This window comes from Lactuca sativa, chromosome 6, assembly GCF_002870075.4.
Source record: "Lactuca sativa cultivar Salinas chromosome 6, Lsat_Salinas_v11, whole genome shotgun sequence".
Lineage (NCBI taxonomy): Eukaryota > Viridiplantae > Streptophyta > Magnoliopsida > Asterales > Asteraceae > Lactuca > Lactuca sativa.
In genome coordinates this window covers 58,402,138-58,474,226 of record NC_056628.2, presented here as the reverse complement: position 1 = coordinate 58,474,226, position 72,089 = coordinate 58,402,138, and the positions used below count along the sequence as shown (strand labels likewise).

Below are 72,089 nucleotides of genomic sequence, written 5' to 3'. Positions count from 1 at the left end.
AAGATTATTAATTTCTTTTAATTAAACTTTTTTAATTTCTTAGTTATTGGACTTTTTAATTGGATTATTATATATGAATAGATATTAATATTAACGTATAATATTTATATATTAATAAATATTTTTTTTTTGGATTATTAATTTATTTTAGTTAATTTTTTTATTTGAGTATTCTTTTTTATTAGAAAATTATACATTAAAAAAATATTATTTTTAATATATATATATATATATATATATATATATATATATATATATATATATATATATATATATATATATATATATAATATTTATATCCTAATAAATATTACATTTATTGGATTATTAACTTCTTTTGTTAAGTTTTTTTAATTCCTTTTTGGAATAATTCTTTTTTATTCAATTATTACTTTTAATTTATTATTTTCTTTATATAATAAATACTATTTTGTTGGAGTGTTAGTTTATTTTTAATGTATACTAGTAATTCTTTTTAATTTTATTAGTTTCACCACAAAGTCGTCTGAATACGTAAAAGCTATGCAGTCAATAGCGGTGGGAGAGCGGTTATCGGTAGCTGGTAAAATAGCGGTCCAAAATAGTGGTGATAGTGACCGATATTTGACCGCTATTTGACTGATATTTGACAAATATCAGTGGGATAGCAGTGAAATAGCGTTTATAGCTATTTTTTTTTTAAGTTGCTTCATTTATTATTAAAATGTAGATATATGGTGGGGGTTTTATGAGATTGATAAACATTTTCTTCAAACATTTTCTAATTTACTATATGTTTTACTTAATGACCATGTATTCATCCAATAAAACACAAGGTTACAAAGGCCCTACATAACATTAAAAAACCGATATCCCACCGATATCCTACTGCGATAACCTATATATGGAATATCGGTCCTTGACCGATATTTGATTTTGAACCGCTATAACTGCATAGCATAAAAGTGTTGCCTCTCATCATCGAAAATCGTCAGGATCACCACAAAACATCTTCATCGGAGGTTTGACAAAAATCCACCAACCTTTTCCAACCAATGGTGACGGTAGTCACCTACGATAACATCACTACCATCACCTGATCACCATCACCACTTTTAATGTTTGTTGCGCATTGTGTAAGATATGGAGGATTTCAACGGATCGTGAAGAGGTTGTCGCAGGTGACTTGCGATGATGTTGGGTGGAAAAAGTTAGTAGGGTTTGGCGGTGATCCCGACAATTTTAGTTGATGAAAGGTGGTGCTTTTACGTATCCAACAATTTTGTGGTGGAACTAATAAAATTAAAAAGAATTAATATTATACAATAAAAGTAAATTAATAATATAATAAATAATTTTTATTATATAAAAAAATAAGAAATTAAAAACAATACTGCAATAAAAAAGAATTAACCCAAGAAAAGAAATAAAAAAAATTAACTAAAAGAAATTGATAATATGATAATTTAATATTGATTAGAATATAAATATTATAAATTAAAAATAATATTTATTAATATATAATAATCCAATAAAGAAGAATTACTCGAATAACAAAATTAGCTAAAATAAATTAATAATCCATTATAATAATATTTATTAATATATAAATACTATATATATTAAAAATAATGTTTATTAATATATAAATATTATATATTAAAAATTATGTTTATTAACATATAATAACCCAATTAAATAATCCGATAACAAAGAAATTAAAAAAAATAACTAAAAGAAATTAATAATTTAATAAAATAATATTTATTAATATATAAATAGTATCTATTAAAAATAAGATTTATTAATATATAATAATTCAATAAAAGCAAAAAGAAGATATATAGAAATGATCCTTGTAGTTTGGTAGTAGAAATAGTCTATGAGGGTAAAATAATCATTTTAAAAACAGTTAAAAGCCAATCTGTTAAAGTTAACCGAAGAGAGACCAAAACCACAACAAAATTTGTTGAAAAGAACCAAATCTACAACTTTTCAAAAGTTTGAACCTTAACCACTTAAAATGAAAAACCTCAGGGAACATTTTTTCAATTTTGTCAATATTTTTATAAAATTTATTTTTATAAATTAACGTTTTAGTTTTAATTTTACAGATTAGTTACCAAGCTCTTGATTTAATAAATTATTTTGAAAGTAATAAAACTATTTTATATTTGTAAATAAAAGTTCAATAGACTAGCTGAAAAGTTAGATGGTAACTAAAAAATTAGTTGTTATCTTATAAACTAGCTGCTAGCTTATAAGGTAGCTGATAAAAATGATGTTTGCTAAACCTAGTTGATAAGCTACGTGGAAGATATAAAATGACATATTGAAGAATATGTTTTTAGGCTTGCCAAATGTAACACTCCGTTTCCAAATCATATCCATTTTAGGGTTCAAGGAGTCAAAGGTCTAGTTTTTGGGTAAACTCAAGGCTTGCGACGTAACCATTGAAGGGTCACGACATGAGGTATAATCAATAAGGATTTTGATTTAAACAGAGATCACGATGTGAGCATTAAGAGCTCATGACGTGAGGTGCACTGTAGCCCAAGCCCGCAATCTTTTAGGGTTTCCATCATATTTAAACCCCATAAACCTCATTTTAGGGTTCCAAACCAGCCTCCTTCTTCCCTAAACTCAATAAAACCCTAACCCTAACCTATCTTTGTGTTTTTTGAGCTTTTGGTGGTGTTTTGATGGACTGAAGAGGAGGAGATCACCATGGAAGCACAGTTGCAGCTTGGAAGTTTCATTTGCAAACTTTAGCTACACTTATGAACCAATGTGAATAATCAACACCGAAGCTTTATGTTCTCTTCTTGCGAGATCTAAGGTTTTACACATATTTATCCAATATCTTAAGTGTTGGAGTGTTGGGAATCCATAAAGTTGGCAACTTTATGGGTCCTTAGGGTCCCTAGATATGTCATGGATTTGAAGTTTGAATGATGTTTGAGTTCATGCATGAGTATTGGTCCTCTTTTTCTTCATGAATGACCCATTTTGAGCTTATGTCTTGTATTAGACATACAAGATCTTAAAACACTGATTTTTATGATCCTTAGGGTGTTAGGAAGCCTCGTGGAACAGGTGGATCAATAGCTTAATGGATTAAGAGGTTTTTGAAACATTATGGCACTCAGACGAATATCACGACATGAGGAAGATGCATGTCATGTCGTGAGGAGTATAAGACACAACAATTTTATCCTGTGAGTGGCTCACGACATGAGCCATAAATGGTCACGTCGTGAGGGTCTTATGACTGTTGAATTTCGTTGATCGTTCACTTTTGACCAAGTTTGACTGAGGGGTATTTTGGATGGTGTTTGAGAAGTGGTCTTTTGGTTGGATAGGTCGCGGCTAGAGCTAAGATTCGAAGTTGGGACCTCATCTACTATTGTTCAGATCGAGAGGTGAGTTTTCCTGACTGTACGTATGGGTCGAAGGCACCAAGGCCGGCCCATTGGATTGGATATCGTATGATATGGTAGTATGTTGTTGTGATCTGTTAGATCGGTGTCCTGGTATATAGGATGATACTATGCTTAGTGATTTGTAGATCTACCTTATTTTCTGTTGACTGGTTATATGTTTATTTGTTTTATATGTTGACATATTGTGGTGGGTTAAGACTCTACCACGTTGTGCGCCAGTCAACAGACTGGGGCATTCCAACCTCAATAGGTTGTGGGCTGGGGGTAATCCAACCTCGATAGGTTGTGGACCTAGTATGTGTGGGCATTCCAACCTTGATAGGTTGTGGGTCGGGGGTAATCCAACCTCGATAGTTTTTGGACCCAATATGTGTGGGCATTCCAACCTCGATAGGTTGTGGGCCGAGGGTAATCCAACCTCGATAGGTTGTGGACCCAGTATGTACAGGCATTCCAACCTCGATAGGTTGTGGACCCATTATATATTGGCATTTTGCCTGGGGTATTCCATCCCAAGGATGATCGGACCCGACATGTTGTTATATACGTTATTTGTTTATGTGGTGGTATTTTGGGTGAACTTACTAAGCTTCGTGCTTATAATTTTAGTTTTTGGTTTCACGTACTTCAGAGGACCTTGGCAAGGCGAAGGCGTGACTGTACACTTCCTGATTTTTATGTTGTTGATCTTGGGAGACTTTGATTTTAAATAATCTTTAGGAAACAACTATTTTGTAAAGATTTTATTACTAAATGGGTTCTTTTGAAAGGTTTAAATTTTGTTGAAATTTTTGGATGTTACAAGTTGGTATCAGTGCTTTGGTTTGTGTGAATCGGAGGAACACTAGTGTGAATCCAGTCTCAAACTAAGCAAAAAGATTTTAAAAATGATTTATAAAATGTTTTTAAAATAATCAAGGAGGATGTGATGTGTATGATCAACGGGAGCCAATAAGTAGACCCAAATTACCACACGTTATTTGATATTATGATATGTTAGAACATCATGCTAGCGATAGGCTAGTGATCTTTAGGAATTGCATGATAGAATTGTCTGATTATATGATGCATGATAGCCTAGGGTCTTCTCTATATGAAATTGACATCATTACTATAGTTGTTACTTAGTGTATGCATCATAGTTGTACTTAACAAAGATTGTATAGCCTGAGAATGTTTGGTTTAGCCTTATTTCCCGTTCTTGTTCGATGAAGGGATTAGGGTAGAATCGAGTATTTGAATTTCTATAGGATCCAGTGTTATGTATGATTAGCATACACGAGTGTTGCAGGGTTGGTGGAAGTTTCATGAGTGGGTGCAGTATATGGCGGGTCAGCGTGAGGATTATTAACTACTCTTGAGTGAGTGAGGTCAGGGTGAACGTGTATCTGAGATGCTGGGAGATAGAGATCGAGAATTGCATATGATCTTCTATCTGATTCTATTGTGTTTTAGTGTCAGTCGACTCCACTGCTCGAATGTTGCTTGCTTTGTGCTTTGTGGTACTCACATTGATGGGAACTAACTATCAAAGAATATAGTAAGTTACATGTTATGGTGGTTAAATAATCTTAGAGTGGAGGATTTGGCCCTATTACGTAGCTTTTGTTTGAGTCTAACCGTTATAGGTTTGGGTCCTTTAATCGAAAGACTATTCAATTTTTGTTGCATGTAATTGTATTCATGAAGTGGTTGCTGGCATTGATTAGAGCCCCTCAGAATCTGGTGGCAAGGGATGTGGGGAATCCTAGGAGAACATGGGAAGTATTTTTCGTGCGGTTATTTCGCTGTTTAGCAAGTATCGGGAGAATTTTATGAGTATGTCTAAGAGGACCCGAGATGATCCTTGAGGAAAGTCTGAATAGGTGTGGAAGGTATTATTAGGCCCGTACTACTGGAAGCACAGGATCCATACTTGAATTAAGGAAAGTTAGGATGTAAAACCTGCATGGATTCTGTTGGTCGTGGTGTTTGGCGATAGTATGTTGGCGTGGGAGTGAGCAGGAGGATTCTTGAGAGAATTTGTCATCTAGTTGTTTGGATTGTTATTTTTAGTCTAGAATGGGCAGATGTAAATCGATAAATCAGTTCCATATACGGGTATGTTCAGCTCCATGTGGGTTCTAGTTCCCTGGATTAAGTTTCAATGTGTTCTCGACCATTGGTCGTTTCATGTATCATCAAAGCGGAGGTTTTTTGGAAGTTTGGGTTGAGTCAGTTGAAGTTCAATAGATGTGTCGACCTATCATGAAGTTCAACATGTTTTATTGGTCCCTGGGTATGTTTATCCACAATGGTAGTGTGGAATTTTGGTTCATAGCAGGCCCAGGTTTTGGTAGCATTTAGAATCACCTTAGACGTCTTCTCATGCTAGTTACATATGAAGGGTTTTGAGCATAACTACATCATATGTGATCATGCAAACCTAATTGCTTTGGATCTAAGTTTTTCACTAGGTGAACATGCAAATTGAATACCAAAACAATAAACCCTAGATCTAGCATACAATCTCAAAAATTATATAATAAAAGGGTTTGGATGTTTACCTTGCTTCTTATGTAGTAATAACAAGAACTCGGATATGATAATTTTCACAAAACGTGTGAATCCAAACTCAAACTAGGATCCAATAATTTTTACAAAACGTGTTTGGGAAAAGAATTTTTTAATAAGAGGGTTGGGTTAGGGACATGGGCTCGGTCTCTTGTCATGTTCTTGTTTGATTGTTGGCTTGGGATGTGGAATGTGGACTTTGACTTAACTGTAGTTTTATAGGAAGATTCGGTGTGTACAGTCAGCTAGAGCTCAGGTAGGAGAGTGGTTCCCAAAATACCCATACTTGTTATTTGTGATGAATTTAAATTTGCTGATATGTGAATTGTTAGAAAAGCATGCTAGTTGATAAGCTAAGCTCTTTTAGGAACTGGTGGGTAGAAGTACCTGATTTTTGTGATGCCTTATGGTATAGGGAATTGCTTGTAATATGTTATTTGATTGTGTGATTTCAACGTGTATGTTGTATAGTTGTATGCGGTTCTATTATATAGCCTTAGAGTGATTGACTTTGCCTTACTTCACGTTCCTCGTTTGGTTGTGGACTTAGTATGTAGTCGATTATTCGACAATCTATTTGACCTCATATTGTGTATAACAAGCATGCACAAAAGCAACCAGCAGTGCGGGAGTGGGGACAATAATAAAAGGATTCTGTAGGAAGTTAGTGTAGCTCGTAGGAGTATGTGGGTGTTAGTATACCTAGGAGTGGTCTAGTGCAGTGACTTAGGATCTTAGGATGATTTTTAAATCAACTACGGCTAGGTGTGGAAGGTAGTATGCCCCCTTCTACTGAAAGCATAGGATCCATGTGAGATTCAGGGGGAACCTCGAGGCTACTAAGGAACTAACAGGAGGGCGACATAGTGTGTTGAGCACTGCATTTTATGTTTGACCTTCCCATTGTATATTTTCAGTATGGTGACTATCGGAGGATCAAAATCAGTTGTTAGTGGCACTCTGAGGGCAGCTCCGAGTGATGAGGAGATCCACGAGATCATTACTTCCAGAGTGATGAGGAGATCCACGAGATCATTACTTCGCCCCTTGGACAATACTCTTGCATTAACATTTGCTTTAGATTCTCCCAGCCCATAGAATTTGCCACTACCAGTGTTAGTGACTTGACGTGGCCATTCCACCACGTCAGAGCTCTCTCGTAGAACGTACAAGCGGCAAATTTTACCTTGCTCACTTCCAGACATGCACAGATCTCGAAAACCGCTTATGTTTTCTCTATCCATTGTGATAGAGCCATTATCCCTCCGGATCCGTTAAAAGTCATGGGCTTGCTATTGGTGAAGTCCTTGAAGGTGCAATCCCCTGAACGACCTTGACGCTCGCCATTCGTAGAGCTATTTACTCCTCCTTCGGACCCATTGTTACTCATTTGTGCCATTGTTGTTGTCACTGCAGCTGTTACAGTAGCTATCAATGCAACATTTTCCGTCGATGGAGGGGGTAGTGGTGGAGGTGTTGCGTTGTTGACACGGCGTGTAGATCTACGTGGCGACATCGTGTTGCTAAAGAAATAAAATGAAGAACATAAGTTTTTTAATGATTGGAAGTTGTGTGTTAATAAATTTGTTATTTTTATCAATTTATAAATTCGATTGACCTACCCAAGGTTTAGAGCTTGACTCATAATAAAAGTGTGTATAGTGATTGATAATCTTATGAATCTGAATGGTATTCAAAGAATTAACGCAAAAAGGAATTTTTTTCATATATATTAAACATATGTTGAGTTACATTTGAAGTTAGGAAAATTTCGACCCTTCTAAGGATCTCCGATACAGAAGTTAAAGAAAAGTAAGACTTTTACCAAAGTTCCTATTCTATAACAAAATTTTGGGATTCGGCAAGTACTACTTGCGACATAGGTTGCGCTTGGAGCTTGACTCCGTGTCTGATTGCTTTGCTTCCATAAGACGCCTATCGAAGGCAGTTTGTTGTTCCCTTATATCAGAGAAGGCTGGAATCAGTTGTGCCTGGAATGTGTCGGTTCGGAGTTGGGCATTATCCTATGCCCTGTCCAGTCGACGGATGTCGGAAGTGTGAACTTGTACCTCCACGTTGACTTCACGAATCCGGTTAGCTTGAACCCCGGATTGATAGGACTGGTTGGCTAGTTTGCCCACCATGACTGCGAGTGCTCGATCGGCTGAACCTACATCCCTGACGTCATAGAAGTCCCGACACATACCATAGGGAGGACGTAACCCTTGTTGTTGGCTCCAATGGTGAAGGTGATTTCCCCAACCGAGAGTTGGTCCCTGAAAGTTTCTCCTAACAGCGGGAGGTTGAGCGACTGGTGGGTTGATTACTTCTGGTTCTGAGTCTGTCCCAGAGTCATCCCTTCCTCCAACTCGATAGGTTCCTCATCCTCTTTGGGGTCCTCCTCTATCCATCCCCCATTGCCCTGATTCGGGTAGTAGGGATCCCCTTGTAGAGAGAATCCAGCCATTGTATCTGTATGAGAATAGAGGTATGAGAATTGTCTAGAAGTTAATACATGTAAATCTAAACATGTAAGTTAAACTATTGTATTTACCAAATACTCCTATAGTATTTAAATTTGTATGTTTGATACTAATGTCATTTTTGCTAAGTTTTGACTTGTTGCTCACTACGACCATTCTTCGACATACATTAGTCCGATCTCAGATAAATATAGTTGATCAGGCTATATTCGTCCCAAATCCGATTACATATTCCGAGGCTTAGTCGTAGTGTCCAAGTTGTCCTAATACTTCTTGTATAGTTCTAACTATGAAAATAAATCATTGTATGCACGTATTTGTGCTTTTATGACCCAAATAATTTAAGTTAAAGGAAACGCGGTTTAGGTGTAAAAACGTTTGTCAGAGAGTTTTAGTCTCTTACGCATTTATAATTTGTATATCTTATGTGGTTCGATATACTTAGTTCACTATAAACAATGCTCTGATACCAATTTGTCACACCCCCAAACCAGAATGGCGGAAACGTTCGAGGGCGGATGACTTCATGTAGTATTGAAACAATTGAATACATAGTAAAGAAAGTAAACACAACCATCATATATATAATTTGAAAGTTACATTGTTGGATGATACTTGTTTCAAAAACAAATTACAATATGATGACAAAATGAGTTTAAAACTGACGCCTTAGCATCACTTCTCCAAAAGCTGAAGTTTACCTGTATTACTAAATCCCTAAGAAATACAAGCAGATTCGAAAGAGTAAATTAGCATTTAAGCTGGTGATTTCATAAGTATTTAATGTCAATGTTTGTATAGATTTGAATAAATTTGTTTGTAGATGTTTGAAAACTCCTAGAAAATCTCATATTTCCTACTAGTATTAAAGTAGTCTTCTACAAGACCCGACTGTTTTGAATGTTGTTTCTAAAATTTCAATATTTTTCCATAAGTGTATGGTAATTTAAAAGTTCCAAAAACTATAATGCAATAGTGTTTTTCATGCTTAGAATAGTAGATTTATGTATGTATAAAATCGCTAAGGCATTTGATAACCCCGTAAATCAACGTGTTTTTAATACTCCATGTGAGTTTTACAACCATGCTATTGACCCAGGCTGTCTGTAACAACGTTCTTCAGGCATTGGAGTGTTATGACGTTTGTCACCCCAGACCTGCCGGTCTAACTGTAGCTAACAGTTTAGGTGTGGGATTGTCAATCTCGTATAGATCTATACACAAGTATCACGCTCTCCCTACAAGATATTATGGTATATAATACAGGACTTTAACTGCATACTCAAAAGTACGTGAAGTTGAACGTCTCACACAACTTAGTATCAAATAGATTTACGTATGAAAAGCTCGTTTGTTCTTGTATATGAAAGTATTTCTTTGATATAGTACTTATAGTATGTAAAACCTCTTGAATATCTAGTAAACTATACCTATTATAGTTTTTCTCAAATGTATGATTCATTGTATGATAAACCCTAGTGCAGTATCAGCTTGGTATGTAAGTATAACATTTGTAATAACCCTATTGAACATTTATTCACCAAAATATAAATAAAGTGTTTAATATTCGTATGAAAACATGTTTTTATTCTTAAAGGACAAGATGTTATTGAATAGGTGTTGCATGCGAACGTTTTCATATGATAGTTAAGAATCACATATGATTTGTTATATAAAGATAAGTGTAGTAAAAGCTTATTGTTTTCCATACGAGAGTAACCGTGTGTTTACTTGTATCCCCCCCTCCTTTGAAAGCGTATAAAAGAATTTATAAAGTATTTGAAAACATAGTTGTAGGGGTATGAACTCACTTGATAGATAGAAGAAGGTGAAACAATAACTGAGCAGAACTTCGACTAGGGAAAGTTGAATTTCTCGGGATTCTCGGGAATCTCGGGAGTCTCGGAAGTGAAAAACCTTCCTTCGGAACTTGGGTATGAAGAACGGGGCTTCGGGATGGCTTCGGGGGGTTTAAACGCAGAGCTTCGGCACGAGAGAGAGAAGAAATGAGCAATGAAACCCAACACCTTTGGCTGCTATTTATAGCCCTATATTGGGTGCCACGTTGTGGTACACCTCACCACGTCTTGGTGAGTGATTCTATCCTCTTCCTTTGACGAGACGTTTGCTAAATAACCTGGCACCCATCAGTCACAATACCACGTCGTGCGCTTCTTCACCACGTCGTGGTAGGCCTGACAGCCTCAGATTTTGTGTTGCAAACTTGTAAAATTCGTAACTTCCGCGTCCGAGCTCCGTTTTTAACGTTCTTTATATCCACGCGTAGGTGAGATTATGCTCTACAACTCTCGTTTAAACTCCGTCGGCAAATTTTGAATTTAATTTTTATTATTTATTTTTAACAAGCCGGGACACGAAAAAGTCCGTTAAAAATCCATAACTTCTTCATGTGATGTCCGTTCTCATCAGACTTTATACCGTTGTGCTACTATTGTTGAGATCTTCGATTCTCATTTAGGTTGTATCGGCTAAAAATCTCTCGATCTTTTAGTTGTCTGCTACTATATCCGAAACTTGGAAAAATCATAACTTGCTCATACGAAGTCAGATTTGGACGTTCTTTTTATATACGCATACGATTTAACGATATCTACAACTTTCATTTAGATACCTAAGGCTAAATATAATTGTATTGAAACTTCACGTTTTACGTTTATCAGTATTGCCAGTTTTTACTGTGACTTTTAGAATGGTCATAACTTCTTCGTTATAATTCGGATTTTAGTGTTCTTTATATTTATGAAACCCTTGATACGATGTTTATCATTTTATGTAACCCAATAGAGACTTTTGAACATTCAAATTTTGATGCAAATTTCATTACATTAATAGAGATTACAATTCTTGACTTTTTAGGTCATTACACTGATTCAAAAGTATCGGGTTGTCACAGATCAGTTGAATGGAATTATCTTGATTAACTCTGGTTTTTATTGATTAGTCATTATGAATGGATTGAGTATTATCCTTGAGGTTTTTGCAGGCATGTTGGATGTCGGTGAATGTTGTTGTGGGTTTAGAATTCCATGTGTAACTGGATACCAGTGGTTGGGATCAAGTAGTAGAGTTTATATTTGTGAAGTTCTTAGAGTCTATCATATTCCAAGTGGATGAGAGTAGATACCTCGTAGCAGGAAGAACTTATACCAAGGTTCAGATTGCAACCATATTTCTCCTTTTCGTGACTTTTGCGTAACTGCTTAATCTTTTGTTTTCGCACCGGATTTATTATCAGCTGTTGAATTTTCCTTCGAGTTTTATTAGTTTTAGTTATGATAGTAACCTATAGGGCGTCCTTGTAATTTAGTCTATATGGTGTTAGGAGCCCAGGTTGAGGGTTGTAAGGAGGGCTTCCTTATATGTTCTTGTTTTATTAGGTCTTGGAAGTCTGAGTTATGGCCCAAAGGCCTGGCAGGGTTAGATAAGTCTTGTTAGCCTGAGTGCTGTTATTAGATTGTGGATTAGGGGTAAGGCTAGGTGGTGTTATTGGATAATGGATCGGGGGTAAGCTCGAGTGTTGTTATTGGTTAGTGGATTGGGGGAAGCCCGAATGTTGTTAGTAGATAGTTGAGTAGGGTTGTTAGAGCCAAGTACGAGCCTGGTCTAGTTTAGTATGTGGGCGTTGGGTTTCCTTGCATTGATGCATTTATATGCGGGATTAGCATAACGACAATTGACTGAGAGTTCCGTGACTCATTGTTCAGAAGGACGACATATGGCCGAGAAGATCGAGGACCGATGAAATCTGTGAATTTCGGTTAGCATAGTTGAAAGAAAGGGCGGATTAGCCTTGTCTGCTAAGTTTTGTAAGGACTTCTCAATGATACATCCGTGTGTGAGGTTGGAAACTATGGTGTAGGATGTAGTTCCTTATTCAGATTTTCGTGAACGACGTAAGGCTAGGAGACCTTAGACGAATTAGGTTGGGAGTTTCGGTTAGAGTGGCAGTCAATTTGGGCGGCTCTGTCTACCTGAAGGTCAGATATAATTTCAGAGCCAACAGATCATAGACTAAGGAGCATATTTATTTCTCTTGTGGATTAAGGATGTTGTGATGAGAAGTGTTTTCTTCAGGTCACTTGATTCTCGTTAAAGTATGCATAGGTATCATGAGGTGGTCAACTGATCAATAGATGTTATGATACTTGTGATTTAGACCGTTTGCGTCTTTGCTCGAATTGGCTCATGGGCTAGTTTTGGAACCTTGGTTGTTGATAATGGTAGGTGTTAGTATGTAAGTGACCTCAAACCGCTAGGAAGAAGTCAAGCTTGAAATACTCACAAGGGGTTTAGAGGGTGTTTGAAAGAGAACTTCAAGGACCGATTTCGATAACAAAATCTAATTTAAGTGGGGGAGAATTGTAAAACCCGTTTCCTAAAGAAGGTTGGACAAGACTTAAAGAATCGAAATAAGGCTTTTGAAGAAACTGCTCTGCCACGACATGGGGCATGGATGCCCACGACGTGGCGTGAGGTTTAATGAAACACGTGTTTTGGGGATGCCATGACGTGGAATAAGTGACCATCTCGTGGCAGCCGATGCAACTCTATTCTGGAACTTTAGGCTTTCCCCCATATATTAACACCTTAACTCTATTTCTAGGTTATCTTCTTCAGCCTCCACCTCTCCATCTCAAAACCCTAGCCTTCATGCATGTTTGAGAATCCATTTCATCAATTTGGAGCCTTGATCTTGGGTTTTTGGTAGAGTTTTTGAAGAGGGAAGTTCACAAGGAAGAAAGGGGACAAGAAGCAAGTGTGGATCCAACATTCTCTATAAATTTCTGAGTTGTTGATGGTATAAAGTTCATACCTTGGCACCTTTTCTTCTAGATTCAAGTTCTAGGTCATAATTGGGTTTTTTGTCCCTTTCTTGGATATTCTTCGATTTTGAAGAAACTCCAGATCATGTAGTGGCTTTCCTAGGTCCTTGGGCTGTTGTTGATTGAGAAAAAGGACCATGCTTGGTGTATGTTGTCTCCATGTTCAAGTTACAACCTCATTAAGGACCTAATGGATATTAAATGCTAGATCTAGCCTTGAAATGGAGTCTAAATGGATAAAGTTGGAAACTTTATCCATTAAGTTAGTTTGGGAGAGTATATCTGGAATTATGAGCTTAGATCTGGAAGGATTAAGCTCTTAATGAGAGAAATGAAAATTTTCCAGTAGCTATGGGTAGAGAAGTCAAAAATTATAACTGTCTTGTTCTAGCATTACCACGATATGGCCAAGGAGGGCCACGACATGGCGATGCCCTGCATATTGACTGTTTAACCTTGTGACCACACGGTGTGGTCATGGGAGGCCACAACGTGGTGTTAACTTTGACCAAGATTGACCACTGACTTTTGACCTAGTTGGACTTTCGGTCAAATTTGAGGGTTTTGGACTATTGATTAAGATTCTTCCATGTTCTTATGGTGATGGGCTCGCGAAAGAAAGAAGTGCAGAAAGGGAAGTGTGTCGCAGTGTTTTGGGGTTCTTCATTTCAGGTGAGTTTTTCCTCACTGTACTTGTGGTTCGAAGGCACCAATGTTGGCACACTAGGTTATGTATCCTGGTATACAGAACATTGTTATGCTGTAGTGATCTTTTTGCTCTGCATGATTATTTGTATGCTGGTTAGAGTACCAGTAGGCTGGTTATCGTCTAGTGGGGTGACCTAAGGGTTGTAAGAAGTCATATAGGATAACCTGAGAACTCTTGATCTAGGATTTCTTACATGTTCCTCATTTGGTTGTGGTTCTAGAGTTGGATCATTTGTCCAGGTGGCTATTTCACATCTAGTTACTAATGGCTATGTATTCCATGGAGATTATTTGGTAGCACAGTAGTGTGTTGTGAAAGGTCTAGTAGGCGGTAGTGAGTTGTATGATTGGTGTTTTCTTGTATTATGTGCCTACTTGATCCTCGATTGTTTATATATCGACATAGTGTCGTTGGGTTGAGGTGGTACTGCTTCGTGTGGTACTCCAACAAATCCGGGAGCAATCCAGAAATAAGTTGAGGGTTGGGAGGGCAATCCAAACTTATGTTGTGGGCTCGGGAGCAATCAATCATAAACTAAAGAGTAGGAGGGCAATCCAGACTTATGTTGTGGGCTCAGGGGTAATCTAGTCTCTTGACTGTGGACCCAGTGTGCAGGGCAATCCGGTTCGATGACTGTGGGCTAGGGGTACTCTAGTCCGATGACTGCGGACCCGATATGCATGCTTGTGTATTTGTTGGGTGGGGTATTTTATGGAAACTCACTAAGATTTGTGTTTACCTAGTTGTTTATGTTTCAGGTTCTATTGGTGATCGTGGGAAGGCGAAGGAGGGACTGTACACACTCATCAACAACATTGAGGACTCCACGTTTATTATAATACCCTGAGTTTTGATCAATGTAATTGGGAGTAAGTAGTTTTTTTTAGAATGGATTTATAATCGGAAGTTCTACCTTAATAAACATGAAAAATTTTGGTTGTGAAAATGGGATGTTACAAAACATTTTTTTTTCAAAAACTAAAGTTACGGAATAGTCCTTGCAAAACCAAGAAACTAAGTGGAATAGATTTTCATAACGTTAATACATTGCCCAAATACATTGATAATAAAACTATTACATTCATAACATTAGCATGTCAAGTAAATATGTTGATGTGGAGATGCATAAGCTCATTTCTTCATGGGTCGTAACTTTGATTCAGGTAGGATGCTCCACTAAATACATAAATGTTCCAAAGTACAATGCTAAAATAAGGAAAATTTGAAGTGGGATACTATGATAAAGAAAATCAATGACAGCCAAAGTAGGCCTTATTAGACCTCCATAGAGTCTTTTTTCTCTTGGAACTTGTTTCTCTAATTTTTTAGAAGATTGGTCTCTGTTTTTTTTCCCATGAACATTCTTTTCCTAATTGGTTCTTATGTTTAGCTGGGTAAGTGGTTGGTTTACATACTCGTTCATGAATTTCCACCCAACTCATGCCACACGCAAAGAACCAATAAAATTGACATATTATTGTTCCAATATTGGTCATTTTTTAGGGTTGTTTTTATTCATTTGGTCCATTCCAAGTAAAATGAGTACTTTTGGTCCATCAATATTGTTAATTTTTTCAATGTTGGTCTCATAGATATAGGTCTTGTTTGTTTTTTCTAAAAAATCACTTCTGACCACTTATTGTTGCGCCACGCAGTACACACGTAACACTTGGCCCTTCGCAACTGTTTGTTTTTCAGAAGAAGTCTTATCTAAAAATTGTTGCGTGTGTGCTGCGTGGCGCAACACTTGACTATCTTCTTTAAACCTCTTCACACCTTACTTTAACTTATTGCAGCAGTCTATAAAGGTTAAAAAACAAACATACTTTTTATTACATGATGCAGTCGTGTGGTCCCCCTCTTCTGCTATAGAGGGTTGTAGAGGTTGTTCACAGACTTCAAGCATTTTCGCTTCGAAAAAACAAACGTCACCTTAGACATCGGAGAGCCATACCAGGGTCCATCCCTCAATATAACTTTCTAATCTAGTGTTTGTCTCTTCCTAGTAGCATGCAATCCAGCCTGCCCATTAGAAGAGGCTCTTGTTGACCAACTATCGTGTACCTGAGTACCAAGTAGCAACACATTCCTTGTAGCTTGCCAACGACTTACTTGAAACTAGTTACCATGGCTATATGGAATGGTCTGCGAGATCATGTGACAACCAAATCACTAGTGGAACACCATTTCCTAGAGGGAGTAGTATATAGTGATGTGAATAACTTTATGATCGGTTATAAGAGAGAGAGAAGACTTCTCTCTCTCTCTCTCTCTCTCTCTCTCTCTCTCTTCCCATTGTCTCTCTTTTTTCCTTGTCTTTTTCCAAGTTACTAGTGAGCACCATTTATTGCTATCGATGGAGTGGTGATTGTAATGATGTTGCCATCTTTGATGCCTGAAGCATTTTGTATAGCCTAAGTTGTGATTTGAAGAAAAAGTTACTTGGATGGTATTATGTGTACACATTTTTACTTCCGTGATATTTTTTGTTTAGGCTAAACTTGAATAATGTTGTTTTGAATAAATTTGAAACTTAGTTACATTCCAAAGTCATTTTACAGATCAGTCCAAGGCACATAGTTTCCATTTTCCATTTAAATTTTGGAAAATTAAGTAATTTAACCACTTTTTAATATGTATTTGAAAAATATAACCCTTTTTTTTCAAAAATAAACACTTGCTTGGGATGAGGTATTCCAGATCAAGAAAAAAATATTTTTTTACTAACTCTAAAATGGCATTTCGGATTCCGAACTAAAATTCTGGAATATATACAGTACTTCAGAATGCTTAATTCTGGAGTATTGTTCATATTCCGGACTAAAATTTTGGATTTCGGAAAAAAAAAAAAAACTATGGAATTTCAAGACAAGTCCGAAATCCGAAGAACAATTCTAGAATTTCAAGAAAAAAATTATTATTATTATTTTTTCATAATTTAACAAAAAATTAAACAAACATAATAATATGAACTATATACAATATAAGTGCATAAAATTAGACATTTTGTTGAAAATGATAATATTAAACATTACAAAATGTAGCATTCGGAATCCTAAAAAAACAAATAATTTCTTTGAAAAAAACCAAAAAATAAAAATAAAAATAAAAGAAAACTGAAAAAAGATAAACAATATTCCGGAATATGAAGTGTACTCCGGAATTAAGGGTGCGTTACGTTGTGGAAAATTGTATTCATTTTTTAAGAAAACGTTTTCAGAAAGTAGAGTTGAGTTTTCATTTTGAATTTTCAATGAAAATTTTAGAAAACGCGTTTGGTTGAAACCGGTGGAGTTTTCATTTTCTATCTTAGAAATTTAAAAAACTTTGAAAAACTGTAAAAATCACTTTTCTAATTTACATATAAATTGGAAAACTGAAATTTTTCATTTTCTTGGAAAATTTTGGAAAACTGAACGAACCAAACGCGTTTTCAAAATTTTCATTTTTCTTGGAAAATTTTCCTAGAAAACTGCTGGAAAAATTTTTACAGCCAAACGCACCCTAAAGGTGTGTTTGGTTGTGGAAAATTGTTTCATTTTCTAAGAAAATGTTTTCAGAAAAGAGAGTTGAGTTTTCATTTTTAGTTTGCAATGAAAATTTTAGAAAACGTGTTTGGTTGGAAGTGGTGGAGTTTTCATTTTCCGCCTTAGAAATTTGGAAAATTTTGGAAAATTGTAGATCTCGCTTTTCTAACTTACATACAATTTGGAAAATTGAAAATTTTCATTTTCTTGAAAAACTTTGGAAAAATGAACGAACAAAACGCGTTTTCAAAATTTCCATTTTTCTTGAAAAAATTTCCTAGAAAACTGGAAAACTGTTTTCATATTCTATGAAAATGTTTTCAGAAAATAGGGTTATTTTCATTTTCAATTTTCAATGAAAATGCGTTTGGTTGGAACGGGTGGATTTTTATTTTTCATTTTAGAAATTTGAAAAACTTTGGAAAACTGTAAAAATTACTTTTCTAATTTACATACAATTTGGAAAACTGGAAATTTTCATTTTCTTAGAAAACCTTGAAAAGCTGAACGAACCAAACGCGTTTTCAAAATTTCCGTTTCTCTTGGAAAATTTTCCTAGAAAACTGAAAATTTTTCCACAACCAACCGCACCTTAAGTGTTCCGAAGAAATCGGTTATTTTTCAAAAAATTAAAAGAAAAATATAATTATTTTTCTTTAAAACCTCCTTTATAACGATTAGTTACTCAATTTCCTTTAAATTTTTTATTGGTAATATTAACTCAATCACCACCTGTTATCACAATATGTAATTTAAACAAAACATATATTTAGATGATATTGCGTGTAAAAAGGGCTTAGTTCACTAATATTAGTATATTTATATTATATTTATACAAGCTGAACTTGGATAATATTTTTTATTAAATTTTGAAACTTAATTACCTTCTTAATTAATTTTCCATTTTTAGTATTAACGTGAAAAATTTATACTTTAAGTGGATAATAAGATTTAAGGTATTATTTAAATTAGAAACTATATGATACAGTGGAAAAAGATTTGCATTCGATTTCTTTAAAGAAAATTTTGCATTTAGGGTGAGGATATCGTTGTCCAAGCTAATTGTTCGGTAATCTGTTCATGAAATTAGTAATCTTTCTAAACAACATCGCACATATTTGCTTCGAATTTCAGTCAGAATTCATCTTATAGAAGCAAGATAAACACTAAAAATGCGTTCCAGAACAACAATGGGAGTAGCAATGGCAGCTTTTTGGAATTAGCATTGAAATTAAAGCAGTGAAAACAACTAGGGTTTATTACTCTGTTTCTGTGCTTTTCTTCTGGTTCTTCTTTCTCTAGAGCTCAAAGACGTTTTAAATCCTCTGTTTTCAGATCCATCGTCATCCCAATCTCTGTTCAACGATTTCTGAAATTCGAAATTGCGAAAATGAATTGATTTGGATTTTGTAAACGGATAAAGTATCAATCGAGAGAGAGAGAGAGAGAGATTACCTCTCGAAGCTCGGAGAAGCTGACGACATAGAAAGTAACGGCAGCAGCTGCTACGATTCCGAGCACCGGGAGCCCTATTTGCTGTAATCCATCCATCTGATCTCCGAATTCCCTCTCACTTGAAATTTGGAACTTTTTATGTGGCTTCAATGTGTTTAAACACTATCCTTTATTCCTTTGAAATAACTATTTTTCTTTAAAATTATTTTTTTTTTTCAAAAAAAAGTTTGATGCATATAAAATAGAAAAAAAAAAACACACACATTCTAACCACTATATAAATATATAACTATACCTAGGCACGAGCAAACGGACTGAACCGGCCGGAACCGGCCCGATCCGGATATGACCCGGGAACCGGCTTCGGCCAAAATCAAGAACTGAACCCACCCAACGGTTTTATCGGTTCCGGTTTCGGGTCTGGTTTTTGCCGAGTTTTCGGTTTTGGAACCGATCTGATTTGACACGCTTTCTTGCGGGACCTGTAATTCATTCAGTTTTTAACTAAATCAAACGTTTTATAGTCTAAACTTAACTACAAAACCTAAGCTATGGAAAAAGATTCAGGACAAAAAAAACTTAAATTGGGTGAGTTATGTACATTTGAACAAGAAAGTCATATTACGTTTAATTTCTGTAACATAAAATTTTTTTGATTTGACACTCTTCCTTGCGGGGCTTGTAACTCATTCAATTTTTAACCAAATCAAGTGTTTTTATAGTTTAAACTTAACTACAAATCCTAATCTACATGTAGGATAACGATTCAAGTGAAAACAACTTAAATTGAGTGAGTTATGCATATTTGAACAACAAATTCGAATTACATTTAATTGCTGAAACATAAAAAAAAAAATTCTAATTTGACACCATTCCTTGTGGAGCTTGTAACTCATTCATTTTTTAACCAAATCAAGAGTTTTCATAGTCTAAATTTAACTACAAATCCTAATCTACATGTAGAAAAACGATTCACGTCAAAAAATGTTAAATTGAGTGAGTTATGCACATTTGAACAACAAAGTCGAATTACATTTAATTGCTGAAACATAAAAAAAATTCTGATTTGACACCTTGCGGGGCTTGTAACTAATTTAATTTTTAACCAAATCAAGCTTTTTATAGTCTAAACTTAACTACAAATCCTAATCTACATGCACGAAAAATATTTAGGTGAAAACAAGTTAAATTGAATGAGTTATGTACATTTGAACACCAAGTCAGATTATATTTAATTATTGAAACATAAAAAAAAAATCTGATTTGACACCCTTCCTTGCGGGGCTTGTAACTCTTTCAATTTTAACCAAATCAAGCGTTTTTATATGCAACTTTCAAAATTCGAGTGAGTTATCCAGCCCGGTTCCCAGTTTTGGACCAGTTCCCGGTTTAAAAAATTGACGAAATTATAGTATCGGTTCCAGCCCAACCGGTTCCATCGGGTTTCGGTTCCGGGACCGGTTCCAGCCAGTTCCCCCGTCCATATGCTCATCCGTAACTATACCGAAACACAATTTGATGAATATTACACACTCCATACACCTTCATTTTTACTTAAGGGTCGTTCATTCATTCATTTTACAATTTTGACCTAAAATTTTAATAATAATTATAAATTTGGTCCCTTAATTTTCCTTTATGGCCCTAACATTTTTCACTTTTGCAGTGTTAACCCATATTTTTAATTTTTGTTATGAATTTGGTCCCAAAATTTTATTATTTACATTTTGGGCCAATTTTAAGCTTTTACTAAGACTTTTTTATTCAATTTTTTTAAAAAAAATATCCTTAACTTTGTTATAGCTTTCTTTTTATAAGAAGTATTTTTTTTTATTTTACAAATTTGACCTAATTATTTTTTTATATATTTTTAAATCTTTTTTCCAAATATATAATTGTTTTCAAGTGTGTATAGTTATAAATTCAAATGTACATTTTGAGAGCATAGTTTTTATTTTCATAAAATTTGGCTAAAATTTATTACATTTTGAAAGCATATTTTGTATGTGGGTAACATTTGCTATATTTTAGAAGCATTTTCATAACAATTTAAAGCCAACAAGGGAATAATAGTAATAGGAATGCGTTTTAATTATCTTTTTTTTTTCTTTTACATACACAAAATCTCCGCTACAAAGCACGGGAATATAACTAATAGATCTATTTATATATTAAATCCTTATTAAAAACATTATTGATGTATGTTGTCAGGCCACACAAACATTATCTAAAAAAACTTAAATCAAAGAGCCCAAGAAACTGAAAATTTTACATTGTGAATGACTGATGGATTCGAACCCTAAATCATATATATATATATATATATATATATATATATATATATATATATATATATATATATATATATATATATATATATATATATATATATATATATATATATATATATATATATAAGCGCACAACCGACGTGATACATCCTACAAGCTTCGTTTTCAAAAATTAAAAATGATTCTCTTTGGAAGCGAGTGATTGGTAGTATTCATAGATGTGAAAAGAAGCCTATTCACTCTTGGGCTAAAAAATCTCTCTCGGGCACTTGGAGTAGTATTGTCAATGTCTTCTCGACACTTAGCAATATTGATATTGATGTTTCAAATATTTTTGAATTTCAGGTGCGGGATAGAAAGAAATTTTGTTTTGACTAGATGATTAGCTAAAGAACGGGACTTTGGCAGTGAAATTCCCATATTTATATGCGTTAGACAAGAGGAAAACTTGCCTTTTAGGTGACAGATGGGTGAATGGCGTTTTCTCGTGGGCTTGGAAGCGGAAACCCAACAATTCTGAGGAGTTGCTGGAATTAAAATCTATTTTGGATGTTACAAGGATGGTTATGAGATCCAATGGGTCTGACACTTGGAGATCAAGGTTAACTGTTGATGGCTCTTTCCGTGTATGCAATTTTAGGGCCCTCACTAAAAGTAAATTGACTATCCTGATAAATAACCCCACGGTTTGGCTTCACTTAGTTCCTATCAAGTGCATTAGTTTTGTTTGGAGAGATTGTATAGGGCGTATTCCTACTGTAGTGGCTCTTTCCAGGAGAGGTATCATCACGTCTTCTACTTCCTGTCAAATGTGCTTTAGTGGTGTGGACACTGCGGATCATATTCTTTTGGATTGTCCGATTGCTTTTGATTCCTTATGCTGGATTCTCAATTGGTGTGACATTTCTATTAAAATGTTCCTTTCGATTTCAGATTTTGTTAATTTTGCTGCCTCATGGGGGAACTGTCCAAAAAAGAGAAAAATATTTCTTGCTATCTGCTACGAGTTTCTATAGTGTATGTGGAAAGCAATGAACGACGTTTGGTTTAACAGAACCCAAGTGAACTCTTCAAAGTTGGTGGATAATGTGATTTCTATGGTTTTTAGTTGGTTGAAACATATGAGAAATTTTGGAAATTGTAGATGAAAGTTGGGTTTGTTCCCCTTTTGACATTTTGTAAGTTTTGTTTTCTTTTTTCTTTTGTGCCGGTCTTTTTCCTTTAGGCCATGGTTTTAATAATATCTGCCGGTTCAAAAAAAAAATACACATAAATATAGCATGTAAATACCATTAAAAGTAGCAAGAATGCCATATACAAACGTGCCTTTGAAACTTACAACCTATAGAAAATATTTGAAACCAACACATATACGATGAATTTATTACAAATATAAGTTCAATATTAAAACTACAACATTATCCACCCGTCTCTACTCTTTCTTAGCTTTATAATACTGATAGACAGTATAAAATGTTTGCAAACCCGCAAAACAAAGCAACAAAAAGGCCGCGAAAGCTGAAACTGCAGCCCATGGGCTCTCAAAATACGTATGCTTAAACCCAGCCAAATGCACATGCCACCCATTCTCGCAATACTCATTTACTTCCACAAACAAACCTGTCAAGTAATTATCTTTTATATTAAAAGCTACATCTTTTCCAACACTTTTGAAAAATTTCGCTAGCTCTTTATCCGTTCCAAAATAATTCTCAATAATTTTGTCTTCCGAAAGCACACCCACGTCAGTTGAAGTGTTCATTAGACATCCCATGAACACAACGTAAGTTGTAATATGTTTGGAGCAATGAAAATAACACAGCTCGAAAGCAATACAGTTCAAAAAGAACGAACTGTAAAAATCGTCCATGTTTATTTGAGGAATCGAAAGAACACCATTTCGGAACTCAATGTCCAAGAAGCTATCGGGTTCATGACTTGCCTTAAACGTAACTCCAACGATCTTGAGTTTGTTCGCTGGGGGGATAAGTTTAAGGTAAGAGTTTTTGGATATGTCAAAGGTGGGAACTGGGTTTTGTTCTTTAGGGTTTATGAAACTTTTTCGGAAAAAATCTAGTAAATGTTTCCCTTTGGTATTCTTGTGTTCATTTAGTATCTCTTTTTTCCTATCAACTGTGTAATTGAAAAACTCAAGGATTAAAGTTGAAAGTGTGCGATCATCGGGTTTAGACCCATCTTTAGATTCATCAAACAACATTTGGAGAACAAAAAATGGGATTTGGTTCTCAATTTTCAAAAGATCTCTCATCAAAAATGGAGACACCCAAACCATTCTGAAAATTGGATCATCTTTAGTCTCAACCAACTTTCCAACTTTTCTGAACAATTCAATCAAGAAAAACCCATCAAGCACCATCATTTTAGCAAGATCATTGGCGGAAAAGTGATCAATAGATTCTGAGTAGCTTTGTCGAATTTCATCCTGCATTGACACTATCATTTTCATGAAATATCCAATTGAGTTACCTGTTCTTTGGATCAAATCATCCAGGTACCTCCATTTATGTTCTTCGATCATCTCAAGATGCTTGTTTCCATGGTGGTATGGGCCGATTGAGACGATTTGAGGTTGATATGCTTCCCTGTTGATCTCGAAAAGACTCTGGGGGACTCGGAATATGCAACAATAGTCATATCCAGCTGATTTGTGTAGTAATTTTGGTGGTTTTTTCATTTGGGTGTTCATGAACTTCACCTCTTGGTCTATTGTGATAACATGATTTGGATTCATCTTTTTTTTTTTTGGTTGAACTGTGTTTACATGTGAACGATTGGAGGTGATTAAAAGGTGAATATATGAAGATATTAAGTCGATAAACGTCAATAGTTTAGGGTTTTCGTAGTTGATTCTATGAAGTTTCCTTTCGGGTTTCGATCATCGTATAAGAACAAGTGGAAGAAGAAACCAATGAAAGAAGAAGGCGTAATCGCGTGGGGTCTCAAATCGATAGAATACTTCAAACTGGCAATTTCGTAGACATTATTACATTAATTCCAAGATGGAATGGTGATTGATATATATTTTTCTGAGTTTATTTATAAATTAAAATTTTAAAATAATACTCAAACTGATGTTATTGTTGGTTAATAATGAAAAATCATTAATATTTTCATTTTTGTGTGTTCATTATAAAACACTTTTAAGTATAGTCATTAGAGCATAATAGTTTTTCTTCGTTTAATATTTTATTATAAATACTTACAAAAATAGGTAAAATACCAAAATAGCTATAAATTTTGCATGCCATCATCTTCAAAAATATTGTTGGCTTGCAAAAAATAAAAAAAATTAACAAAAATATGGTTTTTGTATCGTTGACTGTGAAATTTGCAGATGACTACAAAAAATTATGTGGAACTGTAATTTTTTTTTAAAGAAATATTTATTATCTTGTCATGTTGACTGCGAAAATCATAATCTGTACTGTGAAGACCAATACAATTTAGAGGATGTTATGTTATAAGAGTTTGTTTTGTAAAAACAATTTATCATAACCAATTGTGTGAAATTTTTAGCAAAGGTTTCACTACATTATTTTTTCTAATTTTAATATCACTTTTTTCATCTTACCACTTATGCTCTTGTTAAGATAAGATGAGTTTAAACATTTCATATGAGTATTTTATTGACGTTTGTGTTGGTATTTATAGGGGTTAGAAAATAAAGAATCGATATACATTAAGGGGTATTTGGCTAAGCTTTTGAAAGGGCAAAAATCCTTTTTAGAAAAGTTGTGAAAAAATTTCTATGACTTTTTCAAAAAGTTCATTTTGTTTATATAAAAAAGTAGTTTTTACAAGATTACCAAATATTTTTTGTTTTTTTATCTTTTCCTAAAAGCTAAAAGATATTTTAAAAGATTAAACAAACGATCCAAATTATCATATAAAAGTTTAATATATTTTAATATAAATAAAATGTTTTAAATCAAATCGATTGTTATATTATTAGTTTATATTAATATTATACAAATATTATGTTGTCCGAGTAAAACAATATAAGAATCAACTATCAAGTTTTGTGTTGGGATCAATGTATGAGTTTTCTTCATGTTTTTAGTAGTGGTAGGTACACATGTGTACGTATTCTTCATCTAATAAGTAATGCTACTTGGCTTAACATCAGCCTTTAATTAAGAAACATATTTCCATCAAACTTATCAAACTTGTGATACCGTTAGGTTATAAGTTATTTTGAAAAGAAAAAAAATAACTATTTATCTACCCTAATAAATAAGAATGATTTTACCACATGTCCTTCTCTCATTCAATTTGCCACATGTCATTTTATCATAATTTAGAGATATATTTATTTCCACTTGTCATTTATTTCATTTTGCATTTCTAATATATTATTAATTAGTTTCCATAAATTAAACCTACCATAATGATATTAATTTCAAATTTTAAATTTTAAATTTCAATTTCAATTTCAAATAAATTTACAATTTAAACCTTTGTATTTAACATTTTGTTATAATTAACCTGTTTAGTATACGGGTCTGATAACTAAACAATAATTTTAATTTATTTTATTTTTTGCATGTTTTTTTTCTCATAATTTTTATTCATTTCAAATTTCAAATTCAAATAAATTTCTCATTTAATCGTTTCTATTTAACATTTTGTTTTTATCAACCCGTATAATATACGGGTTTCACAACTAGTTTACATTATATAAATAAACAATTTGCTATGAAATTTGGAGTTTTGTGCAATAGGATAGTGTTTTAAAAAAATAATTACCATTCTATTGTATTTTTAAAAGTATTTACTAAAAGATAGCAAAACCGATTTTTCCTGTGGACCTTAATTAATTTACCAAATAAGATAATAACTTCCATCAAATCTTCGTCGTTTCCCGCCTTCTGGAACACCGCCCTCCCTCGTTTCCTCTTCTCCATGCATGGAATTTGTGGTATATATGCATGCAACCAAGACCATCATGACCTGCCAACCTACCTCTCCAACATCAACATCCCATTACTTTTTCAGGAAAGCTCTTGTCGGAAGCATCGAGGTAAATCTTAAACTATCATAAACTCTTGAATCACTCTAAGTTTTTCGAACAGATGAATTCCAACATCCAAATTCATCATCTTCTTCAACAGTGGTGATGAATTTTGCAAGGACAAACTAGAAATTAGCTAAAAGTTTATTGATTCGCCAAAGTTATGATCTCTAGTTGGAGTAGCAATCAGCACAACAATCCAACATTATTATCCATGATCGGTGGTGCAACCGGCCGACGGTTTTGTCATGAGTTGTAGGTAACAAGGAAAAACACAATCATTTTGGAGTTCCCACTAAGATTCTCGTAGGAGCGTCGGAGAAATTCATTGAGGTGTGCTTAATTTGATCATCTCCTCCTTCCTCTTTTCAACTTCTTATCCAAATTTACTTCGCTGGTTTCTGTCAACAAGGTCTGTTATTTGTTAATTTGTATTAAAGACGTCACACAGTAAGTCTGTAATATATTGCTTCATCATAATGAGTGACTGCGGATGGAGTACACAGCTATAGATCAGTAGATCGGTATATTTTTTGTGGCCGCTTGGTTTTTTGGTGGAGAAGAAGTGGTCCCACCAAACACCAATTACGTCTTTTCTTCCCCGGTCTCTCTTCTCTTCGATTCTTCTCCATCTGAGCAAAAAGAAAAAAGAAAAAAAAATAAAAAATAAAAAATAACCAGGTTGCCATTCGTTTTCATGTGACCTTATAGGCTCTCTTTTGTGTAATAGTTCGAGTCGGAAATGGAAATGGAAAAAGAAGTGAATGGAATCGACGTCTTCTTTTTCCCTGTATCATGGAAATCCAAAACGGCATATGTTTTCCTTACTTTATACCATGGAAACGGAAAGTGTTTTTGACAGGGCTTTGAACGATGAGGCCAAAATGAGACAGATGAAGAAAGTATCCAGTGACGATGAACAATGGGTATTGGATGAACAATGGGTATTGGATGGAGTTTGACAGTTTGTCATGGCATCTCCAGCGAAATGTCCTTTAATAATAAGTTGTTTTGAAAATTTTAAAAAACATAAAAGAATTAACCAAAAAAGATTTTTATATAAATAATTAACAACTATGTTGAGTTAAATAAATATAAAAGTAACTCAGTTTAGTAAATACTTTTTAACTACCATCTTTATGTAAGGATGAAAATCTTCGACCCAACCCGTAACACGACACACTAGTACAGAAGAGATTCGATGATGCGGTTAATATAGTTTGTTGATGCGGTTTTCTGACCGCACCAAAAAATATGGCACTAAAAAATAGTATATTTGATGATGCGGGTTAAAAACCTCATTAAAAAACACTAGAAACCGCCTTATAAGATATCAAAATTAAAATAACAAACTGCATTAAAAAATTAGCAACCGCTCTATTAAATATTAGCACTAAAAAATCAAAAACCGCCCTATTAAGTAATCGCACCAATAAATAAGGAACCGCTCTATTAAATATTAGCACCAAAAAATAAACAACCGCCTTATTAAATAATCGCACCAGAAATCGGAAACCGCACTATTAAATAATGGAGCCAAAAAATAAGAAACCGTCTTATTAAATAATATATATATATATATATATATATATATATATATATATATATATATATATATATATATATATATATATATATATATATATATATATATATATATATATATAGACACACACACACACACAAAATATTGATATTTTAAATCTATACAAAATACTTACTTTATTTTCAAAATCATGTTGAATGGTCTCAACAAACTCCTTCATATGTTTTATTACTATAAATCCACATTCTCATCCACTTTTTTGTTTGTAGCACTGTATTTAATTCACAATAACTATTTCAAACCACTTGAAATACATTGATAAAAATTAATAGAAAACATATCTTTACTGTTTCTCACTTATTAACTCGTCCCAAGAAAACATTATCAATGAAAGAAGGAAAGTGGTAAGCGTCTTTTTTCTTTTCTTGGTTCTTTTCACATAAAGAATCAAGAATATAACCACATTTGCTTTCAGAACATAGGATAAAAAGCAACCAATGCATACTGCAAAAATAAGAATTATTTAACAAGTAAGCATATATGTGTACTGTGTATTTATATAAGTGTAGTGTGTATATGTATGTGAACGTATTATGGAAGGAAAAAAAATCACCCCTGTAAATATGGAGCAAGAAAATATCGTTTGCCTTTATGATACGAAAATACTTCTTCGATATGTTTAGTGACGGGCGACAGGTCTGTTTTAGTATCTAAGCGTGCAATGCAAAGCGGATCAAAAAAAGCACATTCAGAATTGGGCGACCTAAAAAGAAGCCTATATATATTACACAATGTTAGTAAAAATTAATTATATCTAAAAAGTTATAATACCATATTAAAAAATATAATAATAACTTACATTGCAAACCAATGAATAACGCTTTGATCAAGCCAATCTCTTAAAAATAGTTGTAATACCTCGATATATTGGATGGTAATTTGAACCCTACGGCGATACATCCCTTTGGGTGAAAAAATATTAACAACATTTGCATTCCCAAAAAACTCTACTACTTGAAAACCAACAGATTGAATTTGAGGTCTTTGTTCTTGTAATTTGCTCAAGGATGTAAACAACTCAGGTTCATCATGTGTAACGAATTCAGGTTCGGGTTCGGTTTCGGATTCGGATTCGGATTCAGATTCGATTTCGGATTCAAATTCGGATTCGGGTTCGGGTCTGGCTCTGGGTTCGGGTGCATTTAAATGAACTTGTGGTGGATTCATAGATAACATCTACAGACAAACACAAAATATTAGTAATTAGATAGGATTATATACAAACATAAAACATCTAAAAAAACATAATATGTCTAAAAATGAGCATAAAACAAGTTTTTTAAGACTAACCATATCAACTAAACCACCTTGAAAATGTTCATTAATTTCATGTTGATAAGCAATGTGGTTTTCCTCAAACTAAAATAACAAAAAAATTAAAAATTGTTATAATATTATCAAAATAATATTAATTAACAAAAAATAAGAGTGAACTGGTTGAATACTTGTGGACGATAAACTGAAGTCGTCATGATGTCATCAACATGTATGTGTGGTGAGGCGCGATTCGACCCCATTCCCGTGCCACTATTTGATTTGCTAGGTGTCTTGTTCACAAGCTACAATATTTTGTAATATTTAAATAAACATATATTAAAATATATATTTATATTTAAATATAAATATACCTTATTGCATATCTCGGCCACTGAACGATGGTATGTAGAAGATGTTTAACATATTCAACTTCTTCCGTCTGTGTGACGGCATGCACAGGCAAGTTCTCATATATTTTGACGATTTCATCAACCTGTACTTTCACACAACCTGTACTTATTGGTTGTGAATGTATGACCGTTTCAGATGTTGGCCATGCAATACCATTAGCTACTATCAATTGAGTATCAGCCACATTCACTAGCAATTCACATTCTGTCATAACCTGCGAATCATACAACTTTTTTTGTACATATAATATAAAAAACATAACTTATATATATATATATATATATATATATATATATATATATATATATATATATATATATATATATATATATATATATATATATCTTTTATGTGAGAAACCCTAAGTGAGCTAAATCGTTTTTTAGGAAGGAGAGGCCAAAAGGGGGTGGTCATACCCAGTCATACTAGATAGAATATGGTTATGTGTTACATGCTATGTGGTACTAGTAGGGGGTGAAATAGCCCCCAACATCCGGTCTATGAGATGATGTGATTTCACAGTATTTTCTTAAGAATATTTTTATGAGTCAGTTAATTAAACAAAAATTTTGGACTTAAAAATTGGGTCGTTACAGATCCAGAGTTGGATTGAGTGTTCTAGCCTCATAACACCTTGCATGCACCTAAAGTTAGCAACTTTACATGCAAAGCTGGCATTAGAAGTCCAGATCTATGAATTGAAGGTGTTGGAATGGACTGTAATCGACATAATAGAGATGTCACAAGGTGTACTCGGCGAGTCAGTTCATGGACTCGGCGAGTCAGGTCGCAAACCCATGACTCATCGTGGACTTAGCAATAATATATATATTTTTTTCATTTTAACAATAGTTTGTATATTAATTGAATGTAAAAATTAAAAAAATATTACTCGCTGTTTTTTTAAATTAAATAATTTAGTTTTTCTAAAAAGAAAATAGCAATACATAATTATCTTTTCTAAAATACTACTCAATCAAAACTCAATATGTTTTTATGCGTTTATCGATTTTTTGATGCTATTTTTAGCTTCTTTTATGCGTATTTTTTGAGGCGGTTTTTTATGTTTTGATGTTGTCTTTGTCTTTTGAGGCGGTTACTTTTATTTTTTAGGGCGGTTTCCACGTAAAAACTAGAAGTATATCTTTTTTTTGAAGCGGTTTGTTTATTTTTTAGGGCGGTTTTCACCAAAAAAGTAGATTACCTATTAGTAACTGATACTTTTAAATGTTATTTGATATTTCTTATAACAATTATACAAACATTATAATTATCAAAAGATAAGGGCAATATTGTTATTATTTATCAATAGATAGTATTTCATACAAAATTCATGTAAAAACAACATTCAAAAAAGAAAAAAAAAACAATCCATGCACTTAATCAACATATGTACCTTCTATGTTAGATCGTACAAATGTTGTGCATTCAATATTATCGTAATTACCGGGTTCAATACCAACCGAAAATGGTGGTAGATCATCAAAGTGGTCGTATTCTTCTTCGTCAACGACATCACCAACACTAATAATACGTCGTTTGCCTTGTAAGACGATGTGCTCTTTTTTCTTGCTTGGGTCTTTGATATAGAAAACATGTGTGACATGTTTTGCGAGAACGAATGGCTCAGATACATAGCCATTACTTGAAAGGTCAACAAGTGTAAAACCATCTTTATCAACTTGAACACCTGTACGATTATTCAACCATTTACATTTGAACACAGGAATAACGAAGTCATAATAATTCAACTCCCAAATTTTGTGTATAACACCGTAATAAGAATTTTTTGGCTATTCTTATCAAAGTATCATGATCCCGTCTATCGAATTCGGTTGTTGATGCTATCATTGTAACTCCACTATTCTGCATTGTACTTTTTTCATCTTGATCTTTGGTGTAAAATGTATAACCGTTAATGGCGTACCCTTGATAAGATTTAACTCTACAATCTGGCCCACGTCCCAACCTTTTCACGGTTTCATCAACATCCGTTTCTGCTACCTTCTTTTCCAGCCAACTCGAAAACTCTTTGTTATGATTGTTTATGTACCACATTTTTTCCTTACCCGGGTATTTCAACTTTAACATGTCCATGTGTTCATCAACGTAAGGAGTAAGACATTTCATGTGTTTTAGGACCACTAAATGTGCAACTTGTAACTCTTCATAAGTTGGCATGTTTATTTTGCAACCGACTCCTCCCTTTCCTTCAAGTCGACCTGAATGACAAGTTTTTGGAACACCAACACTTTCGACATCTTTCATATAGCCTACAAAAAATATTAATATTATATATAAAATATTATAGATTGTTATAACTGTAATATATTATTAATAGGATTACCTTGGCAGAACTCAATAACCTCTTCACAAGTATACCCTTCAACAATACTGCCCTCTGGCTGATTACGGTTTCTTACGTAACCTTTTAGGATACCTATGTATCTTTCAAAAGGGTACATGTATCGTAAGAATACAGGACCACAAGCCTTAATTTCTTGTACGATATGAGATATGAGGTGAACCATTATATCAAAAAATGAGGATGGAAAGTGCATCTCTAGTTCACAAAGTGTAACATAAACGTCTTTCTACCATTGATCCAAATCTTCTACGTCAATAACCTTTGAGTGAATGTTGTTAAAAAACAAACAAAGCTTAGTGATAGAATGTCGGACATCATCTTGTAAAATTCCACGAATTGCGATAGGAATCATATGTGTCATCAAAACATGACAATCATGAGACTTCATTCCAAACAATTTACAGTCTTTCATCGACACAAATCTTTTAATGTTTGCAGAATAAGTTGATGGGACCTTAATATCATGTAAACATTGACAAAACTTTATTTTTTCTTCTTTTGATGTAGCATAACAAGCAGGTGGGAGATAAACACCGTTAGCACTCTGTTCGGGGGCAAGATCTTCACGTATCCCCATCTCGGCCATGTCCTTTCGGGCATTAACCTCTTTAATTTTATGCTTCATCTCTAATAATAAGCATATCAAGCTCTCACATACATTTTTTTTCTATATGCATAATATCTAGACAATGTCTAACATCCAAATATCTCCAGTAAGGCAATTAAAAAAAAATTGACTTTTTTTTCCAAAGGGCATTTTTATCCACACGAAATCTTTTTCCCAACACAACATTTAAACTTGCAACTCGTGAAAATGCATCAAATTGTTTCCTCATCGTTCTAATCTCAATACTTCCGTCAAACTCAATAGTTTTCTTCCTAAAACGGTGACCCTTAGGAAGAAATCTTCGATGTCCGTTGTATACAGTTTTTTTGGAATTTGTTAACCATATTGAGCTTGTTTGATCTTCACAAATTGGACAAGCTTTCTTACCCTTTGTTTTGTATCCTGACAAGTTACCGTATGCTGGAAAATCACTTATAGTACAAAAAATCATGGCCCGCAATTGAAAGTGTTGTTTCTTATAAGCATCATACACATCTACACCCGAACTCCAAAGAGTTTTTAAGTCATCAATCAAAGGAGACAAATACACATCAATATCGTTACCAGGTTGTCTCGGCCCCTGAATCAACAACGACATCATAATGTATTTTCGTTTCATGCATAACCATGGTGGAAGATTGTAAATGCATAAAAGAACCGGCCACGTACTATGACGACTGCTAATGTTCCCAAAAGGATTGATCCCGTCTAAACTCAGCCTAAACCGTATGTTTCTCATCTCTTTTCCAAATTCAGGATACTTCTTATCAATATTTCTCCACTGAGGTGAATCTGCAACATGTCTTAGTTTTCCGTCAGTTACACGTTCTTCCGAATGCCAACAAAGTAACTTTGCTTCTTTTTCGTTTGAAAATAACCTTTTTAGTCTTGGTATAATAGGGAGATACCATAATATTTTAGCCGGTGGTCCATTTTTCGTCACATCATCATCTACTTCATCCGAATCTTTTTTCCGTTTATACCTCGATGCACCGCAAAAAACACAATTATGTTTATTCTCGAACTCCTTTTTGTACAACATACAATTATTTGGACATGCATGTATTCTTTCAACTTCCAATCCCATCGGACACATTAGCTTTTTTGCTTGATATGTAGAAATGGGTAATACATTATCTTCCGAAGAATGTCATGCAAAACCTCTAATAGACTTGTGAAACTTTTATCAGTCCATCCGTTTTTCGACTTTAAGTTAATCAACCTACATACCACATCGAGTTTCATAAATTTGGAACCGCTATATAACGGTGTTTCCGCTTCTTCAAATACGCGTTGTAACTTTTCTTGTTCAACATCATCCATGTTAGTCTCCATGTCATCAAACATTTCATTGAAATTGTCATTTGGGTCATTTGAATGATGATCATCTTCATCAACATATGAATCATTGTTGTATGTACTATTGTGAATATTTATATTGCTCGACGATGTGCCACAATCAACAAGTGTTTCTCCATGTCCTGACCAACAAGTGTAATTAGGCACAAAACCATTTTGCAACAATGATACTCTATTTCTCCAATAAAATTAAACGTTTTAAAGTTTTTACAAAGGTTACAAGGACAAGAAATCGATTCATTTCCATTATTCACGCGATTTGCTTTGGCAACCCTAATAAAAGTTCGAACACCCTCTATATAAAGTTCAGAAAAACATGAAGCTTTGTACATCTAATAATCACGAGTCATCTGAAAATTAAAATAAACAAACAAACAATGTAATATATCGATTTTCAACAAACAGGTTATGTAAATTTTAACATTTTAATAAACTATAAAAATCAATTTAAAAATAACAATTAAACAATCATTTAATAAATAAACATGTAATATAAAATCAAAAGAACAGTAAAATTTAATTTACCTTTAATGAAGATAACTAGACAATTTAATGAGGCTATTTTGAGTTTTTGTCACTTGGAGAGGGATTTCGTCGAAGAAGAATGTTCACATTTACAAAGAAAAGAAACCCTCGCACTGAGAATAATTAGCTTTTAATTGATGCGGTTTTTCGAATATGACACTAAAAAATCGTAATTTAATGAAGCGGTTTTGGAATATGGCACCAAAAAATCGTTGTTTAATGAAGCGGTTAGAAAAAAACGCACCAAAAAATCATAATTGATGCGGTTTTTCGAATATGGCACTAAAAATCGTAATTTAATGAAGCGGTTTTGGAATATGGCACCAAAAAATCGTGGTTTAATGAAGCGGTTAGAAAAAAAATGCACCAAAAAAATCATAAATTAATAGTGCGTTTATAGCAAATAGCATCAAAAAATCGTTTTTAATGCTTATTTTTGGTGAACCGCATTAATAAATCTGTTGGAGGAATTTTTTGTTGCTCTTTTAATGCGGTTTTCGTGTTTTTTAGTGCTACATCGATTTGATGAGGCGGTTTCCTAAAATAACCGCCTCAAAAAATATATATATATTCGCACTACCAAAGCTATTCTATACTAGTGACACTGACCCAACACGAAAATAAACGGGCTTGGGTTGAGATTTTTGACCCGCCAACCCGTTTATTTCATGGGTTGGGTTGGGTTACCTGTTTTGGTTCGTGGGTCAACCCGCCAACCCGATTATATATATATATATATATATATATATATATATATATATATATATATATATATATATTGCTTAAAAATATATTTAATTATTTATCAGTTTTGAATATTTGATTATCGTTTAATCATTTTCCGAATTCCAAAACTACAAAACATCTTCGAGTCGACTTAGCGTGACTTAGCCACTAAGAAGCACCTAATCAAAAAGAAAATCAATCTTCAGTATCCAAACTCACGATCGACTCCGTGTCTCCGTCGATTAAGGCATCGAGACATTGACTGTCGCAGTGTTGTACGCACACCACTCGTCTTCTTGTCATCCGGTTGTCGCACACCACTCGTCGTCATCACTCCAGTTTATGACTTTATGACTTTATTTTGTTTGTATTTTTTAATTTCATTTTAAAATGTGTTGCTTATTAAATGAGTTATGCGGGTTGGGTTCGACTCACTAACCACGAACCCACGAACCCATATACTTATACAGGTTATATGGGTTGATGTTTTCAACCCGCCAACCTATATATTATATGGGTTAGGTTGGGTCAATGTATCCTGACGCGCCAACCCGTCAACCCGTGACTGGCCAAAACCCAACCCAATTGTCAGACCTATCTTTTTGTAAAAAAACTCTGAAATTTGGATGTAAAGTTATCAATTCTGATAATATTACCAAGAAAGTTATTTTATGAGTTCTTTTAGTTTCTATTTTTTTGTGAAATAACATCTTTACATTTCAGAAATTAATATTTATACATTTAATCTTCTAATAGAGTTAAATAAATGGTTCAAGATTGTTCCTAAATTAGTAGATATAATTCAATGAATGACGTTTAAAACAAAAAACAACAAAATAGAACATGAAAACAAGGCTTGGTTTAATTGATTAAAAATTAGACATACTTGTTATAGAAATCATTTTTTAGTATAAACATGAATATTTTGCACTTTAAGTTGATAATCAAATTTAGATATCATCTAAATTAGAAACAAGGTAAAATCATGTCGATGATCTTTATGCTTGGTCAGAAAAGACTAATTTAGTACAACTATCAGACACGCTAAACGTTGGTCCATATGACGATTTTATTTCTTGCATGATTGGTTGTTGTTGTTTCATTTTTTATATTACTGATCTCAAATTATTATTTTACCTCTTTTTGATTGTGTTTTAATTTTTATTTTTTGTTTTCAATTTTAAAATAATCTTTTAATTCTTATAAACAAATATTCATTTAAGAACCACCGACCACCACCACTCCCTCCAAAATCTTTGTGTTTGTGTCGCCTTCAACATCCACACTACTACCTTGATGCTGCATAATAGGTGTCGCCTTCAACCTCCACATCGTCACTTTAATGTTGCATCACTAGCATCACCTTCATACTCTACATTGTCGACTTCTTTCTAGAACTCCATCTCTGCCACATATCTCCTCCTCCTTCATCTTCTCCATCGCCTATATCTCTCTCTCTCTCTCTCTCGCTCTCTCTCTCTCCGCTTTCACCTCCTCTTTCTCTTTCAGAGCCAATGAGTCAGAAATGAAATCCATGAAGGGTTTGAGGATTTTCAAAAATGAAAACGAGATCATCTTCTGTCTTTGTCACCTCTGATTCGCCCATATCCCTCAAACCATGGCTCTGATACCAACTTGTAACGTCCAAAAAATAAAACCATAAAGTTTTTCGTTTTTGAATTAATAAACCATTAAACCATATCATCTTCATAAAACCAAGGTAATCAAAGTTTTATCAATATATCATCATTATCAAAGTAAATCACAGAATGCGAAATCGAGTGGTGTGTGTCATGCAATCATCCTGAACTCTTCCCTTTGAAAACCAAAGTACATGAAACATAAACTGAAAGTCGTAAGCACAAAGCTTAGTGAGTTCTCCAAAATACCACATACCATACATACAATTGTCATGGACTACCCCCGTGGTCTTTTTCCTGAAATGTCATTGTGGTCTTTTCCCTGAAATGTCATGGGCTACCCTTATGGTTTGATATCCAAGTGTCATAGGCTACCCCATAATCTCTCTTTGAAATGCCATGGGTTGCCCCTATGGTCTGACATCCAAGTGTCATGGGTTATCCCCATGGTCTTCCATACAAATGTCATGGGCTACCCCTGGGGTCTTCCAAGCGAGTTTCACAAAGACAACTCATATTTAAACCTAATAAATGAAAATGATTTTGCTACATGTCTTCTTCCTAATGACTTTTCCACATGACATTTTCTAGAAATTTTTAGAATAATTATCATTCCACTTGTCATTTTCACATATTTTCCATTTTAATTTAAATGCCAACTCATATGTATATTTAAGCCTAACTTTATTGCATAGATTCCTTCCAATTTAAACATTCTAAATTTAAACCTCATTACATGGTAACTTAAATAATGGTATTACAGTATTACTTAGGTTAGTTAAGTTTTAAATTTTGAATTTTAGGACGTATATGTCAAACAATCACAAAACTACCAAAATAAATAAAGACATTTAACAATTTGATTTTCTTTTTTTTTTTTTCTTTTGACTTAGCATAAATAATTATCAAACCCTTAATATTCATTAGGAATTGAAAATTGTTTTTCACATCACAAAATCGAAGTGAAATCCTAATTATCTAATATATGGAATTTTGCAATTTGTAATTGTCTTTTGCAATATATTGTTGCATAATGCACTCTATTTAAAAAAAAACATTTTTGTTATTGACACTTGCCTTTTGACATCATGTCTAGTTGTGGTTTTGTATAGGTGCCCATAGTGGTACTGACAACACCTACCATGCCTGTTTAAAGCACAAAAATTTTGAATTTTTTCTTTTTTCTACTATAAAGTAGGGTAAATGGCACAAAAAACACTCTTTTTACACAGAATTTCGATTTTGACATCGTGTTTTTTTTGTGTCAATTTTGATACTGTGTTTTCCAATTTGTTACAATTATGACCACTTGACCTGTAACACCCCGAGATTCAGGTACATTTCTTTCACCCTTATTCTTTGTCAATTAGTCATGATTAGACCTTGGGTGGAGGGAACATAGCAAGTGAGTACGCTGGGCGTACCAGAGGGGTACGCTGCGCGTACTTGTGTGCTTAGTTTGGACGCGGAGTCGCCAAGGTACGCTGGGCGTACCCAGCCCAGGTGCAAAACCCGAATCCGTCTTGTGCACTATTTAAAGGGTGCTAAGGCTCATTTCTCAGCCTCCATATCAGTGAGTGAAACCCTAAAAGAGAGCTTCCCATCGTCCTTAGTGTGTGTGAGTGTTATTGGAGCTAATTATGCTTTGGTGACTTAGTGAAGAAGAAGGAAAGGAGCTCTTGGAAGCTAAAGCTTGAGGTGCCATTTTGGATCTGAGATCTACAGAGCAAGGGGCTACACTTAGAGGTATAAAGTTCAAAACTTTCCTCTTCTTTTGATTTGTTGTTGCATGTGCCATTTATAGGGCTAAAAACCCCAAAAGTGGAGACTTTATGAGTGCAAAGTGCTTCATGGTCCGAGATCTGTCCCTATTCAGTTGTATTAGTGATTTAGAACCATAAAGTTTCCATCTTTAGTGTTAGTTTGAGGTCATGCTTGAGTAATAAGCCTTCTAGGGTTAGAGGATGGAATATTATGGGAGTTGGTGGCTTGTTCAGCCATGCAAAGGCATAGACTCATCAACTTTATGGATTAAGAGGCTTAGATGTGGTCAGATCTAGAAATTAGACGTGAGTCTTAACTGTTTAAGACCTCAAGAACTAAGGGTCTGAAGTTGGGGAGTACGTCGGGCGTAATCCCAATACGCGCCGCGTACTGGGTGGCGTTCCCCGATCCTGAGATGCAGCCGGGTACGCTCAGCGTACACATCTGGTACGCGCAGCGTAACCCGGAAAGTTGACTTTGGGTTGACTTTTAGGGTATGGTCTATTGTGGGGCCTTTTGAGTTATGAGAGGGGTAAAATGGTCTTTTACCTTTCTGAGAGTGTCATAAGGGGACATAGTCTAGCCTTGAGAGTTATAATAATTAGGGTATTTATTTTATATGATTAGGCGGAGGCTAGACTAGCGTTTACCGAGTCAGAGATTTATCGAGATACCCGAGGTGAGTCTTCTCACTATACTTTACCTAGTGTGGTAACAAAGTTATGTGATTGCATGTTATTTTAAAGTTATATGCCAGTGTAATTGCATGTTATTTATGTGTTGTGATTTATTGTGATATGTGATATGCATGATTCAGAGTTACAGAGTTAGGACCTTCGGGTCCACAGAGTTAGGGCCAGAGGGCCCATAGAGAGTTGGGGCTGGAGGGCCCCACTAAGACACATTGACCTGAGGGTCAACAGAGTTACAGCCTCGAGTGGCTATTATGTGTTAGAGTGGTATATTGGGGAACTCACTAAGCATTTATGCTTACAGTGTTATGTGTTTCAGGTACCAGTGATGATCGCGGGAAGGCGCCGACATAGCTCGTACACACGCACACCGGTGTTTATGTATTTTGATCTTGGGTTTTGTACTGCTACAATGTTGACACAATGTTTTTAATTATGATTACAAATGATATTTTATGGATTTCAAAAGTGAAAATTTGTTCAAATTTTTACGGTGTTACATGACTGTTAACCAGGTTACATGCTGACGTGGCATGATGACGTGTCAGTTTTGATGACGTGGCATGCTGAGAAAAAAAATTCAATTTTGACGTGTCAACATATCATCTCAGCATGCCACGTCAGCATGCAATCTGGTTAACCGGTCAAGTGGTCAAAATTGTAACAAATTGGAAAACACAGTGTCAAAACTGACACAAAAAAAACACGGTGTCAAAATCGAATTTTTGTGTAAAAAGAGTGTCTTTTGTGTCATTTACCCTATAAAATATGTCATTGGCAACACATACTACCACAAAATCTTGTGTCCACCCATGATCATGTCTCACCCGATCCTTAGCAATTTGCCAAGTCTATGAGTTATTGAAGAAAGTTTTGAGGTTACACCGCAACTGCAGTGATAGCTACGGCCAACGTCTACACTGCTCAGTTCAATGGTTTTAGCTAAATTCGATATGTATCGACCTCTATGTTTTGAAATAAATTTGTTTAGGTAAAAAAACTATACATAATCTTTGTCTCATGAGTGTAATTTCTAATAAAATTTCTTTTTCGTCAGATAATTTATAGATTGCTCTATTGTATGAATTGCATTTATTCTTGTATTCTTAATTCTTTTACTCTTATATTATTTATTATGTGTTCATTGATTCTTTATACTCTATTAGTAATGATTTCACAATATATCAATGTATTTTGTAATTATTGATTTTTAAAATTATTTGAGATTTTTTTAATGATTATTGCTATTTAATTAATAATTTAGTAAGTTTCAACGAAGTTCCATTTTTATAAAGATATTTTGTGTATACCATAATAAAATCATAGATATTTTTAATAAAATTGAAATCAGTTAATACAATTATGTATTCACTAAAACGATACATAATTATTAGTAACTAGATTCAACTGAGAACGCACAGATCTACTATCTTTATATATAACCTTTTATTTTTCTTTAATTAATGTTTAATATTTCCAAAAAAACTATAACAAAATGTGTTTGATCACTTGTACTTGAACTTATGGTGACAAAAATAGCCATAAGGATAGGAAGTATCGATGAATTTAAGTTAAAACAATTAAAGGAATATCATTACTTAGGCATAAGTTCTTTTTTAGCCTTTTCATATATAAGCATTAAAAGTTTTATCATTTACCCTTTAGACTAGGGATGTTATTCGGTTTGGAACCGAACCGAATCGATCCGACCCGAACCTAAATAATCCGAAATTCGAATAAGGGTAATTGTATGAACTGAAAACTGAACCGATTAACCAATATGGGTCGGTTTGGTTCGGTTATTACCCGAATAACATGTGCAAGATTATCAATGACCTAATATAACCAGAAAAAAAAACTATATTAGGATTCTATAACCCGAATAATAGAATAACAATGTACTTTTATACATCAATATAAAACAATGAAAGACTAACATAACTTGATAATACATTGAAAGAATAACATTTACACAATAGATTAACATAACGATAATTAATTTCTTACTTGAGTTTTTTGAATTGGAGCCTAATTTTTCATGATTTGACAAAGTAGGAATTTGTGAATCCTTATAGACAATAGGAATGATCGGTTTTTGAAAGTCTGAAACAAGAAGAAGGATCGACAGAAGAGATTTTGAGTTTGGAAATAGTTGAGAAGATTGGTCGATTTTGAAACGACAAGAACGAGGATAGGGGTTTTTTGTTGAGCGATGAGGATAGAAGTGTGAATCGTAATTTTAATTTATGTCGATCAGAGAAAGGGGACGAGAAATGCTTATTTGATTCGGGTATTTAGAACCGAATAAGATCTTATTTGGGTAACCCAAGAGAAATAACATACAGACCGAATAAACATAATATAGATACCCGAAATTCAAATCGAAATCCTTATTCGGGCCTAATCGATTCGGGTTTTTGTTCGGTTCGAGTTTTCGATCTAAATTCTCATCCTTACTTTAGACCATTCATAAATCTAAATATGTGACTTTGTTACATACTCCCATTGATTTATTCATAGTAGCATTTTATTTTCATCTCTTTCAATAGTTTTTTTATTAGTATAGATTGAATTACTTATTTATTTGTCATTTTGGTTGCATTTATTTCGAAATTTTATTTTGAAAATGCTTAATGTATAAACTTTGATATTTAACTATTATTTAATCAACATGTATAATACACGGGTCTCACACCTAGTAAAATAGAAAAAAAACACACACACATTCTAGCCATTATATAAGTATATAACTATACCAAAACACAATTTGATGAATATTACAAAATTCATACACCTTCAATTTTACTTAACGGTCATTCATTCATTCTTTTTACAATTTTGACCTAAAATTTTAATAAAAATTATAAATTTGGCCCCTTAATTTTTCCTTTATGGCCCTAACATTATTCACTTTTATAGTTTTAACCCATATTTTGTTTGTTATGAATTTGTTCCCAAAATTTTATTATTTACATTTTCGGCCAATTTTAACTTTTATTAAGACTTTTTTGTTCAATTTTTTTAAACAAATTTTCCTTAACTTTGTTATAGCTTTCTTTTTATAAGAAATATTTTTCTTATTGTTTTACAAATTTATCTTAATTTTTAAATCTTTTTTTTCAAACACATGTATTTGTTTTCATGTGTGTATAGTTGTAAACAGATGTAATTTTTTTTTTCAAATATACATTTCGAGACATAGTTTTTATTTTCATAAACTTTGGCTAAAATGTATTACATTTTGAAAGCATATTTTGTATTTGGATAACATTTGCTATATTTTAGAAACATTTTTATAACAATTTAAAGCCAAAAAAGGAATAATAGGAATGCGTTTTAATTATCTTTTTGTTTTCTTTTACATACACAAAATCTCCGCTACAAACATTATTGATGTATGTTGTCAACGCCACATGCCACACAAACATTGTCTAAAAAAACTTAAATCTCAGAGTCCAAGAAACAGAAAATTTTACATTGTGAATTGAACCCTAAATAATATATATATATATATATATATATATATATATATATATATATATATATATATATATATATAGAGAGAGAGAGAGAGAGAGAGAGAGAGAGAGATGTTTAAGTTCATTTGTGTAGCACCTGGTTCCCGGTACGTATTTCTTGTAATTTAAAATTCATAATTCTTGCATTTTTGCCTTGGACTCGGCGAGTTGAAAGACCGACTCGCCGAGTAGGAGCAGGATGAGACGCAGGGCCTTGGACTCAGCGAGTCGGTTCCCCGACTCGGCAAGTAGCCCCTGTTTGGGCAAAAACCCTAACCCGAGTATTGTCACCCTATTTAAGCACACTAACTCGGCCCTTTGTCCTTAACACTTCCATAGAGCTGTAGTGAGAGTCCCTAGTCCCCCATATTGTTCTTGTGAGTAAGTTCTTGCTTGGTGAAGGAAGTTGAAGCTTAGAAGAAGAAAATAGGAGATTGAAGAGTGCAAGAGAGGGAGTAGATCCGAAATCTACACTGGGAGAAGCTTCCATTCAGGTAGTAAAGTTTCTACCTTGATCTTTAGGACATTACATACCATTTTGTCCCAATTTGGTGGTTTTCAAGTCCTAAAACACCAAACTCCATGTGTTTGTGCTTAATGATCCGAAAGGACTTCAGATCTAGACCTTATGGACATGTTAGAAGCATAAAGTTGTTGTGGTTGAAGTGATTGAGGACCCCATTGAGTGCATGACCTCTTAAAGAGCTTGGAATTGTATTGTTGAGCTTATAGGGCCATGCATGCACGTAAAGTTTGCAACTTTACGTGTTAAGCATGCCCTATGACCATAGATCTGTGGTTTTGAAGCGTTGCATGTCTCGGATTTGGCTTATATGGGAAATGGGTCAAGGGACTCGGTGAAGGCGTTTACCAAATCAGATCGATGTGTAGGAGAAACATATCTGGTAATGAAGGTGCAACGACAGAGGAAGAAGAGAGATCTCGATCGTAGTGGAGTATCCGATGATGATAGAGAAACAAGGGAGAACAGATGTGCAATAATAACGGACAAATCGATTCAAAATCAAAGCGTCTTCAGTGGAGTTTTTCTATGAACAACGTGAGATCAATGAGTGTGGCGGTCGACAGAGGTAGAGGTGGCCGGTGAAGGGAGGAGGGAGGTGATCGACGCCTGATGATGGAGGAGGTTGGAGGCTATTTGACGAAGGTGAGTCGTCGGATGATGGATCGTACGTTTGAGCGAGAGAGGAAAACGGGGAGGTGATAGAGAGAGATGAAAATTTATTTTCTCAGATATTAAATTTAAGAAATCATTTAATTATACTTTTATTCCTATAATACCCCTGACTGAATTAATTAAGATACCCCTCTTTTTTTGTCTACTTATTTACAAAAACGCCACCTTGCATCTCGACTCTTCCTTTTTTTTTTATCCAACGTTCCACCTTCAGTTCTCGGGTTCTCAGGAAACTCTAAGTTTTCAAATGATCATTTTCTCTCTCTCTCTCTCTCTCTCTATATATATATATATATATATATATATATATACACACTAGCCATTTACCCGCGTTAAACGACGGGTGCGAATAATTTTTTCATAAATTAGTTTCTACAAACAATTTGTTTTTTATATCGATTGTGAACCGATTTCGATTTTTTGAAATCATTGTATTAAACTGATTTCAGTTATAATATGTTCGGTTTTTTTGAAGTGAAATTTAATTAGAAAACGATTTTAAGACCGGTAGATTGTTGATAGTGGTGACTTTAGAGAGTTGATTGTTGTAGATTGATTCCTTCGACGGAAGAGATGTCGACGATTTGCGATGCGGCTATAGTGAAAAGTTGTTTTTTGCTAGAAATATCTTTTCAGAAACATGTTATAGTCCAAATAACACAATGCATTATATCAACAAATATCGTTTACATTTTTGGTTTGGTATAAATAAATGTTGTTGATCAAGGTTAAAAATATGTGTGGGGTGGTTAATTTTTGTTCAGCAGTTAGGTTTTTTTTTAATAGTTGATTTGTGAAACATATTATATTATAGAAAACATAATTCATTCACAAATAATTTATTATATAAAATGATAAAATAGTTTATCTATTGCTTAATGTTGGACTATTCCCTTTCTTATGATAGGGGCTATTCTTTTTTTTTTCTTCTATGATTCCTGTCAAATGTATAACACAAGCATTAGGCCACAAACATTATTGCCAATTTGTTTTTTTTTTTTTGCCCCACCTTCCATTTACAATAAGTCCATAAATATGAATTTGACATCTTCTATTTTCTTTTTATGTATCCCACACAATGTTTTAAAAACCGGTTTGAACCGGCCGGTTGGACCGTGAACCGGGGGAGAGAACGGTTTAATTATTACCAGTTTTATGTCGATTTCTGAACCGGATTGAATCGGCTAGTTTTTAGGAAAACCCGGTTGAACCGGTCAAAATAAACTAGTTGAACCGGTTAAACCGAATAAAAACACATGGAAAAGAATTATTTGCATAATAAATTTTGGTCATTTTTTTTAAATCTATTTAGTTTTTTCTAACTAAAAACATATGGTAAATGTTATAATGTTTTTTGATGTGTTTGTATTCATCTAAAACTATATTTTGTTTAGGTATTATATTGTATTTTCTTTTTTACGTATATGGATTGACGTAAAACACAAAAACTTATAGTTATATGTTATTTTATTGTATTTAGATAGATGTACAACTTATTTTTATGTATATTTTTAATGTTTGAACTAGTAAAAGTCAAATTCATGATTTATATATGTATGTATGTGTAGAAAAATAGAAAAAAAGATGAAAATTATAGAAACCGGTTGACCCGGTGGTCCAACCGGTTAAACCGGAAACCGGTCACCATACCAACTCAACTAAAAAAATTGGTCTTTAAAACATTGATCCCACGTGAAGCGCAATGAAGACTAATAAATATATTTCTTGAATTTTTTATTTTTAATACTTACCCGAATAATTAGATTAGAATTTGATGATGTTGTCATCTTTTCCTTTTTGCTTTTTCGACGGCATGTGTCATATTTTTTTATTGTAGATCATGTTAGACTTTTATAAAAAGAATGGTCCACATGAGATCAAACCCTATACACTTGGTATCCTAGATTAAGACCGGCCCATCATTATGAAATTTATATTTTGATAAAACACAACCATATATAAATTATATTGTAATTAAAAAATACGATATATAATTTAATTGTTGCTAGTTTATTAATTATAGCATAAATATAATATTCATTTATATTTTTCTTTGATAAAAATAATATTTATTTATTTGTTTATAAATTATACAGAGTAAAATATAAAATAATAAAATATTTCAAATTAGTTGATTATTTATTTACTGTTTATGCTTGCTAAACTTTCTGGACTATAGTTAATTCATATAAAATATAAAAATATTATATGATATTATTACTAAGAAAAATCCAGGGGAAATCTAGTTTCAACTTAAGGGTATACTCATAGCATAAAACTCCCTAAAATACATATTACATACACACAAATTGCGAAGTAAATATATGAGCAGATTCATAAATCATGTTTTGTTCAATAAACGGCAGCATACTTTGAATTGTTTCTTATAACATCCTACTTTCAAAAATCATGTGTAGTGCACAAAACACACTTCTACTTTTTAATAAAAATAAATTAAAATAACATGCTATAGTAAACAAATAAAATAAAGTAGGTTGCTATGATTATCGAAAGAATAATACAAATAAAAAATATGAATATATACAGTAAAGTCCTAATATTTTCATCGATTTGACAAGTAAGTCCTAAACTTTATTTTTTTGACAGTAAAATCCAAATAACCGACAGTTTTTGACACTTTTACCATTTTTTTCCGGTTAGCCGGTAATTAGGATTTTTTTGTCAAAAAAATAAAGTTTAGGACTTTCTTGTACAAACACAAACAGCACATGCCTAGTCAAAAGGGTGTGAATGTGGAGAAGCGAAAGAAGGGCAATTTCGTTTTTTTCGGTTTAGCCAACACAACCCTGGTTCTTTCTTTCTTTCTTGATTATCTCAATTTTTTTTAATGTCGATTTGTTGAGATTAAAAAAACAATTTAACAAGAAGTAAACGTAAAGGATTTCAATAGGATTTAACTGATTAGAGAATGTTTCAATAACTCTTATGCTTAAAGAGTATCATACCATTAAATTTCTAACAAAAAAAATTATATATACACTAAAGTCCCAAAATTTTCAAAGATTTGACAAAAAAGTCCTAAACTTTATTTTTTTGACAGTAAAGTCTTAATTGACGATTTGAAAAGAAAGTCTTAAACTTTATTTTGTTGACAAAAAAGTCCTAATTACCGGCTAACTGGGGAAAAGGGGTAAAAGTGTCAAAAACTGCCGGTAATTTGGACTTTACTGTAAAAAAAATAAAGTTTAGGACTTCCTTGTCAAATCGATGAAAATATTGGGACTTTACTATATATATCCCTAAAAAATAAATTATAGTAGGTTACATACGACCACTTTAAAACACCATGTTGTCATCTCCTTTAAATGAATTTTGGTTTTTGACTTCACCATGTGATTCTGTTGAAGGCATATGAAGTTTAGGCTGCAACCAACATTTGTGACCTGCAAAAAATGCCTTAAGAAGGCTTCTAAATTTGCTGATATCAGTTGTCAGAAACAAATGAAGCGAGCTGCCATTTTTTCTTATAATTTTCATTTATTTAACAACTTCATTATTACATTTTCAACAAGCCATGGACGAAGTCAAAATAAAAGAGATGCATATGATAGATAGTAAAAATTCTATATTTTAGCATCATAATAAGCTTAGAAACAAACAAATTAAGTTTCCACATTTACCCTTGAGATCCAAACTTGAAATTCCAGATTTAAACTTTTTCCAATGCTTTGCTTTTAAACTTTAAACTTCCTACTTTCCACATTTTTCCTTGATGAATTTGATCAAATTATGAGTATTTCGGATTTATCTCTTTCAAAGCTAGTATATATTTCTTTTCTCCTATTTTCCCTTTTTAGGGAAACCCCTATAACATGTCTAAAAATATTTGTTCTTCATTCTGCGACAAATTTCTCACTCAAACCTATTAAAAAAGGTTTTCTATGATGAAGGCAAGCACTTCTAGTGATCTCGGACATTGCCAAAACCATCTTTAGAATTGTTGCTAAAACTTGAATAACCGTAATAGCAATGTACTTGCAATTGTACGCTTCCGTTTTTTGCATAATTTTAACATACTCAATTCAGGCTATTTCAATTTTCTTTGGATTATAATTTATACATGATCTAGGACATTGCCAAAGTGATCAATGTAGTGTCGATTCCAAGTTCTTGCACCATACTTTGCCACCGAAGACTATAGTTGAGGTAAAAAAGTCTAAAATATGTCATAAATAATAAAACAAACATACCATACTACAGTTGGTTATTTTAACTAAATGCATATTTGTATATTTCGAAAACTTTAAAAGAAGAAAAAATGAAAGAAAAATAGTTACCTGAGTTCATCTAAAGTTAATCAATACATGTATATCTTCACCTCAGGACCATCTAAGACACGAAGGGCACCAAATGTGAGTAATTATTTTGAGTTCAACTTAAGAGCTGTACAATCATGAGAACCAAAAGTTTAGCAAATAAGATAACTTTGATTTTATAGTTTTACGGATTAAAAATAATTACAGACTTCCTAACCCGACCACCCTTTCATTTACAGTAATCCTAATTCTAATTCATTGTAGCACCTGGTTCCTGGTACGTAAATATTATTTGAGTATTTCTCTTCTTTTAGCCTTGGACTCGGCAAGTCACAGGTCTGACTCGCCGAGTAGATGCGGGACCCGGGACACGTTTAAGTAGTCGACTCGGCGAGTCCATATCCTGGACTCGGCGAGTCACAGCTGTTGGATGAAACCCTAAGTTTCAGGGGTTTGCACCCTATTTAAACAACTTATCCGCCCCAACCTCGTCCCCATTCACCCTCAGAGCCCTGTATCTTTCTCTAACCGTGCTTCCTTGTGAGTTTGAAGTGTTTTTGGTGGTATTCTTGAAGTTTTGAGGGAAAAGAAGAGGGAATCAAGAAGAGGAGAAGGAGGCCAAGCATCTCTGTGTCATTCCAACATTTCCCCTAAGGTATAGCTCGTTTCCCCTCTGTTTTTAAGCTTATTGTCCCTTATAGCTCCATTGAAGTCCTTTTTGAGCCATTTCCAAGATTGTGTATGCTTGAGGGTGCATAATAAGTGGATTGGCCTCTAGATCTAGGCAAGATTGAGCTCCAGGAGCTCAGATCTGTTAGCTTTATGGACCCATGTTGCTTGTTCACCCTAGATCTACCCTTTTGAGGCATTTTGAACCCTAAAATCCATATTGGTGAATATCTACACGTAAAGTTGGAAACTTTATGTGACATCCCCATTTTCACGGCCAGAAAAGACCGATGTTGTTTATGCTTTATAAAAATCAGAGTACTTCATTTTATAAAAATGTTGCGGAATTTGTTCCTAGAAAAACATGGTAAATACGTTATTAAAACATTTTCGAAGAAACGTATTTATTTCATTTTAAAACGTTTGGGATGTCATCGTTAATACAGAAACATAAGCATAAACAGAACTTACAATTATTTACACTAGTGATCTACATCTCTTTAAATCTCTCAGTGTAATGTCACTTCATATCAACACCTGTGATATAAATAAACTGAGTGGGTCAGGTTGGGAAACCTGGTGAGTACATAGGGTTTTCAACCCACAATAATATAATTATTATGTTTAAACAATCAAACAATCAACCCAATTACCCATCCCCATTATCTTCTTTATTCTTAAGGATCTACCCTAAGAATCAGCTATTTCTCATTCATTCATTCCTAAGGATCATCCCAAGGAAACAACATGAAGTCCATTGTTGCCAATGACACATTGGTCAAGCGCAGCTGCTAATATTGTCACTTAGGCTCAGCTGCCAGAATTAGGACATTTTCTATGAGGCGCTTCTGCCGGTATTGACCTTTAAACACTACTTTCATGGTCATAAGGCTCCCTATTAGGCGCAGCTGCCGATACTATCCTTAGAGCGCAGCTGCTAGGACGTTTACCGTAGATCTAAATCATCTACGGGTTGTGGCGCAGCTGCCAGTGCTCATCTATAGGGTACTAGGTCCACTGCTGCCAATGTATACCTATAGGGCACTAGGTCCGTACTACTAATGTTCCTCTATTTCAGCTTTTATCCATCATCATTCATCTACCCATGTTTTACCCAACATATTTTGTAGATATAAAATACTTTATACAGTTTACATCATTTAAAACATGTATAAAAATCTTTCACCAGCATAGACAACAAGTATTCAGACAATATGCACACATAACACGTAATTTATATTAAAATACTTCATATCTATGTGTAAGATGAAAGAGACCATGCACTCACTTGAAAGGTGGTGAGTCGGCACTCGGACAGCACTTCGTTACTCTTAAAACAATTATCCCTTGACGAAACCTAGTATCATTACCACTAGAGTTTAGTCTAACGCTTGACGAGACTAATTTAATAGTCTAGCTATTATTACTATTATATAAGCGTTAAATAACACTCAATATAACTCATAATAATAGCCTAAATAATTATTTTAAGGTCCTAACAATGTTACTATAATTAAATAAAATCTATATTAAATATACTATAGGCGTAGCTCACTTACAGCGGGTTTTTATTAAAAACCGGGCTTCGCTGGAGCAGCGTTTCCGAGCCGAAAGCTTTTCTTCTCGGAGCCGTCGGGCGCTCCGGGGCTTTCTTCTCGTGATAGGGAGGTTCCCTAGACTTGGGAGGGGTTTAGGGAGGTTAGAGAGAAGTTAGAGAGAGAAAGAAAGGCTTATGGTGTGAAGAAAATATGAGGAGTTCACCCTTGTATTTATAGGAGTTTTATAGTAAAGTAGTCTCTAAGCTTCGTCCGTAACTTTTGCATACGAGCTCCGTTTTTGTCTGTCTTTTTACCGTTGAGTTCCTATTAATGAGATCTTCAACTTTCATTTAGAACTCGTTGGCTAATTCTCATTCTATCTCGGATTTACAAAACTGTACCGAATTCGCCGCGCTCGAAAAGTAGGGACTAAGCTTCGTCCATAACTTTCGCATATGAGCTCCATTTTTGTCTGTCTTTTTACCGTTGAGTTCCTAGTAGTGAGATCTTCAACTCTCATTTAGACCTCGTTGGCTAATTCCCATTCTATCTCGGATTTACAAAACTGTATCGAATTCGCCGCGCTCGAAAAGTAGGGACTAAGCTTCGTCCATAACTTTCGCATACGAGCTCCATTTTTGTCTGTCTTTTTACCGTTGAGTTCCTATTAATGAGATCTTCAACTCTCATTTAGACCTCGTTGGCTAATTCTCATTCTATCTCGTATTTACAAAACTGTATCGATTTCGCCGCGCTCGAAAAGTAGGGACTAAGCTCCGTCCATAACTTTTGCATACGAGCTCTATTATCGATGTTCTTTATATCCACGCGTTGGTATTTACGAGTACTACAACTTTCATTTAGATCCCGTCGGCTAAAAATCGACCGATCTAAAATTCAGATTTCGGGCTGTGCACTGCTATGCTAAATCTTAGAAAAATCATAACTTCCTCATACGAAGTCAGATTTGGGCATTCTATTTATCGATGTTCTTAGTTTAACATATTCTACGACTTTCGTTTAGATCGCTAAGGCTAAATCTCGCTCTATCGTAAATTCACTATTTACGCTTCCCGGTATCGTGCCGATTCCATCGCGAAACTTCAACGGGTCATAACTTTTTCGTTATAACTCGGTTTTCGGTGTTCTTTATATGTACGAAAACCTTGTAACATACTCTACAACTTGGTTAAGATTATTTATTCTAAATAATCTTTTGTCGAAAAGTCGTTTTCGACCCCTATTGCCTCTAATTTGACTAGCCCAGATTTGCGGGCGTTACACTTTACGTGTGATTCGTGTCCTAGAAGCCCAGATATGTGAATGGCATGGACTGGAATCGAGCAAATCTGTGTATTTAGTGGGTGCATGGAAACGACTCGGCGAGTCGTTCATATGACTCGGCGAGTCTGTTCGCGAGTCTCCGAGTTTGTCCTCGTTTCGTAGTGTCGAGTGAGCAGTGAGTCACGGGGTGTGACTCAGTGAGTCGGAAGCTGAACTCATCTATGGAGGAACTCGGCGAGTCAATGCCCTGACTCGGTGAGTTCAAGGCAGTCTCCTTAGATCAAGAACAGACTCGGCGAGTTGTTCTTACAACTCGGCGAGTCTTAGCATAAGTGTTCATCGGATGAAGATGAACTCGACGAGTTGTTCATACAACTCGGCGAGTAGGATGAAGGACTTGAGTATCTGTTAAGAAGGAGAACTCGTCGAGTCGTCGCCTAACTCGACAAGTAGGAACGGGATTCAGGGCAAACGTTTGGGTAGGGACTCGGTGAGTTGGAAAGCCAACTTGGCGAGTCGGGTCAACTGGAAGTTGACTCTGATTTTGACTTAGGTCATGATTAGGGGTAAAATGGTCATTTTACCCAAAGGACAGTTAGCAGTGTTTAATTGAGTATGTTGTGGGAATTGCAGCCGGAGGATTTCCAGAGCAGCAGTAGACAGTCAGTTCCCGCTCAGATCAGCAGCTACTTCGAGCTGAGTTACCTTCCAGTAGCGGTGGGTCTACGGCCACAATGCCGGCCCACCAGTAGGAGTCGTATGTTAGATGATTGTCTTTGTGATATCATCTAGGTTGCTACTATCTGATATGTTATATGTGATAATAGTAGAGTTCGGTTGTTAGGACCGGAGGGTAGTCAGACACCCCAGAAATGTCTAACAGTACGTGATGATATGTTTGCATGCCGACCTGTTATGTTATTTGCGATAGTGGTAGTAGGAGGGGACTAGTCCCCGAGGGTCGGTTGTTAGGACCGATGGGTAGTCAGCACCCCAGAATGGCTTGACATGGGTAGTCAGCACCCCAGAATGGCTTGACACGGGTAGTCGGCACCCCAGAATGGCCGTACCGGGTAGTCAGGCACCCCAGAATAGCCTGGCAGTATGCGTGTTATTTGTTTGTATGGTATGTGGTATAATGGGGGAACTCACTAAGCTTTGTGCTTACAGTTTGCAGTTTTGGTTTCAGATACCTCTTCGTCGAAAGGGAAGGAGCCGGCGCGGTAGCGGCACATCATGCACACATACTGTTTTCCGCACTTACGAGATTCCCTGGGATTTATACTCTGTTATTTTGATGGTTGTATGATTTGACTTTTAGACATGGTTTACGTTTTGGTATGGTTTGATCAAACAATGTTTTTAACTATTAATATTTTCTAAAGTAATGTTTTTAAAACGATATTTTTTGACGTGAAATTTGGGTCGTTACATTCATATTCACATTGTCTATTAAACTCAAATCACACCCAAGAATAGCTCACTATTCCAACCTTTTAGATTTTCATAGAAAAGCTAAAACCTACACTTAGAAGATGGGTTACCTAAACTGAAAGTAAAAAAGAAAGACCAAATTACCCTTTTACTGTAATTTCTTCCCATTTCTGTTCTTGAACATTCATTTTCAATCAACCGTCATGTAAGGGTGCTATGATGCTTGTTAATTAATGACTTCTTTGGAACTCTGCAATAACCAATTTTTTTTATCAATAATGAAGGATTTCATACAGTAATTTAGTCGTTCACACAAATGATTTGAAAAAAAAAAAAAAATCAGACCTCGTTTGTGGATGAAGAAAAACAAAGTACACTAACCACTTTCCAGAATCTAAACAACGTAGATTCCGGAGATATTACACATTCAAAACACATTGATTCATTTTTTCTAATTTACCAGATAACCATCACCACCGACACATCTAGAAGTTGACATAAAGGGAAACAGATAAAAATCATTGAAAAGAGAAAATAACAAATCAAAAGGAAAACTAACTATCTGGATTGTATAACTTCAACCGATTGGAGAGGGGCGTCTGGAGAATGAACGACGGATTAATGATGTCATCGGTAACAAAAATTTTGAGTTGGGAAATAAGAGTAGAAAAGGGTTAAGGTTTGATATTTTTGTTCTTACCTAGAACCAATGACCGGAAGACATCAATGGTGACAGTGGCAGAGACTGGTGGTGGTTGTTATGCTTCCTTAGAAATGGAGCGGTGATGGTCGACGATAGTCTTCAAAAAACCCCCAAAACACAAAATAGGGCGGTCTTTGTGGAAGTTCTGTAGGTGGAAATAACATCAGCAACCATGGTTTATAAGTAGTAACAACCCAAAACTCAAACGAAACAAAAGAAACTCACACAAATTTAAGAACAGAAGCGGGGAAGGTACATCAGTTTACCGAAGGATGCTCTAGGATGTAAGATTTGTCATTGCACTTTCCTGTTGCCCAGGGCTTTGAGAGAAAACGTGGATGACAGGAGAGAGAAAGAAGAGGAGGCAATGAAAGCTGAAATGGGTGCTAGGGTTTTTAAATAGATTGTTGAAGAGAGTTCAATTCAAAATTTCAATTAAATCAGAGATGAACGAAGATTGAGGGATGCTGAACAGCTGCCATTGACCGAGAACGTACGTGATCTTGTGTTATTTAATTTGACTTTTTCAATGGCCGGTTGTCACACCCCAAAACCAAGAACGGCGGAAACGTTCTGGGGCGGAGGACGTCATGTATAGTATCACAACACAATAAATGTAAATAAGCAAACAACATCATCCATTGCATTAAATATATAATTTTAATACAAGTGTGTTCTGTACAGCTATAGACACCAAAAATAATGAAACACAAAATAATATGAGATGAGTCTTGAAAGCACTCCATCTTCTCAAAAGCTGGCCTCGGTACCTGTCTACTGATGACCTGAGAATACAAGTTATTTTGAAAGAGTTTATCAGCATAAAGCTGGTGAGTTCATAAGTATTTTAGTGTCAATGTTTCTTGTAAAAACGTTTTAACCTGTCTCAATGTATAAGTTTGTAAAAATGTAAGTAAATGTTTGAAAGTGTTTGTAAAAGTTTGAATCCCTCAGAAAATCCTATATTTTCTATAAAAGTAACCCTCTACCAAGGCTAGACTGTTTTGTAAACTTTTCTGTTGTAAAAGTGTGTGATTACCCAAATATAACTATCATTTGTTAAAAATATAGTTTGTACATTAATGTTTAAGTGAGGTTATCACTAAAATATGTAATGGGTAAATCATTGTAGTACTGTAGCTTTGTATATTAAGACTACTGCTGTACTAAATACTACTACCTTAAACCGGATTTATATTAAGGTATATTGTGATAAATTGCACCATGCTATCGACTGATAAACAACGACATAATGAACGGTCGTAAAAAGAAATGACGTTTGGCACCCGCAGACCTGCAGGTCCGGCTGTAGCTAGCAGCAAGGTGTAGGATAGTCAATCCAGTATAGATCTATACGCAAACTCACGCTCTCCCTCCAAGAGAATTCTGGCTACAACTCGGGTCATGACATTTAAGGCATGCCCGATATAGTGGATCACAATTAGTACGTATTTATGTATATGTATTGTTTCTCGTATAACTGTATATGTATTGTTTCTAGTATATCTGTATATGTATTGTTTCTAGTATATCTGTATATGTATTGTTTCTCGTATATCTGTATATGTATTGTTTCTCGTATATCTGTATATGTATTGTTTCTCGTATATCTGTATATGTATTGTTTCTAGTATATCTGTATATGTATTGTTTCTAGTATATCTGTATATGTATTGTTTCTAGTATATCTGTATATGTATGATCCTGCGTTACCCCGATGGTAACCAACTAATGATGTACTGATGAGTATGACTATGGAAGTACTTTTATGTCTATACATGTATATATGATATATAAGTAATATGGAAATGACCTTCGGAGGGTCACCCGAATTCCCACCAGACCACATCCAAATCGAGGAAAAGGAAATAGCGCGGATGGCATTCCTAAGCCTTTTGAACATTATTTATATACCTATACATATATGGGCATGCAATTGGATATATAAAAGCATAAATAAGTTTTTATAAAACATTTGAAGCATAAATATGATTTCAAGAGGAGATCGACTTGATGTCGATCTATAAAACAATTTGAAGGCATAAATTAATAGAACAGTTTAAGTATAAGAAGCATTTGATTGAATCACAGTCTATAAGTAAGTTTGGATAGTAAAACAGTTTATAAAACATTTCAATAGTAAAGCAGTTGAAAAACAGTTTGAACAGTGTGAAAATCGTTGTTTTCCTAGTTATTAATCACATGTGATTAAACACAATCACATGTGATTGAAGTAATAACTTATAAGTATTTGACTTGTATTCCCCCCCATAAAGTGTTATAAAACATTTAAAATCATTTCAAAGGTTGATTCAAGGGGTATGAACTCACTTGTGATGAGTCGTTTGAATTGCAGTGTCGGCTACCGTGCTAGGTGACAAACGGAGACTGGTTTACACGCACGAGCCTAGTTATCATATAATAAACATATATATAACTAATTAGACAAATAATAACTTAAATAAATAAGTTAAGACACTTAGAAAACATTTAAACACTTTTATGAGTGTTTAGGGTCCAAATGGTTGCATCTAAGTTGCTACGGGACAAGGCAAAAGGGTTTGAAACATCAAATAGCCTTGTATAGGAGTTCACCATCCAACAAACCCCACACCTTGGAGTTTACGGCCGTAAACTCATGGGTTTATGGCCGTGAACTCCTCAAATGGTGTTTTTGGGTGTTTTGTGGTGCTATCTTGATCCTAGAACACTCCTATCTTTATTGGAATAATGCATGAAGTAGTTTTAAGGCTCTAGAACACTCCATAAGGGAGTTTACGGCCTAAGGTCCTTCACCTTAGAGTTTACGGCCGTAAACTCTAGGAAATAAATTAATTTGAGGCACTCAAACATCAAGAATGGCATCCATGATTTTATCTAAGGCTAATGGGGACAAGAGGCACACTTTGGTGCCTTCACTTGGAGTTTACGGCCCAAGTCATGTTCCTTGGCCGTAAACTCCTTTCAAGGAGTGGCTTCAATGTGTTCTACTCTCCATTCTAGTCCCAAAGGTGCAAGGTAAATTGTCTAAAGGCTTAAGGGTAGCTTGGAATGATTTTTGTCCCACAAAATGGGGTTTACGGCCCAAGAAGGGTTCTTGGCCGTAAACTCCTAAAAACTTATGGTTTTTATGGGCTTTTGGTGTTCTAAACAAGCACAAGCACTAGTAGGTAAAGTCCTTAAGCATTTAGGGGGAGTTTTAGGGCATTTAAGCCCTTGAAAAGGGGTTTACGGCCCAAGGGAGTTCCTTGGCCGTAAACTCCTAGAACTTATGTTTCTTGGTTGCTTTTTGGCCTATAAATGTCATACCCTATCTCCTATACCAGTCTTCTAGCAAGGGATTGGGACAAGGAAGCCATAATGTTCCATTTTGGAGTTTACTCCCCAAGAACGATCTTGGGCGGTAAACTCCCGGATCTTGTAATCTAAACATGTTATTGTTGCTAATATGCCTTAAACAAGTATTGAAACACATATAGAAAAGTAGACTCACAATCTGGGATGAAAACCCGAAGATCCGTCAGAGAGAATATGGCTTTTCTCTATTTGGAATTGTGAATAACGAATTAATTTAATTCAGAAAACTATTTATAGTCCTGGAATATTTTGGCAGAAAATATTTTCATTCCTGATGTTGGACTGTAACAGTATGAAACTTGAAATGCCCAAGTTTCACAAAACCAGGAGTATCCACTCTCCTGATATCATCTAAAACATAAACCCTAATGTACACAAAGTTTGTTCGGACAAGCTTGAAAATCACAGAAACTGAACTAGCTTCTATTAAATAGATGAGGTTCGTACAATGGAAATTTCGGGTTGTCACACCGGTGGATAATATATATATATATATATATATATATATATATATATATATATATATATATATATATATATATATATATATATGGGAAAAGTGAATATACCTTTAAGAGTATATAAGCTTAGGTACCCGAACCCACCATAATACATCATTTTGTTTGATATATTAATTATAATATTCTTAAACTTCAATCCCTAAATTGATTTACTTTCAAGATTTTCGAATTTTCACTATTATCTTCCTCTTACATCACATTTTTTTGCCGAACACCTACTAGGCTATATATATATTATAGTTGAAAATGAAAATTATGTAAGAATAAGATAAATGTGAAATTTATAAAATCTTAGAAGTAAATCAAGTAAGAATTTGAATTATAAGAAATACTGGACAATTACAATGTATATATAATACAAAATGACGTAGTATGGTGAGTTTGAGTACCTAAGCTTATATACCCTTAAGGGTATATTCACTTTCCATATATATATATATATATATATATATATATATATATATATATATATATATATATATATATATATATATATATATATATATATATATATATATATATATATAAAGCGCACAACCAACGTGATACATCCCACAAGCTTCGTTTTCAAAAAATTAAAATACACATAAATATAGCATGTAAATACCATTAAACGTAGCAAGAATGCCATATACAAACATGCCTTTGAAACTTACAACCTATAGAAAATATGTTGAAACCAACACATATACGATGAATTTATTACAAATATAAGTTCAATATTAAAACTACAACATTATCCACCAATCAATCGCCATCTTCACACCACCCTCGAACCACCCGTCTCTACCCTTTCTTAGCTTTATAATACTGATAGACAGTATAAAATGTTTGCAAACCCGCAAAACAAAGCAACAAAAAGGCCGCGAAAGCTGAAACTGCAGCCCATGGGCTCTCAAAATACGTATGCTTAAACCCAGCCAAATGCACATGCCACCCATTCTCGCAATACTCATTTACTTCCACAAACAAACCTGTCAAGTAATTATCTTTTATATTAAAAGCTACATCTTTTCCAACACTTTTGAAAAATTTCGCTAGCTCTTTATCCGTTCCAAAATAATTCTCAATAATTTTGTCTTCCGAAAGCACACCCACGTCAGTTGAAGTGTTCATTAGACATCCCATGAACACAACGTAAGTTGTAATATGTTTGGAGCAATGAAAATAACACAGCTCGAAAGCAATACAGTTCAAAAAGAACGAACTGTAAAAATCGTCCATGTTTATTTGAGGAATCGAAAGAACACCATTTCGGAACTCAATGTCCAAGAAGCTATCGGGTTCATGACTTGCCTTAAACGTAACTCCAACGATCTTGAGTTTGTTCGCTGGGGGGATAAGTTTAAGGTAAGAGTTATTGATCTTGAGTTTGGTCGGGGTTTGGATAAGTTTTTGGGAAGAGTTTTTGGATATGTCAAAGGTGGGAACTGGGTTTTGTTCTTTAGGGTTTATGAAACTTTTTCGGAAAAAATCTAGTAAATGTTTCCCTTCGGTATTCTTGTGTTCATTTAATATCTCTTTTTTTCTATCAACTGTGTAATTGAAAAACTCAAGGATTAAAGTTGAAAGTGTGCGATCATCGGGTTTAGACCCATCTTTAGATACATCAAACAACTTTTGGAGAACAACAAATGGGATTTGGTTCTCGATTTTCAAAAGATCTCTCATCAAAAATGGAGACACCCAAACCATTCTGAAAATTGGATCATCTGTATCAGTCTCAACCAACTTTCCAACTTTTCTGAACAATTCAATCAAGAAAAACCCATCAAGCACCATCATTTTAGCAAGATCATTGGCGGAAAAGTGATCAAGAGATTCTGAGTAGCTTTGTCGGATTCGATCCTGCATTGACACTATGATTGTCATGAAATATCCAATTGACTTACCTGTTCTTTGGATCAAATCATCCAGGTACCTCCATTTATGTTCTTCGATCATCTCAAGGTGCTTGTTTCCATGGTGGTATGGGCCGATTGAGACGATTCGAGGTTGATATGCTTCCCTGTTGATCTCGAAAAGACTCTGGGGGACTCTGAATATGCAACATGAGTCATTTCCAGCTGACTTGTGTAGTAATTTTGGTGGTTTTTTCATTTGGGTGTTCATGAATTTCACCTCTTGTTCTATTGTAATAACATGATTTGGATTCATCTTTTTTTTTTTGGTTGAGCTGTGTTTACACGTGAACGATTGGAGGTGATTAAAAGGTGAATATATGAAGATGTCAATAGTTTAGGGTTTCGTAGTTGATTCTATGAAGTTTCCTTTCGGGTTCCGATTATTGTATAAGAACAAGTGGAAGAAGAAACAAATGTGGAAGAACAAACCAATGAAAGAAGAAGGCTTTATCGTGTGGGGTCTCAAATCGATAGAAATATTTCGAACTGGCAATTTCGTAGACATTAATGCCAAGACGAAATGGTCGTTGATATTTTTCTGAGTTTATTTATAAATTAAAAATTTAAAATAATACTCAAATTGATGTAATTGTCTGTTAATCATGAAAAATCATTAATATTATCATTTTTGTGTGTTCATTATAAAACACTTAATTTTAAGTAGTCATTAGAGCATAATAGTTTTCCTTTGTTTAATATTTGACAAAATTACACAGATGGTCCCTGTGGTTGGCACGAGAGACCAAAGATAGTCCTTATGAGGAATTTTGGACGAGTATGGTCCCTGTGGTTCCAAATTGTTACACGAATAGTCCTTATGACATACTTCGTTTAATTGTTGCCGTTTATCTAAATCACGTGACCCTCACACGAGGGTATTTTCGTCATTTGCTTTGTTACACGAAATGATCATATACATAAATGATCCTTACATCCAGCTGCCATTTACGTTGCCCCAAGAAATCGTCCCTTTCTTTTCTCCTCTGGTTTATCATCTTCGTCACTGCAAAACATCAAACGGAAACTAGGGTTTTCATCTTCATCATTTGCAATGGTTCTAACTTTGTGGCATGTCCGTTCAAAATTCTCAGAAAATCCTGACCTGATCAAAGCTTATGGTGAGTGATCAGTTAACAACTTCCAATTTTGTTTAGTAATTTATGCACATTCAATTTTGAGACTTCATTCTTTCCTCATATCATTATTTATTTGTTTTTCAGTTGAGTTAAGTAGTTTTTGCACATTCAAGATTCACCATGGGGGTATGTTCACAAAATACCCAGGAAGACGTTACGTTGGTGGGAGTATTGACTATGTTGACTACGTAGACATGGACGTGTTCTCCGTACATGAGTTAGACGATATGATGAAGGAGATAGGTTATATCAACGGTGAGCCTATCTACTACCACTTCTTGATTCCAGAGATTGAAATCGATTATGGGTACTTCCTTTAGGTAATGACTCAGACGTACTTTTGTTAAGTAAGCATGTCGCTAATCATAAAGAGATTATGGTGTATACTGAACATGGAACTACTAGACTCCATACATACTTTATGTCTCCAAATAAGGTCGTATTGGAAGAAATCAATGAGCCTATTTCTCCGGAACTCAATCGAAAAAAGTTTACAAGTACAGAGGTAGGATCATGTAGTAGAAAATTGGACTTGAATGAGAACTATGACTTTTCTAGGTCTGTTGTACCTTTTGGACATTTTGATAGAGATGTATTGAAAGATGTTGGAGTTCAGCCTGCAAGTGAGGAGCTTAACAAAGCCCAAGATGTTGGACCTTCAGAAGACTTTGATCCTTTCTTTTATATGGATCATAATGATTACCAACAGATGGGGGACGATGATTACCAACAGATGGGGGGCAATGAAGAAATTGGAGATGCTATTAGTGATGAGACTAGTACCAATGGAAGTATAAGCGAGGATAGTGACTTTTTAGTGGATGAACTTAATATGGTGGAGGATGTCGAAGTGAATATGAAAGACTTCCACAGTGGTGTTTATTCTTTTCCAAATCTAGATAACCACCAATCATTCAATGCACCTGATGTCACAGTTGATGACGATTTGGAGGTGATAGATACACAGTTGTTTGAATCAGCTGGTGTAGAAGAAGATGAGAGGAAGAAGTTAATGAGAAGGTTAAACAAACCAACAACGTGTTCATCAGGAGTAGTACATGAAACTGCATTCTATCTGGGTCAAATATTTAAGTCCTCATCAGAAGCAAAGGACTACATTAAAATGCATTCAATTCGAACTAGGAGAAACATTTATTTTGCAAAAAATGATAAACAAAGAATTAGGGCAAAATGCAGGGGTGTGGTCCCAGAAATGACAGGTGGGCCATGGACAAAAAGTAGAATCAAATGCAAGGACAAAACAGTAAGTTCATAAAAAGCAACATGCCCTTGGGTGGTATTAATTTCTAGATCTGATGAAGAAAGCGATTGGATGGTGAAAACTTTGGTTCATGAGCATAGATGTGTGCAGTCAAGATCTATTAAAGCGTGTACTTCTAAGTTTCTTGCAACCACCATTCTTCAACAAGTGGAAGGAAACCCAACTATCCCAGTCAAAGCTTTGCGTGTAGAGTTACAAAAGACATACGAGGTGGGGGTGTCAAGAATGAAGGTCTTTAAGGCTAAACAGCTTGCACAGAAACATGTTCACGGAGATTATGAAAAGCAATACAGCCTTCTCAGGGATTATGTACTAGAATTACAACAGTGCAACCCAGGAACAACTGTGAAGATTGATGTATACAGTGAACCAAATGCAAACTTGGAAACTAGGATGTTTAAGAGACTTTATGTCTGTTTAGGTGCATTAAAACTGGGTTTTAAGGAAGGTTTAAGAGATTTCTTAGGATTCGATGGGGCTTTCATGAAGGGACCTTACCCTGGACAGGTTCTCACTGCTGTGGGTCTTGATTCCAATAATGGGATCTACCCACTAGCATATGCCATAGTTGAAGCAGAGAACAAAAGCTCATGGAGTTGGTTTCTAGAGTGTCTAGGTGAAGATTTGGAGCTATCTACAAATTCAAACTTCACATTTATTTCTGACAGGCAAAAGGTTAGTCTTCTTATGATACTTGTTCATGACATCTGTGTAATTTTGTCTGCTACCTTTAAAAAATAAAATTTGTGTTACTTGTTTATTAGGGGATTTTACCTGCCATTGCCAACCTATTCCCTAGCGCTGAACACAGGTTTTGTTTAAGACATATTCACGAAAACATGAAGCTACAATGGAGGGGGAAGGAGCACAGAGATCATTTATGGGAATGTGCAACAGCAACAACAGTTAGACACTTTGACAGATTCATGGAAGATTTTAACAAGTTCAATTCAAAGGCATGTGATTGGTTAAAGAAAATTCCACCCAAACATTGGGCCAGAGCACATATTTCAGGTATATTTACCCTTATATAACAGTTAGACACCTTGACAGATTCAAGGAAGATTTACACTTTGACAGATTCTTATAAGATATTTTGTTGCATTGTACAGGAAGAGCACATACAGATATTTTGTTGAATAATTTATGTGAAGTTTTCAACTCAAAGTTGTTAGATGCTCGAGACAAACCTATAATTACATGTTTAGAATATATTAGGGAATACTTAATGAAACGAATTTGTATTGTGCAAAATGTGATAGATAAGTCTCAAGGGCCTCTTACCCCAACAGCCACAAAACTTTTAGATGGAGTTAAGAAAGATGCTTCTCAATACACTTGCATATTTAATGGTGCTGAGAAGACTCAAGTTACTGGGACAATGGGGGAACAATTTGTGGTTAATTGGAGGGACAGGAACTGTAGTTGCAGGCATACAGAGATCACTGGGATACCATGCTCTCATCTTGTTAGTGCCATTTGGGATAAGGTTGAGCATGGGTGTGACACCCAATTTTTTTTTTTTTTTTTTTTTGCAACAATTTTAAACTTTTAAAACCCATCTTAAATTAAATTAAAACAACTGAAATAGTCACATCATAATCCATCAATCTAATAACCATATAAAATAAGTGCGGAAGTAATAATAATAATAAGGTCCCAACAAAATAACTAGTAGCGATGTCCCGATGCTCCATGTCAAGCCTTAGCCTCTTTAATCTTAACACCTGAAAAGTTATAAGGGAAAAACGTAAGCACGAAGCTTAGTGAATTCAAACACAGACATCGTACTAACATTCATATTTACTAGCCCTAATCCATTTTCCAATTATAATGATAAAGACAAAGAACGAATCAATGTCTATATTACAAGAAGGACTTGTAGGTTTGAACCGCACCGGGAAGATCCCGTATCATTTGGCCCTAATCACCGCACCTCACGAAGAGTATTACGTTGGTGATCTTACCTACCCACCGCACCGGTAAATCCGTATCCTTTGGTGGTGTCCCCATATCCATAATTAGTTACATACAGTGCACATGTACGAATTAAAACAATACTTATATAGTATAAATTCAAATAATCACACACGAGCTAACTAGCAAACACAATCATCAATACAAAGGTGTGAGAGAACTCACCTTGAGTGAGTATTAAGGATGGCTAACAATCAAATAATGCTACCAAGCTTGAGCAAACTTCAAAACCTCGCCTAAGAAGGACTAAAGGTTAGAAACGAGAAGTAATGAAGCTATGAGTTGAGAAAAGAGTAATCACAGCAAGGTCTCTAAAACAGACCTGCTGTTCAAAACTGATTTACTCCAAAATCTAAAACAGAAACATAGTTTTAACTAAATTTTATAGGAAACTATGATTGCTCAGGATTCCATAACTATAAAGAACTCATTCTAACTCCAAAAGATGAATTAAATATGAATTTTACAAAATGGTGTATCACTTCTGTCTCCAACAATACAGTCAAGTGATGTTGGCCAATTCTACCCAACTTGTGAGTAGAATTAGTCCAAAAGAAAATTAAGAGAAGTAAAGGACATACAAGTGAAAGTCTCAGAGTTGGAATTGAATGAAAAGCATCTCTCAAACTCCAGATATAAAATTCACATTGTGGACAATCACAGCACTAGCAAAAGCTGGTGACTGCCCACTGACCTGGAGTGTGGATCAATTCTAACCAATTTATAATTGGAAATAACACCCCATATTCTCCAGATCTTAAATTCATAATATAAGGAACATATAGAAACTTGGAATCACTCTGGATCCTTTTCCAAGCCTTAGAAATGATGAAAACAAAATGACATATCAGAACAGACCCGGATCAGACCTAACAGAAAAGATGCCATTCTTTCACATAGATAAAGCCCTTATCAGTGAGGTTGGCCTTCTTAAGAAAGTTATCCAACTCAATTTGTGAACTTTTGAAACTGGTTTGGGGTCCGTTTGAGTTCTAGAGCTCCAGATATGATTTTTACAAAATGACTACAGATCTGATGGAAAACAGAATCGTAGCCACCCGTGATTCCTTTTTGGCTTATCCATCCTTCTCCTTTTGAAACACATTTTAAGATGTGTTCATCATCCCAATTCAGTCCCCATGATAATGGTGGTACTAAAAAGGGTTAGGGATCATTAGGATTTCATTTAGCCTCAAGGATGTAATAATAATCAACATGAAAATAAACATAAGCACATAAAATCATCATTCTCCCTTTTAGGGTTTCCATGATCTTTTGCCACATGTAATCCCCTAGATCCATCATCCACCATATATGGGGTGAAGATAGGATCTTGAGATGATGTATAACATACAATTACAAATAAAATAAGAAGGAGAAGAGGTGAAGATGAAATCATAAAACTAGAACAAGGTTATGAATCAAGTTGTAAGAAAGGATAAGGAGGTTCATACCAATACGAATCAAGGCTGGAAATGAACAAGAATTAAGCTCCAAACAGCCCCTTGGCTGCTCTTGATCCCAAAGAGAGAGAGAGGGACGATTTTTGAGAGAGAGGGAGGGTTTAGAGTGTTTTCCTTGTGTGTGTTCCAAATGATTCAATTTACACATTAAGTACTATTAACTAGATGGACATTGCAAATAGGCCCATAGCCCATGGACTTCAAAAAGGAGTTTACAAGATGATCAAAAGAGTCCAATAACATAAGAAATCAGACATTGGTTAAATAAATTAACCCAAGGTTACAAGGATAATTAAATTAAAATAACCAAACGTACCGAGAAAACCCGGGGCGTTACAACTCTCCCCCACTAAGAACGGACTTCGTCCTCGAAGTCAACACCTAGAAACAGATCCGGATAATGAGTCCGCATCTCGCATTCCGGTTCCCAAGTCCATTCCGAACCCTTCCTATGTTGCCATTGCACCTTAACCAGGTTTATAGTCTTGTTGCGGAGAGCTTTCGTCTTTCGTTCTAAAATAGCGATTGGTTTCTCAACATAATTGAGACGCTCGTCAATTTGTATGTCCTCCAGTGGTATCACAGCGGTCTCATCAACAACGCATTTTCGTAACTGAGACACATGGAACGTATTATGAATTAGACTAAGCTCGTCAGGAAGCTCTAAACGGTAAGCCACCTTCCCCACACGAGCTATGACCTTGTAGGGTCCAATGAATCGGGGTCCGAGCTTTCCCCGCTTCCGAAATCGAATCACACCTTTCCAGGGGGAGACTTTAAGCAACACATAATCTCCCACCTGGAACTCAAGATTGGAGCGTCTTTTGTCAGCATAACTTTTCTGACGACTGCTCGCTGTGACCAAATGATCCCGAATCACTTGGATTTTCTCCGTAGTCTGTAGCACGATATCAGTACTCCCAAGTACCCTCTGCCCAACCTCGCCCCAACAAACAGGCGTCCTGCACTTCCTCCCGTACAAGGCTTCATACGGAGGCATTTTAATGCTCGAGTGATAGCTGTTGTTATAAGAAAACTCAGCTAGATGTAGATGGTCATCCCAATTACCCCCAAAATCAATCGCACACGCCCTAAGCATGTCCTCCAAGGTCTGAATCGTCCGCTCACTCTGCCCGTCTGTCTGCGGATGGAAGGCGGTACTAAAATGTAATCGTGTGCCCAATTCCTCTTGAAACTTCCTCCAGAACCGAGAGGTAAATCGGGTGTCTCGATCGGAGATGATAGAAACGGGCACCCCATGTAATGAGACAATCTCCCGAACAAAGATCTCGGCTAATTTCTCCGCCGATGAGCTCTCCTTTATAGCGAGAAAGTGAGCACTCTTAGTCAAACGATCAACAATCACCCATATCGTATCTGATCCTCGGGCAGTTCTAGGAAGTTTTGTAATGAAGTCCATGGTTAGATGCTCCCATTTCCATTCAGGAATCTCCAATGGTTGCAACTTCCCATGCGGTTTTTGGTGTTCCGCCTTGACCCTTCGACAGGTCATACATTCTTCCACAAATCGAGCCACATCATTCTTCATTCCATGCCACCAGTAAGCCTCATGAAGGTCCCGATACATTTTAGTAGCACCAGGATGGATAGAAAATTTTGACTTATGAGACTCATCCATTAGGGTTTTCCGATTTCCCCCGGTATATGGAACCCAAATCCTACCGTAGCGAGTCAGCAAACCACGCCCGTCTCGTTCCATCTTAGGCAACTCTTTCCCAATCTTCTCACGCCTGATGTTTTCCTCCAGTATTGCCGTCTTTTGGGCGTCCCGGATTAGATCTAACAAAGACGACACCATCGTGATCCGGAGACACTTAGCTCGAATTGGTTCGGCAGATTGTTTACGACTAAGAGCATCAGCTACCACATTAGCTTTACCGGGGTGGTAGTGAATTTCACAATCATAATCTTTTACCACATCTAACCATCGGATCTGCCTCATATTCAAATCCCGTTGCTCGAACAAATATTTTAGACTCTTATGGTCAGTGTATATGATAAACTTCACTCCATAGAGATAGTGTCTCCAAATCTTAAGAGCGAAAACAACAGCCCCAAGCTCCAAATCATGAGTGGGGTAGTTTCGTTCGTGGGGTTTCAGCTGTCGGGAGGCATATGCTATCACCCTATCTCGTTGCATTAACACGGCACCAAGACCTTGAAGCGATGCATCACAGTAAACCACCATATCCTCAACCCCATCAGGTAAGGCCAAAATCGGAGCTTCACACAATCGTTTCCTTAACTCATCAAACGCCAGTTGCTGCTCCGGGCCCCAAACGAATTTCATTGATTTCTTGGTCAATCGGGTGAGTGGTAAGGCGATTTTAGAGAAATTTTCAATGAACCTCCGGTAATAACCGGCTAAACCCAAGAAACTGCGAATTTCAGAAGGTGTTTTCGGAATCTTCCATTGCTTAACCGCATCAACCTTGGCTTGATCGACCTTGATACCTTGTTTGTTTACCACATGCCCCAAGAACTGAACTTCTTCCAACCAAAATTCACATTTTGAAAATTTGGCATAAAGCCTTTCTCTTGCCAGAGTTTCTAGAATCTCCCGAAGGTGTTGCTGATGCTCCTCTTTGCTCTTAGAATAGACTAAGATATCATCTATGAACACTATGACCGAACGGTCAAGCATCAGGCTACACACCCGGTTCATGAGATCCATGAACGCTGCGGGTGCATTGGTGAGCCCAAAAGGCATCACTACGAATTCAAAGTGCCCATATCGAGTACGGAATGCTGTTTTCTCAATGTCTTCTTCACGAACACGCATCTGATGGTAACCGGAACGTAAATCAATCTTGGAAAACCAAGATGCTCCTTGAAGCTGATCGAAAAGATCGTCAATACGTGGCAACGGGTACCTATTCTTTATAGTGCGCTTGTTTAGCTCCCTATAATCAATACACATTCGCTGGGATCCATCTTTCTTCTTCACAAAGAGAATAGGAGCACCCCAAGGCGAGCAGCTTGGCCGTATAAACCCTTTATCACTTAGATCTTGAAGTTGATCTTGGAGCTCTTTCATTTCAGGTGGTGCCAAGCGGTAAGGAGATTTCGCTACCGGAGTTGCACCTGGCACCAAATCAATGCGAAACTCCACTTGCCGAACAGGTGGCAAGCCAGGGAGTTCCTCCGGAAAGACATCGCTGAAGTCGGAAACGATAGGAACGTCGTCTAGTGCTATAGCAGAAGAGCAAGAAGCCATAGCCAGGCGGGGAATGTCCCCCTGAATAATAAGTTCTCCACCTCTAGGGTTTCGAACACGAACTTGCTTCTTACGACAGTGGATTTCCGCATCGAACGCATCAAGCCAATCCATGCCTACGATAACGCAGAGCTCTCGCATCGCAATAGGGATAAGATCGATAGGGAATTCAACTCCAGAAAACTCGAGAGTGCAACCCCGATAGACATCGGTGACATAAATAGTGCGGTTGTCGGCAACTTCGACAACCATTGGGCGAGCCAATTTTCCGATACTACACCCCAGACGATTAATAAACGTGCGAGATACAAAAGAATGGGTAGCACCGCTATCAAACATAACAACAGCAGGCTCGGAATCTAGCAAATAAGTGCCTGATTTACCACATACAATCATGTAAACAATTCTAATTACCATTTATTAAATAATGGCAGGAGAGAAAAGAAAAAAAAGAAATTTACCTGCCACTGTCGCGGTAATCACCGGCTCATCCGCAGTCATCTGGTGAGCACGACCTCGTGTCACCATAGTGGGTCCCTTAGAAGACGATGCAATTGCAGGATTTGTACCCCCGCTTCCTTTACCAGCCTTCAACTTCGGACATTCGGGCTTCTTGTGTCCCGTCTCGTTGCAGTGATAGCAGACGGGAGCAGCAGAAGTAATCTGAGGAACTGCACTCGCAGGGGGAGCCCTGCAATTCTTCCAATGATGCCCTGGCTTTTTACAGTTGTAGCATATCAACGGATTTTTCTCGCCCTGACTTGAAGACGGCCTGTACTCATACCTTGACTTACCACCCTGCTTTTGCTTTTTCTGGGCATCTCCGGATGTCTTGGAGGAGGTGTCATTGGCCTTCCTCTTGGTCTGGGTCTGCAACTCGATTTCCCTCCTCCTCGCTGTATCCATGATCGCGGATAAAGTCGGGAACTCCTGCATGCTAACGAATTCCCGAATCTCGGTACGTAGAATGGTAGTGTATTGGCTGACCAACCAGGCCTCATTCCCGGCAAATGAGGGACAAAAAGATAGCATCTCCAAGAACTTGGCGTTCAAGTCGCTAACAGACTCGGTAGTTTGCTGTAAGGCCATGAACTCTTGCTGCATCCGCTGCTGCTCCACCTTGGGCACATATTGTGCCTCGAACCTCTCCACAAATTGGGCCCAAGACATGGCCCTCACTTCTTCCTCGTTTAATAGAGCGGTGATGGTGTTCCACCATGTCTTTCCCCTTTTTCACAGCTGATTCATGGCGATTACAACTTTGTACTGATCCGGACACCCAACAGTCATGAAGGCGCCCTCAACATCTGACACCCAATGCTTAGCAGCAACTGGGTCGGATTCACCATTCCAAAGAGGAGGGCTACACTTGTTGAACTTCTCGAAGTAGTATGCCGAATCCCGAACGGGCGGAGCCGATAACGCTCCCCCGGGAATAGCTGCGAGGCGCTCATCCAGAAGAGCTTTGACCTGGTTGATTATGTCATTGGTCACGCCCGGGATTAATTCATTGAAAGCGTTATTGAATTCCTCAGCGACAATATTCCTAACTTGCTCCATTTGGAGCTGATTAAGGCGAGCAGGCGGAGCCATCTGTATCCGTAGAAGGAGGAAAATATTTAGAAATAATTCAGCCTAGATATTTCTAGGAAGACGAAACACTCAGCTTGCCGAAAATTTCTCAACCTTGCCCCGACCCGAAACCGGCACCGATGTTTCAAATAGTAGGGGCCCTTCTACTATCTTCCACACAAGTTCCAATTTCGCAATCGCGTCTAGTTTCAAAATTTCCAGCTCGCTCTAGCCGTTAATTTTACATCTCTCTCACATGTTAACATTAAATAAGTGTGTAATCTAGCATTTTAAGACTAGTAGAATCCAATTCATAGTCAACAATTTAACATAAACATTTAACATAAGAAATAAGGCTTACTTGGCTGGCCGACTGGCACACCGCGACATCTTTCACTACTAGTCTTCAGAAAATTTGAAAAATCTTTTAAAAAGAGAATAAACTATTATAGAGCCTCAAATTTGAGTCTAGAACATCCACAAGAATGCCTAGTTCCCTCAAACTGTGGCTCTGATACCAACTTGTGACACCCAATTTTTTTTTTTTTTTTTTTGCAACAATTTTAAACTTTTAAAACCCATCTTAAATTAAATTAAAACAACTGAAATAGTCACATCATAATCCATCAATCTAATAACCATATAAAATAAGTGCGGAAGTAATAATAATAATAAGGTCCCAACAAAATAACTAGTAGCGATGTCCCGATGCTCCATGTCAAGCCTTAGCCTCTTTAATCTTAACACCTGAAAAGTTATAAGGGAAAAACGTAAGCACGAAGCTTAGTGAATTCAAACACAGACATCGTACTAACATTCATATTTACTAGCCCTAATCCATTTTCCAATTATAATGATAAAGACAAAGAACGAATCAATGTCTATATTACAAGAAGGACTTGTAGGTTTGAACCGCACCGGGAAGATCCCGTATCATTTGGCCCTAATCACCGCACCTCACGAAGAGTATTACGTTGGTGATCTTACCTACCCACCGCACCGGTAAATCCGTATCCTTTGGTGGTGTCCCCATATCCATAATTAGTTACATACAGTGCACATGTACGAATTAAAACAATACTTATATAGTATAAATTCAAATAATCACACACGAGCTAACTAGCAAACACAATCATCAATACAAAGGTGTGAGAGAACTCACCTTGAGTGAGTATTAAGGATGGCTAACAATCAAATAATGCTACCAAGCTTGAGCAAACTTCAAAACCTCGCCTAAGAAGGACTAAAGGTTAGAAACGAGAAGTAATGAAGCTATGAGTTGAGAAAAGAGTAATCACAGCAAGGTCTCTAAAACAGACCTGCTGTTCAAAACTGATTTACTCCAAAATCTAAAACAGAAACATAGTTTTAACTAAATTTTATAGGAAACTATGATTGCTCAGGATTCCATAACTATAAAGAACTCATTCTAACTCCAAAAGATGAATTAAATATGAATTTTACAAAATGGTGTATCACTTCTGTCTCCAACAATACAGTCAAGTGATGTTGGCCAATTCTACCCAACTTGTGAGTAGAATTAGTCCAAAAGAAAATTAAGAGAAGTAAAGGACATACAAGTGAAAGTCTCAGAGTTGGAATTGAATGAAAAGCATCTCTCAAACTCCAGATATAAAATTCACATTGTGGACAATCACAGCACTAGCAAAAGCTGGTGACTGCCCACTGACCTGGAGTGTGGATCAATTCTAACCAATTTATAATTGGAAATAACACCCCATATTCT

At 35.3% G+C, this 72,089-nt stretch overlaps 4 protein-coding genes across 4 annotated transcripts; 1 reads left to right on the top strand and 3 right to left on the bottom strand.

The window, feature by feature from the left end:
* Positions 1–18,655: 18,655 nt before the first annotated feature.
* Positions 18,656–19,152, bottom strand: LOC111896633 (uncharacterized). Its single transcript, XM_023892608.3, has 2 exons — positions 18,994–19,152; positions 18,656–18,907 (listed from the first exon to the last, which is right to left on the bottom strand). Exons 1-2 carry the CDS (start codon positions 19,087–19,089, stop codon positions 18,788–18,790), a joined length of 216 nt encoding a protein of 71 aa, XP_023748376.2. The 5' UTR covers positions 19,090–19,152; the 3' UTR covers positions 18,656–18,787.
* A 3,396-nt stretch (positions 19,153–22,548) lies between these two features.
* LOC111896635 (UPF0481 protein At3g47200) lies at positions 22,549–24,292 on the bottom strand. Its single transcript, XM_023892609.3, has one exon. The coding sequence runs from the start codon at positions 24,034–24,036 to the stop codon at positions 22,717–22,719; it is 1,320 nt and encodes a 439-aa protein (XP_023748377.1). The 5' UTR covers positions 24,037–24,292; the 3' UTR covers positions 22,549–22,716.
* Positions 24,293–58,351: 34,059 nt separating this feature from the next.
* Positions 58,352–60,117, bottom strand: LOC111896631 (UPF0481 protein At3g47200). Its single transcript, XM_042895750.2, has one exon. The coding sequence runs from the start codon at positions 59,925–59,927 to the stop codon at positions 58,557–58,559; it is 1,371 nt and encodes a 456-aa protein (XP_042751684.1). The 5' UTR covers positions 59,928–60,117; the 3' UTR covers positions 58,352–58,556.
* A 608-nt stretch (positions 60,118–60,725) lies between these two features.
* Positions 60,726–64,137, top strand: LOC128126793 (uncharacterized). Its single transcript, XM_052764916.1, has 6 exons — positions 60,726–60,792; positions 60,895–61,065; positions 61,131–62,074; positions 62,183–62,767; positions 62,857–63,106; positions 63,205–64,137. Exons 1-6 carry the CDS (start codon positions 60,726–60,728, stop codon positions 63,645–63,647), a joined length of 2,460 nt encoding a protein of 819 aa, XP_052620876.1. The 3' UTR covers positions 63,648–64,137.
* Positions 64,138–72,089: the final 7,952 nt, after the last annotated feature.

Bases quoted from the DNA above. Each gene is read 5' to 3' on its own strand.
- LOC111896633 (XM_023892608.3), bottom strand. From the start codon at position 19,089: ATGGATGGATTACAGCAAATAGGGCTCCCGGTGCTCGGAATCGTAGCA. The intron at 18,908-18,993 runs GTAATCTCTCTC...TTCGAATTTCAG, and splicing joins GCTTCTCCGAGCTTCGAGAG to AAATCGTTGAACAGAGATTG.
- LOC111896631 (XM_042895750.2), bottom strand. From the start codon at position 59,927: ATGAATCCAAATCATGTTATTACAATAGAACAAGAGGTGAAATTCATG.
- LOC128126793 (XM_052764916.1), top strand. From the start codon at position 60,726: ATGGTTCTAACTTTGTGGCATGTCCGTTCAAAATTCTCAGAAAATCCT. The intron at 62,075-62,182 runs GTAAGTTCATAA...AGATGTGTGCAG, and splicing joins TCAAATGCAAGGACAAAACA to TCAAGATCTATTAAAGCGTG. The intron at 63,107-63,204 runs GTATATTTACCC...TGCATTGTACAG, and splicing joins GGCCAGAGCACATATTTCAG to GAAGAGCACATACAGATATT.
- LOC111896635 (XM_023892609.3), bottom strand. From the start codon at position 24,036: ATGAATCCAAATCATGTTATCACAATAGACCAAGAGGTGAAGTTCATG.